The 71,288-nt window shown below is 36.0% G+C and overlaps 3 protein-coding genes and 1 long non-coding RNA gene across 11 annotated transcripts; 2 read left to right on the top strand and 2 right to left on the bottom strand.

The window, feature by feature from the left end:
- The first annotated feature begins 8,220 nt into the window (after nucleotides 1-8,220).
- On the top strand, nucleotides 8,221-9,235 carry LOC140006209 (uncharacterized). The gene is made up of 2 exons (XR_011813841.1): nucleotides 8,221-8,505; nucleotides 8,630-9,235. It is a non-coding gene; the product is annotated as an uncharacterized lncRNA (long non-coding RNA).
- Nucleotides 9,236-12,674: 3,439 nt separating this feature from the next.
- On the bottom strand, nucleotides 12,675-19,693 carry LOC113709820 (uncharacterized). Of its 4 annotated transcripts, none has more exons than XM_072048401.1 (13): nucleotides 19,394-19,693; nucleotides 19,214-19,261; nucleotides 18,764-18,951; nucleotides 18,620-18,664; nucleotides 18,385-18,492; nucleotides 18,042-18,116; nucleotides 17,881-17,943; nucleotides 17,681-17,743; nucleotides 17,495-17,566; nucleotides 17,347-17,394; nucleotides 16,328-17,239; nucleotides 13,578-16,240; nucleotides 12,675-13,487 (listed from the first exon to the last, which is right to left on the bottom strand). In XM_072048401.1, exons 1-13 carry the CDS (start codon nucleotides 19,486-19,488, stop codon nucleotides 12,882-12,884), a joined length of 4,986 nt encoding a protein of 1,661 aa, XP_071904502.1. In that variant the 5' UTR covers nucleotides 19,489-19,693; the 3' UTR covers nucleotides 12,675-12,881. The 4 variants fall into 4 exon arrangements, with proteins under 4 accessions (XP_071904502.1, XP_071904500.1, XP_071904501.1 ...); XM_072048402.1 differs by lacking the exon at nucleotides 12,675-13,487 and having other exon boundaries at nucleotides 13,610-13,738; nucleotides 13,839-16,240; nucleotides 19,394-19,689; XM_072048399.1 differs by having other exon boundaries at nucleotides 12,675-16,240.
- A 2,846-nt stretch (nucleotides 19,694-22,539) lies between these two features.
- Nucleotides 22,540-31,709, bottom strand: LOC113743677 (uncharacterized). Of its 3 annotated transcripts, XM_072048403.1 has the most exons (19): nucleotides 31,570-31,709; nucleotides 30,940-31,437; nucleotides 30,796-30,840; nucleotides 30,561-30,668; nucleotides 30,218-30,292; nucleotides 30,057-30,119; nucleotides 29,857-29,919; nucleotides 29,671-29,742; nucleotides 29,523-29,570; nucleotides 28,504-29,415; nucleotides 24,809-28,416; nucleotides 24,451-24,721; nucleotides 24,285-24,369; nucleotides 24,056-24,180; nucleotides 23,903-23,981; nucleotides 23,680-23,809; nucleotides 23,434-23,591; nucleotides 23,239-23,359; nucleotides 22,540-23,143 (listed from the first exon to the last, which is right to left on the bottom strand). In XM_072048403.1, the coding sequence occupies exons 2-11, from the start codon at nucleotides 31,205-31,207 to the stop codon at nucleotides 25,058-25,060; spliced, it is 5,013 nt and encodes a 1,670-aa protein (XP_071904504.1). In that variant the 5' UTR covers nucleotides 31,208-31,437; nucleotides 31,570-31,709; the 3' UTR covers nucleotides 22,540-23,143; nucleotides 23,239-23,359; nucleotides 23,434-23,591; nucleotides 23,680-23,809; nucleotides 23,903-23,981; nucleotides 24,056-24,180; nucleotides 24,285-24,369; nucleotides 24,451-24,721; nucleotides 24,809-25,057. The 3 variants fall into 3 exon arrangements, with proteins under 3 accessions (XP_071904504.1, XP_071904505.1, XP_071904506.1); XM_072048404.1 differs by lacking the exons at nucleotides 29,671-29,742; nucleotides 31,570-31,709 and having other exon boundaries at nucleotides 30,940-31,346; XM_072048405.1 differs by lacking the exons at nucleotides 22,540-23,143; nucleotides 23,239-23,359; nucleotides 23,434-23,591; ... (3 more) ...; nucleotides 24,285-24,369; nucleotides 24,451-24,721 and having other exon boundaries at nucleotides 25,891-25,914; nucleotides 26,015-28,416.
- A 1,395-nt stretch (nucleotides 31,710-33,104) lies between these two features.
- Nucleotides 33,105-39,356, top strand: LOC113708649 (uncharacterized). Of its 3 annotated transcripts, XM_027231200.2 has the most exons (12): nucleotides 33,105-33,529; nucleotides 35,075-35,253; nucleotides 35,355-35,482; nucleotides 35,571-35,679; nucleotides 35,807-35,846; nucleotides 36,622-36,711; nucleotides 36,799-36,898; nucleotides 37,008-37,147; nucleotides 37,604-37,706; nucleotides 38,166-38,845; nucleotides 38,961-38,987; nucleotides 39,082-39,190. In XM_027231200.2, the coding sequence occupies exons 2-12, from the start codon at nucleotides 35,115-35,117 to the stop codon at nucleotides 39,092-39,094; spliced, it is 1,569 nt and encodes a 522-aa protein (XP_027087001.1). In that variant the 5' UTR covers nucleotides 33,105-33,529; nucleotides 35,075-35,114; the 3' UTR covers nucleotides 39,095-39,190. The 3 variants fall into 3 exon arrangements, with proteins under 3 accessions (XP_027087001.1, XP_027086998.1, XP_071904508.1); XM_027231197.2 differs by having other exon boundaries at nucleotides 33,107-33,529; nucleotides 38,961-39,356; XM_072048407.1 differs by lacking the exon at nucleotides 33,105-33,529 and having other exon boundaries at nucleotides 35,114-35,253; nucleotides 35,355-35,474; nucleotides 38,961-39,356.
- Nucleotides 39,357-71,288: the final 31,932 nt, after the last annotated feature.

A 71,288-nucleotide genomic window follows, 5' to 3' on the forward strand; every position in this document is an offset into this window, starting at 1 on the left:
TTTTTGCATCTAAATATTATGTCTATGTGTTATGTGTACATGGTTTATGTGTTTATTTGCTTTAATTATGTTTTATATACTTTATTTATTTATAATGAACGGATGACATCACCACACTAGTCCAATGCTAGTTGTGGCTGTTTCTCGATTTCTCAATAGTCCAATGCTAGTGAGGATTTGTAGAAATGAGTTAGTCCAATACTAGACCTTTTACACTATCGATACGCTAGATTCATGTTTTGGTGTGACATTTATTGCATCTTACGCATTTTTTTCCCATTTTAGGTTATTTTCAATTGTATGATATTTCTCCTACTATTATTCCCTTATCCTCTATATGTTTTGACCATATCATTTAGAATTGTATCTCATTCTAGAAAATTAGAAGTAAGCTAATCCATTTACTTGACTAGATTAGAAGAATCACCCTTCAAATATGGGAAATGAACAAGTATGACTTCTTAGTTTTAGCACACTCTTATCGCCTCTATAAGAAGGAAAATTGAGTCACAAATTTTAGTCTCCCATATCGGTTATATTGCATTCCCTTCTTTTAGATCATATATATTTATTTATATATTCTAACTTTTTTTTTTTGAATCTCATTTTTTGCATATTTGTGACATCTTCAACGGATTATTTTTGGATTTCACAATTAATGTGACTTGTACCAATTAAGTTTCAAAGAGACATTTCATCTCTTTCGATAGCCCTTAGGTCTAGATTTGCGTCCATATAGAAGCATCCAAATGTGATAAGTTTTATAGGTTAGATTAGAAAAATTTTTGACTAAATCCTGCAACTAGCCTTGACTAGGTTGAAAGGGTGCCTTAATCAAAATCTTGACCTTACTTTCTTCAATCGTGACTCCCGAACTCATTTTCGAAGACTTAAAATAGTCTGAAAGGGTTTTATTTACTTCTTTTCATTTTCAAATATTTTGGACAACTTGGTACACCTAAATTCGATACCAAGTGGTGATTTTATTTTTTTCTAAAAATCCTTTTTCAATTATTATTTTGGACCCAAACAGTCACATTTTCTTTGTCCCATTTTAGCCCGCTTTTCTTTATTTTCTAAAATAAAATAAAAACTCATTTTAAACTCACTATTTCTCTTTTATTTTTCAAAAAATGGGGCGTGATAATCAATAAATGTGATATACATTTAAATGTATTTGATTTAACATTTAACAATTCAACAACTTAATAGATTCAAATTTCAAATTTCAGTTTTCAAAGTTCATTTTTATCAAACGCATCCTTAGTCTATATTCTACCTTTAATAGGGGCCATGAGTGCATGGCAGATATCATGGTGTATTCTAGATTGACTATCCTGGGCTTTAAGGAAAGTAACTTAATTTGAAAAGGAGAATTATAGCTTTGGTATGCAATATTTGATTTATGTGCCAAATTTGTTCTCAATGAGTCGGTCAAAACAAATTTAATCCCCAAAGTTTGTAATTTTAGGTAAACTTAGGACTAATAGTGGAAATGGAATAATGGTTAAGGGCCAACATCAAATTGTTGTTAGTCAATAAATTTGACTTTGCAATTTTGGTCTCCAATGTTTCGAGTTTGAGTCATTATTTTTTTTAATTTTTAAATAGTGATATTAAGAATTTTAACATAAATTGGGATCCAATTTAGAATGAAACGGTATTAAATGGTTAATAAAAATTATAATTAAACTTTTTTCTTTTTTTTTATTATTTCATTTATTCATACTAATAATATATCAAATGTTTCTTTTCTTTTGCATAATTTATATTTTATTTATCTTTTTATTTTTATTTCACTTATTCATGCTAATATTATATCATATTTTTTTATTTTTCCTTCTTTTTATTTCCTTTTGCATACTTTATGTTTTATTTTTTTATTGGTATATTATTGCCTAAGTTTATGCATAAAATATAATAGTAATAAATAAAACATAAAGTATTGGAAGAAAGGATGTGAGGACTCGTAAAAAAATTAGTATTTTTCGACTCCTACTTTTGCTTATTTAATTATTTATCTGAATATTTACTCCGATTATTATTTTCTAACCTTATTAGACTTAAATACATGGAATTATGACTTCATTATATTTTTAAAGTGACTTGCTTCAAAAATTAATTTTTTTTAGAAGCTCGATTAATGAAAATAGTGAAAACGTGTTTGAAAATTTTAGCCAATTGGGAGTACAATAAACTCGGAAATTGGAGACATGTACGATGGTCCAAAAATAGGTAATTTTAGGTTTAAGTACTCAAGTGATAGTTAGTGGTACGATCGTTATAAGAATTTCTCGAAGGTTTCACTTTATCGCGCCTAATTTGGAAATACGCGTTTTCACGCGCGCGATTAATTGAGGGAATTTAGACCATTATTTTGGAAAAATTAAGGGTGAATAATATTTATATGAATATAAGTGTATTAGAGGTTTAGTGCACTAGTGAAATAAACTCGAGAGGAATCGAGCCAAAACGCGCGCGTACGCGCACTATTAGAGAGTTGACTTTTGCACAAATATGGGCCACACAAATGAATCTTCCTTAGGAAGCTAAATTTGATCAAAATACTCTCTCTCCTCACCTCTCTTTGGCCGGCCAACTCAAGGGAAAAGAACACCATTGTTCTTCAAAATTTTCTTCACAAAACTTCACCAATCTTCATCCAACTCACACCAAATTTCACCCACACTTAGCTCTACACTTGGAGACCTTATTGAGCTGCAAAAAGGAGCTAACATTCACGGTTTTGCTGGAGCAAAAAGGACTGAAATCACTGCCTTGGACATCAACTAGAGTAAGTGATGATCTAAACCTAGAAACTTGGTTTATAGAAGTTGATTTACACTTATGAGCTTAGTTATTCATGTGGGTAGCTTGTTATTGTTGGAAAATTTTGAATGTGGGCTCTATGAACTCCCACTCTTGGATGATGGCTGATGTGATGATTGATGATGGATTTAATGTTGGTTTAGTGCTCAAAATGGTAGATTAATGGTGTATTATTAGTATAAACTTCAAGGAGTGCATGGGGTAAAACGTTCCGATTCTGCCCCTGCTTTGAACGTACCTATTTCTATGGAATTTTGGGGATTTAATGGCTGGTATATGATGTTTATATGTTGTATAGATGGTGTATAAAATTTCATTAAAAAATATTGAGGTTTGGTTGGTCAAATGGATTAATTTTGTGAAGCTAGTAAATCTGGAAAACTGTTCCCGTAATGCTCAGACAGCTCACTTGTTTCATCCATAACTCTGTACTCCGATATCAAAATCGAGTGCCATCAATGGAATTTGAAACTAGACATTCCCAGCTTTCCAACGGTATAAAATGCAACCCCTAATTCCACCCGAGTATTCCGTACCAACCGTTTTAAGATGACTGTCCTGTTTCTCTGTTTTCCTAGAACGAAGTACAGAGGTTGCAACTTGAGGCTCAAATTTGAGCTAGTTTTGTGCTGAATTTCAAAATGATTTCTTCTGTGAAATTATAGTTTTATGAATTTATTTTCCAACGCCACTAACCATGCTTAATTCCGAGTTGAATTGAGTAATTTGTGATCAAAATACGAAACCTACCCTGTTCTTGAAAACCCTAAATTTTGGGCAAAGTAAATGTTAGACTTGGTGTAGACTTACCAATTGAATTTCTTGGAATTAAAACACTTACCAAATGTACCACGAATGTTCCTCAGGTTTTTTCCACACAAATAAACCATGTTTGAAGAATTTTCCTTGACCAAATGTTTGGAATGGAAAACAAAAAGCTCAAGGCAGTTCTACCTTGGGATTTTTCGAAACTTTAGTTGTTTGGTTGACTACCTTTCCGAAGGTATTTTTCCATGAAATTTGATAGAGGGACACCCTTTATATAGGAGTATTATACTGCCAAATTTGGTACCAATCCGAGTCCATTTCGCTACTCGACTAAATTACCAAATTTCAAGACTTAATTTTGGAAAACCCTTGTTTAATAAGGAAATTTGGGTAACTTTGAGCTACCATATCTTGGTACTCAAAACTTCATTTCTCATTCAGCTTCTTTTGTTGTAAACTTGGATTACAACATCATAGAGTTACGAATTTCAAAGGCTAGTTTCAATCAAGTGAATTTTGCCGAATTTTCAAAGTTGGCCAAAAACCAACTTAAATCTGCCTTATGAACCAAATCAGCGTCTTTGAGCTCATTTTTGAATGTTTTTCATTTGGAATCTTAGAAAAGTGTATTCTAAGAACTTTTAGTACTTTCAAATAGGTTTCCAACGGCACCAAGTTTTTCAATTTTTGACATGTAGAATGTGAGATACGATTTTTCAAAGTATCGTATCAAACCTGAAGTTTTTCCAAATTCCAAGGGAAGGGAGTTTTCAAGTACTCCTTATTCCTTCAATATTTCTTGAACGTTTTATACTTGCTTTCCCAAAATGAAAACTCGATTACCCGTGTACTTTAAGAAACTCCATTTAAACCTCGATTTACGAGTAATTGAGGTTCGTTTTCATGAAATTTCCTTAGATTGTACTAGTGTACAACCTTCCTTGATAATTGGGATATATGAGTGATACTTCACTATTATTTGCTCAAGCGCACACGAGGACCCTCAAGAGGATCCCACGGTGAACGCTTAAATTTCGGTTGAAACTACTTACTACTTGGTGAGTGTCAAGTGCATGTTTACTTGAATTCCTGTGAACTTGATACATGCTTGTCTTGCTTAATCTACCTGGTTTTGATAAAATGGAGTCGAGTGTCTACTTTATCGCACTCGTACTCATTTGAAATAATTGATTTATGCTTGGCCTGACTTGCTAGACTTACATATCCTGAATTACATGCTTGGACCTGTCAAATACTTGTATACATGACTTGGTATGCTATGAGTGCATATGTCGTTGGAGTGAATCTCTTCGACATTTACATGTACATGGGGGACGCCCAAACTCATAGGCCGACCTTGGAACTCGAGTCGGCATTGGTTTGGTCGGAAACCTCGGTGAGCCATGAGATTCACATGATAAGCTTGATCTATTGAGAGATCTTTCTTGGCATACTCGTGGAGTATCGTCTTATAAATGTCGTACGGGCCCGGAGCGGTGTACGGTGGACGGATGGGAAGTTAGTGGAGTTCTACGGATTGGAAATACTGACCCGGTTGACGGAGTGTCATCGCGGGGAGGTATACGAATGTCATCGACACAGCAAGTGGAACTTAGCTCTTGAGAGCTACTATATCCTTGAATTGTTTCTGTTTACTTTTACTGGCTTTATTAATTACTTGTAATTATCTCTTAAACTGTTATTTGTGACTGTTATCTTGACTACTTGCTTGCATGTGTGTTCTTGGCCTCACGAGCGTTTTGCTCACCCTGTAGATTTGTTTTCCTTAACAAGATTGAACTCGGAGATGTATTGGAGAAACCCTCCTGATGTACTTTTGTTTAGGATTTCTACTATATTTTGGCTATGCCTTTGGTTTTGGCTTGTACTTTTGGAATTGAAATGTAACATTTGGGGCGTGATGTATATTTGAAATTTATGATGTACTTTGAACACCCGACGTGCGGGTTGGATAATGGATGACTATTGTTAAACTTGAACGCTTCCGCATTTACTATATTTAAGTTATTTACTTGTGTTGTGTAGACTGGTAATAAGCTTGAATGGAGTTGCTTGAGTCATGGCGAGAGTTGGGCAGGCGTCCCGCGGATACCCTTTAGTTCGCTTTAGGGAGAAGTGGGGCGTCACAAAGGAGAATTCTAGTTTTATAATCCAAGTTTATTATAGTTATTACTACAAAAATTGTTGAATGTCTTGTGCTCATAAGCTTCAAATTTTTGTAGTTAGCCATTGTATTTATAAGAACTAGTGAAGGTAAATATCAAAAGTAATTTTAGGAATTCTTAAGAAAATATCTTTTATTTTTATATGTCCTACCGATTAAAAACTAATGCTTCAATATTGTAATTTTAAAGTATTTATTTTAATATTTATGTACTTTGATAATCATTTTATGAGTCATATGATGTATATAAAATGCCAACTTTATTTCAAACTCAATTCATAACCTAATAAAATGCAAAAAAAAAAAAGAACAACTTAATTTACAAAAATATAGTATTCCTTATATTTTAAAGGGATATTTAATTAAGTTTTTTTTATTATCGTTAGAAATAAAAATAATTAAATTCATTATCAATTAAATATTGGTAGTGAGAAACAATAATTTTATACGTATATTATTCCAAATTTGATACTAACTATGCAAAAGAAAAGAAACATATGATATATTAGTAGCATGAATAAATGAAATAAAAATAAAGAAGAGAAGAAGAAGGTTTAATTAAAATTCTTATTATCCATTTAATAATATTTCATTTTATTTATATCTCAATTCATACTAAAACTCTTACTATCGCTATTTAAAAATAAAAAAATATAATGATTCAAAATCATAACATTGGAGACCAAAAAATACAAAGTCAAAGATGTTGACTAACGGTATTTTGATGTTGACCGTTAGCCATTATTCTATTTCCATCAATTGTCTTAGATCTGCCAAAAATCACAAATTTTGAGAACTAGATTTGTTTTGACCAAAACATTGGAAACAAATTTAGCATATAGACCGCACATTAGGGACTAAAATTGCAATTCCCCCTAATTTGAAAACACTAGAGTTTGGGGTTCTAATGAGAAATTGAATTGTCCAATTAAATCGACACGGATATCCTTTAGTGAAAGTTAAGAAAATTTAAATTCCTATCAAGATCAAAATTGGGCTTTAGTTACAAGGAAGTTCTGGCTGTATATAAATGAAGTTGAAATTTCAAATTCATTTTACTCCAATAATATTTATGATCTATTTGACATAAAGTCTTCTATTTTTTTTTTTTATAGAAATACTCATTTCATTCATAACATCTATACTAATGTTAGAAAATACATCATCAAAGATGTTACAGGAATAACATATTCGAGGCATCTACAAATACACCAAATTTGAGAAAATTACAAATGTTGCATTATAAATCTCTAACTTATTCAAAATGATATCAATATCTTTTAATTTAACGAACATCTAATGCATCAATGCATCTCTTCTTTCCTAGCCAAATCCGCTATTTATCTACTTTAGACCCATATATTAAGTTGAGATCTGACAAAATAGACTCGAAAACTTTAGAATTGACAAACCAATCTGAAAAAAAATTGAGATTTGATAAAGGAAAAAGAACCAAAAAAACATAAAATAATAGAAAACGCTTACTAGGAATCTCACAAGAAAACAAACTCTCACTAGAAAAACTCTAACATAGAAGAATTTCTCACTAGAAAACTCTAGAAAAGGATAATACTCTTAGTAGAAATTTTAGGAGAGATTTTATTACTTAAAAAAAAAAGAAATCATTGAACGGAGGGATGGAGCCCAAATGCGACCTCCATCCTCCAATAAATGAAGGTGTTATTTTGCATAGTTATTAAACCCAATCCGGGAAGGAACCCGGCGAAGGAGGTGGGTCAACGGGTTACTGGTTCAACCGGTGGGTCACCAAATATATTTAAATATTATATTTCATAATTTTTTATATAAGATATATGATATAAATTGTAATAAATAATGCCATAGCAAAAGCTCATTTAATTTAATTTGCTATAAAATAATTAATTCATATAAGAATCAATCAAATATAAAGTTATTTAGTAATACACCAAACTTCAAGTGTAAAATTTTATCTATATTTAGTGTAATTATCTAGCTTATTTATGAATTTTAAGTGTAAACAATTATTAAAAATAATATTTGTCTTTAAAATGAATTATGTAATATGTTATTTTTGAAATCCATTTTATAACTTATAGAGTTTGGAGGGTAATAAATTTTTATTAAAAGATTCCAATATATTTGTTTTAGAGAAAAAAAAAGATAGAATTGAAAACATATTTATATATTATAATAAAGCTATTCTATTAGCATATTTCGAAGTAGCCTATAAGTATGTTGTAGTGTTGCAAGGTTCGAACTCCAACAAAGGCAATAAAATTTTTTGACAAGACCTGGTTCGTTGACAAAACCGGCCGGGTTTCCAGTTACTAGGTAAGCTATCCCGCGCAATGCGCGGGCGCCAGGTTGGTGTATTTAAAAATTGGTGGATTATTTGATGTGTTAGTATGTTTTTGGGATTTTTTCAGAAACTTTGTTTATAGGATATGGTTCTTTTAGCATTATCCTAATTTTTCTTTTTTTTGAGTTTTTTGTGCATAATTCAGTATTTTTTATGTGTTTTTTTTATTTTGAATTTTGTTCAATGTTCGGATAGTATTTGTATTTTTTATATTATATGATATGATGGTGGGATTTGTTTTTTGGTATTTATATGTGTATAGTTAGTGGTTCTTTGTATATATATCGTTTTTCTTTCTATACACATAAGAAGCACGTGCGGGATGTACTGTTGAGGAAATATGCGGTTGCATAGTTTTGGCAATGCGAAGCATTATGCTCTGGTAAAGAGTAGATATATTCAAAGGGTGAAAATTCATTAATAACCTTGACGGGATGTGATTATTCCGAGCGTTAGTTTAAGTTCATTTGGTGAGTGAGTATTTATCAGTCTTCGTTGATTTGCAGGTGGATATATGGCACATAATGATCGAGTGTTTTCAACAGTCCAAGATCTATGTCCGGAGCTGGAGGAGGAGCTCAGTAGGTTGAGTATTGGTTCTGCTAGTGCTTATCCTATGCCAAATTCTTGTCGAAATCGTCCTGCTGAATCTGTAGCTCAATCTCAAGTTACTCATCTGATGCTGAAGAACGAGATTTGTGATTTGTTTAGGGTTTTATATAGGGAGCGAGAGTGGGGACTTGTGCTGGACAGCGGATTGGTTGCTGGGAGGAGGTTACCAATGTTAGAACTTATAGCTTCGAGAATCAAGTTCGATGTAGCCGAGGAACTGTTGTTCATGCCCCGCTCCCCTTCTTTTGACAGCACCGGCAGTAACAATGACTGAGAGAGTGTTGTTGAGTTTATGCAGACTTTTGTGTTTAGTAGTGTGTTTAGTAAGTTGAGTGTTAGTTAATGTGTTTGTTAGCGATGTGTTATGTAATTTCGCTTGGTTTGGCTTTATTTTTAGTGTACTTGAATAATGCAGTAGTGCTTTGTTTTTATGTATTATTAAATTGAGTAATAAAATAGTGTGAATTTTTGTGAATAAGTGCGAATGAATTGTTTCTTTATTATTAATTGTTTCTTTATTTTTTGCGTTTCCTTTTTTTAGTTTGTGCGTGTACGTCTGTGCAAGTTCTGTATATAATATGGATAAGGTTTGTTTTTGCGCGACGCGTGTGTAGTGTGCAGTGAATTCGTTTGTTTTTTCTTTGTGGAATCTTTGTGATCCTGTGTGCATGTGATTTTGCGCAGAAGCTTTGGAGCTTTGCGGTATTATATAGGTGATATTGTGCTTTATTGTCTATAAGTAGAGTGTGTAGATTTTTTTTCTTATGGTTGAGCATTATCGTTTAGAAATGGATTATAGTCATAATCGTTTTGGGGTGTTACGTGATTTGCATCCACATGTTGAAGTTTTGTTTAATAGATTGTCATTAGCTGGTGTTGTAGGGAGTTTGGGTGGATGTGATGGACAGAATGCTTCTTTGGCTGGTTCTGATAGAGCTTCAGCGAATAATATTTTACTGCGGAATGAGATATATGATTTGTTTAAGAAGTTTTATCGTAAATCTAGTAGAGCTGCTGTGTTGGATGAAGTTTTGGGAGATATTGGCGAGTTTCCGTTTCTTCAAATAATTGCTCAACGTATGGAGCTTGAGGTTGAAGAGCAGAAGAAAGCTGTTAGAAGTGCTATGGTTTAGTGTGTTTATGTTTTGTTTGTTTTGTATATTTGTTTTGTTGGCTTTAGTTATTATTTTCTGTAGATGTTGGGAATGTTATCTGTTCAAGTATTTTAGTGTGTTTATGTATCTGTTCAAGTATTTGAGTTGAATAAAGAATGTAGATTTTGTACCAGTTTTTATCATGATCATTCCAAGGTTAAGGTTTGTCGGATAAGTAAACTACATGAAACAAAGAGAAAAGGGTAAAGGAGAAACTGAAGGAATTGGGGTAAAATATTCCTGATGCTGACAGAAATCATATGTTCATGTTCTGAAGTTCTTTGTTGGAACTCAGTACTCAAACTAAAAAATATATGTTCAAATTAATAAACAGTTGTTGTTTCCTGCAGTCAAATGGTTTTATGAATAAACTTACGGCACGAAAAAACAGTAGGAGAAAAATATACAAGACATACTTAGGAATTTAAATGGGAGAGATGAGAAAAAAAAAATAGTAGCCTGCACAGAAGGGGATTTTGTGAAGCTATGGCATGTAGCCTGGATAGAAGTACATTTTATAAACATAGCATGGATGTAATTTACAGAGTTGCTCTTCAAAAAGCATAGCCTACAGTTTTTTGTGATATACAAAATATTCAAAAGCGTAGGCAAGCTGAGCGAATGATCTGGTTCAGATCTTTAGCTATCTAGCTGCATCAGCGTTATATACAATATTGGACATTGCTAATGATCAGATGTTCAAAAGGTGTATCAAAAGTTTAAGTAAGGATATTACATTCTACTGCTCCATATCAGTCACGTCAGTGCGTTGTCTCTTAGTTGGACTTTCTGTAATTTTGAGAGCTGTGAATAATTCACTGTCAAAAGTTGAGTGTTTTGGGACAGCTTCTGCAGTTGATGGTCCTGGAGTCGAGGAAGCGCATGTGGAGGAAGTAGCAATCGATGCTGGGGTTGTAGGAATCTTTGATATGATTTCTGCAGCATTTGCTTTGTGCACTATTATGGCTGTGTATTTTTCTGTGTCCCCGGATCCACGGTTTCCCATCATTTTTTTCACAAAGCAAGTGAGAATGGTGTTTTCAATAGCTTGTTCAATAGCAATGTAGTTGAGCTGGTGCTGTAATATTGATATTTGAGTATTAGTTGATACAATGTGTTGCAGTTCTTATATAACTGGTGGTTAATAAATTTTAGTGCTGGCGATATACTAACCTTGTCTTCAAGTTCTTGAATTTCAAGTAGAGTGAAGGGCAATAGTTGCTCTGCATCATTGTCATATAGATCAAGTGTGAGCATTCCAGAGTAGTCAGCCAGCTCTATGGTTAATCTGCATCTGCAATTGGGATTAGATATTAGTGCAGTGATGAGTGGTGGAATAATTTATGATATTGTTGTTTTGTTAGTTACCTTGGAACGACATTCACTTGCTTATTGCAGGAAGTGCAGACAATTTTCCAGAGTGGTTTTGCTCTGAATGATTTGTGACAGTTTGAGCATGCATTATACCATAAGTGCTGGCTTCTGTCGAGAAATCGTGGAGTTCCTTGAATCCAGTAAGCTTTTTTCTGAGAACAAAATACATTATCAGCTGCTTGATTCTGTGGCAGATATAAGCAGTAGAGAAGTATGGACGTTAGAGTTGTAGAATCTTACCGTTGGGAATTTTAGGAAGTCTGCGATTGTGCAGAGCTCATCTTCTGAGGGTTGTGGTAGGAGTTTTGCTCGATCACAGTATGCCTTTTGTGCAATGAGCTCAGTAATTTGTGACTTGTTTTCCACAGCCCTTATAAGCAGATGGTGATGATTAGCTATTAAACTATTTTAAAGATATTTGTATGACAATAGTTGGTGGGTTTGTATGAGAGCAAGTGGTTACCATTGTTTCAGTGAGGCACCTTGTTGTATAGGAGGGTTCACCAAAATACTTGAGCCAAACTTTGTTGATAGATTCAGAGCTGGAGCATTATGTGTATTAAAAGATGATGGATTGTATAAAAGATTTAGTTCTAATATTTTGAGATTTACTTACTGTGATAGGATGAGACCTTCACTCGAAGTGCGACAATGAGTGGCATTGATTGAATGATATTTGCAATAGTCTGCCCTTCATCTGTTTCATGCTCACCCCACAAAGTTAGGATGACTGGCATGAAGCTGCAATATAGTTGGTTAGATATTTATGTCGCATTATTGTATATGGATTAAAATGAAGATTGTGTTCTGTGCAAAGCCATTGGTTGATAAATCATGCAAGTTACCTGTTATCTATGATGACAATTTCTCTGGTTGGGGTAGGGCCTCTGTGATTTCGTGGATGAACTTGTGCAACAATGCCAAGGGTATCTGTTTTTGTCATTTATTAGAGGTAAACTAAATAGTCATGTATTGAGTATTATAAAGCTGAATTTAACTCCTGTGCATTACCTATGTCTGAAGTGTCATCAATATGTTGATAGAATCTTCTGAAAGGTGTGAATGTGAAAACAGAGGGAATTTCTGGAGGGCTTGCTTCATCGATTGCTTGGACAATGGTAGAGTTGTCAATATACCAGGTGCATTGATTTTCATGTGCACGGTATTCCAGCGGAGTGTATTCAACTCTTGCATTGGATATCATGTAACGTTTGTACAAGTTGAAGTGGTTGCGGAAGAATTCTATATCTGACTTGTATATCATAGCTTCCACTGTAATTCCCTATACATGAAATTTGGTTTTGATTAGAATGCGAAAGTGTACAGTGAGATATAATAATTCTGTGACAGAATTTATTCATGTGTTTACCTGGTTATCAATCAGAGTAAGCTTCTGATAACGATTTCCTGCTTTTGATAGTAGAGGTTTCTGCTTGTCAAGGACTTGGGCTATCGTTGTCCAGTATTGAAGTCCGGGAACGATTTCAGCAAAACCTATCACTTTTCTGTCATCCTGTAATTCAGAAGAGCAAGTAATGGGTAGTTTCTGAGCAGAAATATGAGAACAGAATTCTTAATGTATGCTATAGAACCATATGCGCATGAATAGATAAGAAAGTTATTCATTTGCCAAATCTAATACTTCTCTATATACTACATTATGTGTTATTGAGTCTTCTCCAGTGCTAAATATAGCTGGTTTGATCAGAATTTTTATTGAACTCTTGTTCTTAGCTCTTGACATTGCTACATATAACTGGCCGTGTGAAAAAACTGGTTCACGTAAATATATTCCCACAAAATCTAGAGTCTGCCCTTGAGCTTTATTGATAGTCATAGCGAAGCATGGTCGAATAGGAAATTGTATTCTTTCAAAAGATACTGGCGACTCTGGATCATTTTCTATTCTGAAGCAGATTCTGTGAAGGAAGACTTCCTTGCCAGTGAATTCTCCACAACTTATTGTAGCATATATGACATTGGACTTTAAGGATTTGCAGATGAGCCTTGTTCCATTGCATAGTCCTTGGGGCGGATCAATATTTCTGAGGAGCATAATTGGAGTGTTTGGCTTGAGAATCAATTTGTGAGGTGGAAATCCATTTGGTGTTAGGGCATTTATGAAGTCCTCCATGATTGTTTGGTCAGAATCTTCAATACATTTGTCTCGGCTAATGTATTCTTGAATGCAACCAGGCATATCGTGTATGAGCTGCTGATTAATCTGATCAACAAACTCATTTTTTGTTGTGAGTATAGCACGATTTACAGCTGAGAAATCATGATGAGAGAATATTGACAAATCTGGGAATACCGTGGTAGTCAACTGTTTGATTGAATCTTCATCATTTGTATATCTTATCAGCATTGATGGAGGTATTTGTATGCAGTCGTTGTTGACAGTAGGCTCTGTTCCATTTCCAACACGAAGCAAATATTCAATGAATTCTGGATCATCCCTTGCTCTCATGTTTTCTGTAAGTTGAAGCTTATGAAGGTGTGGCCATATATATGAGTTGACTATGCTGGCATCAATGAATTCTGATTTTGTTCCTTTAGGAACAACTGGTAATACCTGTCGAAAATCTCCTCCGAAAACGATCACTTTAGATCCAAATAAGGCGTTTGAGTCCATTAGATCCTGGAGTAATCTATCAACAGCTTCTATTGAACCTTTATTTATCATCGGAGCTTCATCCCAAATTATAAGACTGGCTTTTTGCAGAAGTTCTGCCGACGAACTTTGCTTGCTGATTCTGCAATTCTTATTTTTTGTTGTATCTAATGGTATGTTAAATCTTGAGTGAGCTGTTCTCCCACCGGGCAATATTGAAGCTGCTACTCCGCATGATGCTGTAGCCAGCGCAATGAATCCTTTGGATCTTGCCTCAGCTAATAATGCTCGATAAAGGAAAGTTTTTCCGGTTCCACCTGGACCATCAACAAAAAAGCATCCATGTTTCTTTTGGAAGACTGCATGAGTGATTATATCAAAGGCAGTTTTCTGATCATTGTTTAATAGATCAATTTTTTGCAGATCAGACTCTAGCACAGTGATTCTTGTCTCTGCTATTGTGTCCCTCGTGCTCTTGTTGAGATCATTAAAATTTAAAGGATATGGAACCAGGGCATATGAGTTAATATCTCTTCCCATAGATTCAAGAAAATTGTTTATCTGTTCTAGAACCTTGTATCGTGTTTCATCAGTTGATATATCTGGTATTTTCATGAAATCTTCTGATAGACAATGTTCAAATTTCTCCCATAGCTTTCTAGCATTTAATGGAGGAAAGTGTACCAGCAAAGTTGCAAACAGCCTTCTCAATATGTATGGCATTTGATATGAACTGGCTTCTTCGAGGCATTCTTCTTGCGATGTATCTGATTCAAAGTATCCTCTGAGAATTGCTGCTTCACGGAATGTGTTTACGTATGTTCCATTCACTGTCTTGAGGTCTTCAAATGATTTGGGGCCTTTCACATGTGTTAGAAGTAGTCGAAGAAAATAACGTTCTCCTTCTTTTATACCTGCTGTGACAATTCTGCCAATACAGTCCTTTTGCTTTCTAGGTTCCCATTTTTTTCTTCCGGGGTACCAAACGAAGTGCTCTGGGAATTCTTTGTATGTGCACTTAAGATCCTGAGCTAACTCATCCACAGAATTCATGTAAAAGAATTCAGTTAACATAGTTCTTTTTGTATACTTGTTGCTGATTACATCTCGTAGGTCTTGATCAGGTGTGAAACTCATGGACTGACAGTTTTGTAGATGGAGCTGGAGATGAATTACAGAAGGGTGGATCTCACTGAGGTTAAATCTGTACACTCTCCAAATTGCTTCAACTGCACACACCCATCGAGCTGATTGGAAGTCCTTTATTTCATCGATTGGAAGAGGTTGGGAGCTATTATTGTCTTGAGCAGGAGCATCTGAGTTTACTCTGAAATGAATCCTATCATGACCCTTGTATATATATTTGTATATATATTTGACAGCTTTCACAGTGGAACAGATTTCAACATTTATGTGGCAATCAAATTTTGCCAATAAGTATCTGTTGTGTGGAACTATCCATCTGTTATCAAGCTGATGGCCACGAACAATTATTTTCTGTCCATCATTTCTCCTTCGATAAGTAGGATACGCATTCTTTCCATGAAAGGTTGTCTGAGCAAATGATTTTGGGTAATTATTTCTGCATCTTTTCTTCTGATTTCCTTGCATACAAACATTATCTGGATTTTGTGCTCCGCAAGGACCGTGGATCATGTGCTTTCGAACCATTCTGAATAAATGTTGATTTGCTGTTATATCTGGAATTTCTGCACTGACGATTTTATCATAGGATTCTGTGGAATAAAGTTTTGAACCTGGCTCTAAAATTATGAGGAAATGAGTATGCGGTAGACCACGTTTCTGAAACTCAACAACATAGGTATAAGCTGCTACTGCTCCAAATATTTGTTTCTTGAAGAGTTGGTCCTTCAAAAGATCAAGCTTAGCATGGAAAACTCGAGCGAGTAAGTCTGGTCTGTTATGACCTTCATCAGTAGGTAGCATGTGTTTTTTCACCTCAGGCCATGAAGGATTGCATGTCATAGTGATAAATAAATCTGGTTTGCCGAATTTTTGCACGAGAGCCATAGCATCAACATATCTTCTTCTCATGTCGCGAGGACCACCTATGAATGATGCTGGAAGAATAACTCGCTGACCTATTTTGGATCCTTGGCAATGTCCTGACATGACACTGTCCATTATGCCTTGAAGTTCCTCTCTTCTTATTAACTGTTGTCGGCTTCTGTAATAATCAAGTCTCTGAGATTCTATCTTGATGTACATATCGATGACATATTGTTGAAGTAGTCGGCCGGTATTGAGTATGCCTGGAGTGTATTTTTCCCGCATCTGCAACTTGTATGCGTAATACTCACGCATAGATACAAACTCTTTATTGTTTTCAGGATTGTGAGAAGCTGTAGAACATGTTATTCAATATCAATCTAATGATATAGTAACTGTATACTGAGGAATATAATTATTGACTATAATTTTTGCTATACCTTGGTGTTCAGCTGCTATTAGTTCTTCTGCAGATTTGCAATCAGTAGAAGCAGGAGTGCAGTTGGCTGTTCTATTGTATCTTTTCCTTTTGTTTGGATTATGTGGTGCTGTTCTTTTTATACCAGGATGCCATCCTGTCTCTCCAAATGGAAACAGCAGCGGATACTGCAATGGATCATAGCATCCATAATAGTAGTGCACCAGATGATCCTTGCCTTCTTTAGTATAGATTTGGATATGCCTTTTGTATCCTTCTCCAGATTCTTGGCCCTCTACCCACAAGGCTGCAATTTGAGATGCAGTTGGTTGATTCCAAACTCTCTGGTCATTTTCTGAATGAGACTTTAAGACGATTTGATATGAGTCGAGATTCGGAACATTTTTTAAGCTTCGGAGAAAAGAGGCATATGGATTCGATTCCATGACATGCATAATTTTTTTCACTGCACTTTCTGTTAGGTTCTCTGATGTAGCCAGTCTGTTTTCTAACTCATGCTCTGTATCATGAAAATATAGCTGCAAATAAACAGTCCTGCACTCATGTGGAATAAGATCCTTGATGAAGTGATAGGTTTGTCCCTGGACTTTGAATGTGTAGATACCATTAGTTCTCCTGCATAGGGATCTGTCATAATGTACTCCGAAAGAGGTGAAGGCAAACATATTATTATATGTTCTGACATATGTTCTGAAAGAAAGAGCTTCAGCAGAATGACCAGTATATAGTTCTATGAGAATATCTTGAAGTTTGTTCTCTTGGAGAACTATCTGACCAGCAGAACAGCAGAAATTTGGTGTTTCAGAATAAAGTTTTTTTGCTTCGCAATAGCTGCAATCTGGTTTGGGAGCCAGTATGTCTGGTTCACTGCTGATGCATTTCAGTGCTTCAATTCCATCTGGAACTTTTTCACCTACAGTACAATGAATGTGATAGTAATTGTTGAATACAAAAAAAAGAATGACAAAAAAGTTTTGAATGTATATCATGTTACATTCATAAGAGTTTTTGTTTTTGTACCTCTGGTGTGAGATTTCTGAGTTTTTCTTGACCTTGAACGTTTGTTGCCTGTGTGGATATTAACAGAACGTAATTAACTCTAATATACAGAGGTTTAATCTAATGCTCATTAGATAATGAAAATTAATAACTGAGGTTGTATCTGTACCTTTATGTGTTTTAGCAATAGATTTTAAGCATTGTTGGCTCATTTGATATTCTGTTGCAAATGCTAACAATTCTAGAAAGCCAAAGTTGTGCAATCAATGGTATTATAAAGAAAAGAAATGTATGTAGAAGTTGAATACGGATCAGTAGAATCTTGTAGATCTAAAGTTGTAGCAGTGCTGAGTACCTGGAGCATCTTCTATGTTTTGGGGAAGAAATTTGAAGCAGTTCATACACATGAAAGATTCAGCTGTCGACGCAATGTAAATAAATGATAGTGGAAGAGTGAGATGAACATGGTAAAGCATCATATATTGAACAGTATATTTTTGTGCTGAAAGTAATTTGAAAGAATTAAACAACAAGTTATTTGCAGTAGTTTCAGACCTTTGTCATGCGGTGGAGCACTATCTGAGCATATATGCTTATGGTTGGTGGCTGAAGAATTACCTAGGTTTTAGAAAATTGAGAAAAGCACAGTTATGTAGCTGAAATAAGAATTGTTATAGAACCAATTATATTTACATGAAAATGATAGAAATGAATACCTTCTTCATAAGTAGAAAAGCAGAAGAGACTACTTTTGAGCTTTGATCCAGGGTAGGATACACAGAATCGATTATCTGTGGCATAGAAAAAAGTAAATGGATGATCATATTAAAAAACAAGAAATATATTATTATAATAATTTTGGGTATCAAGAACAATTTGTAAATGCAAATAACAATTTGTATGTGTATCATGTGGAAGAGAAACAGGATATTTTCAAGCTTAAGTGTGGAGAAACCAGTATGATGCATTTGTAAAGCTAAGAGTAAGGAAAAAAATAGAAAATATGGAAAACATTGTTACTGTGATATTGATGCAGAGGGGTATTTTGTTGAAGTTTACCAGTGTTAGTCTGATTCTTGGAGCCAGGTAATTGAAGGTTAGAAGAAAGAGCTCCAATGGCATTTCTATCAGATGTTCGAGCAAGCGTACTTTTATTATATTTTCCAACTGCAATTTTTGATGCTTTAAACGTCAATATAAGTATAACAACAGAAATGGAATGTTTAGGAGATAAAAAATGAATAGGAATGCAATAATATGAGAAAAATAGGTGGCTAAAGCTCAAAATACATACCTGTGTCATGAAGATGCTGTTGAATTAACTGTGGCATCAGCACTCCTGTGTATAGTAATAAATATTTCCATGGTTTCATATTTTTAGTCACAAAAACTACAAACTAAAAATGTTTGTAAGCTTTGTCCTGGAGTATATACGTACCATTATTATCATTGTTGGTACTGGATGGTCTGAGAAATGGTTTGATGTTGCACTGTTTGGTAGGTTGTACAGATTGTGGATCAAGCGTCTTGGACAACAGTTTGCTCATCTTTCTTCTGTGATACGCTTCTCTATTTTTTCTTCGATGAGCTTCCTTTTGTTCGACAGAAAGACCAGCAAATTTTTCTCTGTTTTTTTTATTCCTCTCATTTTTTTTCTCACGAATTTTGAGATCATCGTTTTGTGCATATAACTCAGAGGAATTCATGATGCTTGTTAGTTAATGCAACTGATTTTTATTGTCCATATAAGCATGCAGGGAAGAGAGCACAGTTCGTTGGATGAAATAAGTAAACCATACCAGAGCAGAAACTACAAAAGTGGTTACAAAATACTTTGAATAAACTGAATAAACTTAAGAGTATGTTAAAGGAGCTAGTGAAGGAATACCTCCATCGGTAGTCAAGGCACAGAGTTCTGAAGCAGACCTGTCGCAAGCTAAAAAAAAAATCTGAAGTCACTAAACATAGATCTTTTTATCTATCAATAAGGAAATGAGTAGAACAAAACATCAGAATGATATCAGAAGATAGTAAAAAAAAATTTGTGAAACAACTAACATTGCAGTACCTGGTGTTTGAGGTATTTAGTTGAAGAGAATTGGTAAGGAGATTCTCATACAATCTGGAAAGCAGAGCATATAAAAGACGTTGCATGAAGACCATGTGTATATTTGGTACAGAAGAAAATGCAGTGGTCGACAGCTAAGTAAAGATTAGCATCAGGTCATAATAAAAAGTCCCTTCTGTCCTTTTTCAGATTCATAGCATAGATATTAAGCAGCTAGATATCAGGGTTTGCATCGTAAAATTGAAAAAGTATTTGAGTTCAAATCATGCATATCTATTTCTGTGAGATCACAATTATCTATGTATTTGCATAAGTTGTACTTCTCCATGCACACGTGTTTGTACATTTTTAACATATATAAAAGTGGGACTTATCTACAATCACACTTATCTATGTACTTATATTTGATTTATATGCATCTACTATATACTTATTATATTGATTAAAGATTATTATTCATATGCTTATATTATATATATATTGATTATTATTCACATACACAAATATATAAACGTATACATAAATTCAATCTAAAATAATAATAATTACTTTTAAGAGTGTTTTTGAAAAAAATTATAAGAATGTTTTTACAAAGTATTGAAAATAAAATAGTTTGTAGAATATGTTTACAAATATTTTTTTAAAACTTAAAAAAATGGAAACTAATTTTTAGATAATTGCAATGTATAATTGTAATTATCCATGTACTTATTGTATTGATATACAGATAAAAATATATATGAATCCCATTTGAATCAGTTATTTTTGGCAGTGTTTTCAAAAATTTTTGATAGAATATTTTTAAGAAGTATTCAGACATAAATATGTTTACAAATATTTTTTTAAAATTTAAAAAAAAAATCAAACGAATTTTTAGATAATTGTGATCTATAATTGTAATTATCCATGTACTTATGAATATATACAAATCTATATAAAGAGATATATGAATCCCATTTAAATAAGTTATTTTTTACAGTGTTTTCAAAAATTTGTGATAGAATATATTTTTAAGAAGTATTCAGACATATGAAAATGAAACTTATTTCGCGGCGTGATGAATGCCCATTTCAATAAATGTACAAGAGTTTTGAAGCAAAGAGACAAAGTGCTTCTTGAAAGCGTCAGAACAAAAAACAATCCAAATTCGTCCGTGCAGATTGCCCAGTTCAATGAATGTACAAGAGTTTGAAGCAAAGAGCAGCAGCCAAAAGTACAAGCCGTGGAAGCAGAGTTGCGGTTGAAAAAAGTACCACTGTAGAAAGACAAATTCAACAGTGCAAGATCCATGTCCAGAGCTGGAGGAGGAGCTCAGTAGGTTGAGTATTGGTTCTGCTAGTGCTTATCCTATGCCAAATTCTTGTCGAAATCGTCCTGCTGAATCTGTAGCTCAATCTCAAGTTACTCATCTGGTGCTGAAGAATGAGATTTGTGATTTGTTTAGGGTTTTATATAAGGAGCGAGAGTGGGGGCTTGTGCTGGACAGCGGATTGGTTGCTGGGAGGAGGTTGCCAATGTTAGAACTTATAGCTTCGAGAATCAAGTTCGATGTAGCCGAGGAACTGTTGTTCATGTCCCGGTCGCCTTCTTTTGACAGCACCGGCAGTAACAATGACTGAGAGAGTATTGTTGAGTTTATGCAGACTTTTGTGTTTAGTAGTGTGTTTAGTAAGTTGAGTGTTAGTTAATGTGTTTGTTAGCGATGTGTTATGTAATTTCACTTGGTTTGGCTCTATTTTTAGTGTACTTGAATAATGCAGTAGTGCTTTGTTTTTATGTATTATTAAATTGAGTAATAAAATAGTGTGAATTTTTGTGAATAAGTGCGAATGAATTGTTTCTTTATTATTAATTGTTTCTTTATTTTTTGCGTTTCCTTTTTTTAGTTTGTGCGTGTACGTGTGTGCAAGTTTTGTATATAATATGGATAAGGTTTGTTTTTGCGTGACGCGTGTGTAGTGCGCAGTGAATTGGTTTGTTTTTTCTTTGTGGAATCTTTGTGATCCTGTGTGCATGTGATTTTGAGCAGAAGCTTTGGAGCTTTGCGGTATTATATAGGTGATATTGTGCTTTATTGTCTATAAGTAGAGTGTGTAGATTTTTTTTCTTATGGTTGAGCATTATCGTTTAGAAATGGATTATAGTCATAATCGTTTTGGGGTGTTACGTGATTTGCATCCAGATGTTGAAGTTTTGTTTAATAGATTGTCATTAGCTGGTGTTGTAGGGAGTTTGGGTGGATTTGATGGACAGAATGCTTCTTTGGCTGGTTCTGATAGAGCTTCAGCGAATAATATTTTACTGCGGAATGAGATATATGATTTGTTTAAGAAGTTTTATCGTAAATCTAGTAGAGCTGCTGTGTTGGATGAAGTTTTGGGAGATATTGGCGAGTTTCCGTTTCTTCAAATAATTGCTCAGCCTATGGAGCTTGAGGTTGAAGAGCAGAAGAAAGCTGTTAGAAGTGCTATGGTTTAGTGTGTTTATGTTTTGTTTGTTTTGTATATTTGTTTTATTGGCTTTAGTTATTATTTTCTGTAGATGTTGGGAATGTTATCTGTTCAAGTATTTTAGTGTGTTTATGTATCTATTCAAGTATTTGAGTTGAATAAAGAATGTAGATTTTGTACCAGTTTTTATCATAATCATTCCAAGGTTAAGGTTTGTCGGATAAGTAAACTACATAAAACAAAGAGAAAAGGGTAAAGAAGAAACTGAAGGAATTGGGGTAAAATATTCCTGATGCTGATAGAAATCATATGTTCATGTTCTGAAGTTCTTTGTTCGAACTCGGTACTCAAACTAAAAAATATATGTTCAAATTAATAAACAGTTGTTGTTTCCTGCAGTCAAATGGTTTTATGAATAAACTTACGGGATGAAAAAACTGAAGGAATTGGGGTAAAATATTCCTGATGCTGATAGAAATCATATGTTCATGTTCTGAAGTTCTTTGTTCGAACTCGGTACTCAAACTAAAAAATATATGTTCAAATTGATAAACAGTTGTTGTTTCCTGCAGTCAAATGGTTTTATGAATAAACTTACGGCACGAAAAAACAGTAGGAGAAAAATATACAAGACATACTTAGGAATTTAAATGGGAGAGATGAGAAAAAAAAAATAGTAGCCTGCACAGAAGGGGATTTTGTGAAGCTATGGCATGTAGCCTGGATAGAAGTACATTTTATGAACATAGCATCGATGTAATTTACAGAGTTGCTCTTCAAAAAGCATAGCCTACAGTTTTTTGTGATATACATAATATTCAAAAGCGTAGGCAAGCTGAGCGAATGATCTAGTTCAGATCTTTAGCTATCTAGCTGCATCAGCGTTATATACAATATTGGAGATTGCTAATGATCAGATGTTCAAAAGGTGTATCAAAAGTTTAAGTAAGGATATTACATTCTACTGCTCCATATCAGTCACGTCAGTGCGTTGTCTCTTAGTTGGACTTTCTGTAATTTTGAGAGCTGTGAATAACTCACTGTCAAAAGTTGAGTGTTTTGGGACAGCTTCTGCAGTTGATGGTCCTGGAGTCGAGGAAGCGCATGTGGAGGAAGTAGCAATCGATGCTGGGGTTGTAGGAATCTTTGATATGATTTCTGGAGCATTTGCTTTGTGCACTATTATGGCTGTGTATTTTTCTGTGTCCCCGGATCCACGGTTTCCCATCATTTTTTTCACAAAGCAAGTGAGAATGGTGTTTTCAATAGCTTGTTCAATAGCAATGTAGTTGAGTTGGTGCTGTAATATTGATATTTGAGTATTAGTTGATACAATGTGTTGCAGTTCTTATATAACTGGTGGTTAATAAATTTTAGTGCTGGCGATATACTAACCTTGTCTTCAAGTTCTTGAATTTCAAGCAGAGTGAAGGGCAATAGTTGCTCTGCATCATTGTCATATAGATCAAGTGTGAGCATTCCAGAGTAGTCAGCCAGCTCTATGGTTAATCTACATCTGCAATTGGGATTAGATATTAGTGCAGTGATGTGTGGTGGAATAATTTATGATATTGTTGTTTTGTTAGTTACCTTGGAACGACATTCACTTGCTTGTTGCAGGAGGTGCAGACAATTTTCCAGAGTGGTTTTGCTCTGAATGATTTGTGACAGTTTGAGCATGCATTATACCATAGGTGCTGGCTTCTGTCGAGAAATCGTGGAGTTCCTTGAATCCAGTAAGCTTTTTTCTGAGAACAAAATACATTATCAGCTGCTTGATTCTGTGGCAGATATGAGCAGTAGAGAAGTATGGACTTTAGAGTTGTAGAATCTTACCGTTGGGAATTTGAGGAAGTCTGCGATTGTGCAGAGCTCATCTTCTGAGGGTTGTGGTAGGAGTTTTGCTCGATCACAGTATGCCTTTTGTGCAATGAGCTCAGTAATTTGTGACTTGTTTTCCACAGCCCTTATAAGCAGATGGTGATGATTAGCTATTAAACTATTTTAGAGATATTTGTATGACAATAGTTGGTGGGTTTGTATGAGAGCAAGTGGTTACCATTGTTTCAGTGAGGCACCTTGTTGTATAGGAGGGTTAACCAAAATACTTGAGCCAAACTTTGTTGATAGATTCAGAGCTGGAGCATTATGTGTATTAAAAGATGATGGATTGTGTAAAAGATTTAGTTCTAATATTTTGAGATTTACTTACTGTGATAGGATGAGACCTTCACTCGAAGTGCGACAATGAGTGGCATTGATTGAATGATATTTGCAATAGTCTGCCCTTCATCTGTTTCATGCTCACCCCACAAGGTTAGGATGACTGGCATGAAGCTGCAATATAGTTGGTTAGATATTTATGCCGCATTATTGTATATGTATTGAAATGAAGATTGTGTTCTCTGCAAAGCCATTGGCTGATAAATCATGCAAGTTACCTGTTATCTATGATGACAATTTCTCTGGTTGGGGTAGGGCCTCTGTGATTTCGTGGATGAACTTGTGCAACAATGCCAAGGGTATCTGTTTTTGTCATTTATTAGAGGTAAACTAAATAGTAATGTATTGAGTATTATAAAGCTGAATTTAACTCCTGTGCATTACCTATGTCTGAAGTGTCATCAATATGTTGATAGAATCTTCTGAAAGGTGTGAATGTGAAAACAGAGGGAATTTCTGGAGGGCTTGCTTCATCGATTGCTTGGACAATGGTAGAGTTGTCAATATACCAGGTGCATTGATTTTCATGTGCACGGTATTCCAGCGGAGTGTATTCAACTCTTGCATTGGATATCATGTAACGTTTGTACAAGTTGAAGTGGTTGCGGAAGAATTCTATATCTGACTTGTATATCATAGCTTCCACTGTAATTCCCTATACATGAAATTTGGTTTTGATTAGAATGCGAATGGGTACAGTGAGATATAATAATTCTGTGACAGAATTTATTCATGTGTTTACCTGGTTATCAATCAGAGTAAGCTTCTGATAACGATTTCCTGCTTTTGATAGTAGAGGTTTCTGCTTGTCAAGGACTTGGGCTATCGTTGTCCAGTATTGAAGTCCGGGAACGATTTCAGCAAAACCTATCACTTTTCTGTCATCCTGTAATTCAGAAGAGCAAGTAATGGGTAGTTTCTGAGCAGAAATATGAGAACAGAATTCTTAATGTATGCTATAGAACCATATGCGCATGAATGGATAAGAAAGTTATTCATTTGCCAAATCTAATACTTCTCTATATACTACATTATGTGTTATTGAGTCTTCTCCAGTGCTAAATATAGCTGGTTTGATCAGAATTTTTATTGAACTCTTGTTCTTAGCTCTTGACATTGCTACATATAACTGGCCGTGTGAAAAAACTGGTTCACGTAAATATATTCCCACGAAATCTAGAGTCTGCCCTTGAGCTTTATTGATAGTCATAGCGAAGCATGGTCGAATGGGAAATTGTATTCTTTCAAAAGATACTGGCGACTCTGGATCATTTTCTATTCTGAAGCAGATTCTGTGAAGGAAGACTTCCTTGCCAGTGAATTCTCCACAACTTATTGTAGCATATATGACATTGGACTTTAAGGATTTGCAGATGAGCCTTGTTCCATTGCATAGTCCTTGGGGCGGATCTATGTTTCTGAGGAGCATAATTGGAGTGTTTGGCTTGAGAATCAATTTGTGAGGTGGAAATCCATTTGGTGTTAGGGCATTTATGAAGTCCTCCATGATTGTTTGGTCAGAATCTTCAATACATTTGTCTCGGCTAATGTATTCTTGAATGCAACCAGACATATCATGTATCAGCTGCTGATTAATCTGATCAACAAACTCATTTTTTGTTGTGAGTATAGCACGATTTACAGCTGAGAAATCATGATGAGAGAATATTGACAAATCTGGGAATACTGTGGTAGTCAGCTGTTTGATTGAATCTTCATCATTTGTATATCTTATCAGCATTGATGGAGGTATTTGTATGCAGTCGTTGTTGACAGTAGGCTCTGTTCCATTTCCAACACGAAGCAAATATTCAATGAATTCTGGATCATCCCTTGCTCTCATGTTTTCTGTAAGTTGAAGCTTATGAAGGTGTGGCCATATATATGAGTTGACTATGCTGGCATCAATGAATTCTGATTTTGTTCCTTTAGGAACAACTGGTAATACCTGTCGAAAATCTCCTCCGAAAACGATCACTTTAGATCCAAATAAGGCGTTTGAGTCCATTAGATCCTGGAGTAATCTATCAACAGCTTCTATTGAACCTTTATTTATCATCGGAGCTTCATCCCAAATTATAAGGCTGGCTTTTTGCAGAAGTTCTGCTGACGAACTTTGCTTGCTGATTCTGCAATTCTTATTTTTTGTTGTATCTAATGGTATGTTAAATCTTGAGTGAGCTGTTCTCCCACCGGGCAATATTGAAGCTGCTACTCCGCATGATGCTGTAGCCAGTGCAATGAATCCTTTGGATCTTGCCTCAGCTAATAATGCTCGATAAAGGAAAGTTTTTCCGGTTCCACCTGGACCATCAACAAAAAAGCATCCATGTTTCTTTTGGAAGACTGCATGAGTGATTATATCAAAGGCAGTTTTCTGATCATTGTTTAACAGATCAATTTTTTGCAGATCAGACTCTAGCACAGTGATCCTTGTCTCTGCTATTGTGTCCCTCGTGCTCTTGTTCAGATCATTAAAATTCAAAGGATATGGAACCAGAGCATATGAGTTAATATCTCTTCCCATAGATTCAAGAAAATTGTTTATCTGTTCTAGAACCTTGTATCGTGTTTCATCAGTTGATATATCTGGTATTTTTATGAAATCTTCTGATAGACAATGTTCAAATTTCTCCCATAGCTTTCTAGCATTTAATGGAGGAAAGTGTACCAGCAAAGTTGCAAACAGCCTTCTCAATATGTATGGCATTTGATATGAACTGGCTTCTTCAAGGCATTCTTCTTGCGATGTATCTGATTCAAAGTATCCTCTGAGAATTGCTGCTTCACGGAATGTGTTTACGTATGTTCCATTCACTGTCTTGAGGTCTTCAAATGATTTGGGGCCTTTCACATGTGTTAGGAGTAGTCGAAGAAAATAACGTTCTCCTTCTTTTATACCTGCTGTGACAATTCTGCCAATACAGTCCTTTTGCTTTCTAGGTTCCCATTTTTTTCTTCCGGGGTACCAAACGAAGTGCTCTGGGAATTCTTTGTATGTGCACTTAAGATGCTGAGCTAACTCATCCACAGAATTCATGTAAAAGAATTCAGTTAACATAGTTCTTTTTGTATACTTGTTTCTGATTACATCTCGTAGGTCTTGATCAGGTGTGAAACTCATGGACTGACAGTTTTGTAGATGGAGCTGGAGATGAATTACAGAAGGGTGGATCTCACTGAGGTTAAATCTGTACACTCTCCAAATTGCTTCAACTGCACACACCCATCGAGCTGATTGGAAGTCCTTTATTTCATCGATTGGAAGAGGTTGGGAGCTATTATTGTCTTGAGCAGGAGCATCTGAGTTTACTCTGAAATGAATCCTATCATGACCCTTGTATATATATTTGTATATATATTTGACAGCTTTCACAGTGGAACAGATTTCGACATTTATGTGGCAATCAAATTTTGCCAATAAGTATCTGTTGTGTGGAACTATCCATCTGTTATCAAGCTGATGGCCACGAACAGTTATTTTCTGTCCATCATTTCTCCTTCGATAAGTAGGATACGCATTCTTTCCATGAAAGGTTGTCTGAGCAAATGATTTTGGGTAATTATTTCTGCATCTTTTCTTCTGATTTCCTTGCATACAAACATTATCTGGATTTTGTGCTCCGCAAGGACCGTGGATCATGTGCTTTCGAACCATTCTGAATAAATGTTGATTTGCTGTTATATCTGGAATTTCTGCACTCACGATTTTATCATAGGATTCCGTGGAATAAAGTTTTGAAGCTGCCTCTAAGATTATGAGGAAATGAGTATGCGGTAGACCACGTTTTTGAAACTCAACAACATAGGTATAAGCTGCTACTGCTCCAAATATTTGTTTCTTGAAGAGTTGGTCCTTCAAAAGATCAAGCTTAGCATGGAAAACTCGAGCGAGTAAGTCTGGTCTGTTATGACCTTCATCAGTAGGTAGCATGTGTTTTTTCACCTCAGGCCATGAAGGATTGCACGTCATAGTGATAAATAAATCTGGTTTGCCGAATTTTTGCACAAGAGCCATAGCATCAACATATCTTCTTCTCATGTCACGAGGACCACCTATGAATGATGCTGGAAGAATAACTCGCTGACCTATTTTGGATCCTTGGCAATGTCCTGAGATGACACTGTCCATTATGCCTTGAAGTTCCTCTCTTCTTATTAACTGTTGGCGGCTTCTGTAATAATCAAGTCTCTGAGATTCTATCTTGATGTACATATCGATGACATATTGTTGAAGTAGTCGGCCGGTATTGAGTATGCCTGGAGTGTATTTTTCTCGCATCTGCAACTTGTATGCGTAATACTCACGCATAGATACAAACTCTTTATTGTTTTCAGGATTGTGAGAAGCTGTAGAACATGTTATTCAATATCAATCTAATGATATAGTAACTGTATAGTGAGGAATATAATTATTGAGTATAATCTTTGCTATACCTTGGTGTTCAGCTGCTATTAGTTCTTCTGCAGATTTGCAATCAGTAGAAGCAAGAGTGCAGTTGGCTGTTCTGTTGTATCTTTTCCTTTTGTTTGGATTATGTGGTGCTGTTCTTTTTATACCAGGATGCCATCCTGTCTCTCCAAATGGAAACAGCAGCGGATACTGCAATGGATCATAGCATCCATAATAGTAGTGCACCAGATGATCCTTGCCTTCTTTAGTATAGATTTGGATATGCCTTTTGTATCCTTCTCCAGATTCTTGGCCCTCTACCCACAAGGCTGCAATTTGAGATGCAGTTGGTTGATTCCAAACCCTCTGGTCATTTTCTGAATGAGACTTTAAGACGATTTGATATGAGTCGAGATTCGGAACATTTTTTAAGCTTCGGAGAAAAGAGGCATATGGATTCGATTCCATGACATGCATAATTTTTTTCACTGCACTTTCTGTTAGGTTCTCTGATGTAGCCAGTCTGTTTTCTAACTCATGCTCTGTATCATGAAAATATAGCTGCAAATAAACAGTCCTGCACTCATGTGGAATAAGATCCTTGATGAAGTGATAGGTTTGTCCCTGGACTTTGAATGTGTAGATACCATTAGTTCTTCTGCATAGGGATCTGTCATAATGTACTCCGAAAGAAGTGAAGGCAAACATATTATTATATGTTCTGACATATGTTCTGAAAGAAAGAGCTTCAGCAGAATGACCAGTATATAGTTCTATCAGAATATCTTGAAGTTTGTTCTCTTGGAGAACTATCTGACCAGCAGAACAGCAGAAATTTGGTGTTTCAGAATAAAGTTTTTTTGCTTCGCAATAGCTGCAATCTGGTTTGGGAGCCAGTATGTCTGGTTCACTGCTGATGCATTTCAGTGCTTCAATTCCATCTGGAACTTTTTCACCTACAGTACAATGAATGTGATAGTAATTGTTGAATACAAAAAAAAGAATGACAAAAAAGTTTTGAATGTATATCATGTTACATTCATAAGAGTTTTTGTTTTTGTACCTCTGGTGTGAGATTTCTGAGTTTTTCCTGACCTTGAACGTTTGTTGCCTGTGTGGATATTAACAGAACGTAATTAACTCTAATATACAGAGGTTTAATCTGATGCTCATTAGATAATGAAAATTAATAACCGAGGTTGTATCTGTACCTTTATGTGTTTTAGCAATAGATTTTAAGCATTGTTGGCTCATTTGATATTCTGTTGCAAATGCTAACAATTCTAGAAAGCCAAAGTTGCGCAATCAATGGTATTATAAAGAAAAGAAATGTATGTAGAAGTTGAATACGGATCAGTAGAATCTTGTAGATCTAAAGTTGTAGCAGTGCAGAGTACCTGAAGCATCTTCTATGTTTTGGGGAAGAAATTTGAAGCAGTTCATACACATGAAAGATTCAGCTGTCGACGCAATGCAAATAAATGATAGTGGAAGAGTGAGATGAACATGGTAAAGCATCATATATTGAACAGTATATTTTTGTGCTGAAAGTAATTTGAAAGAATTAAAGAACAAGTTATTTGCAGTAGTTTCAGACCTTTGTCATGCGGTGGGGCACTATCTGAGCATATATGCTTATGGTTGGTGGCTGAAGAATTACCTAAGTTTTAGAAAATTGAGAAAAGCACAGTTATGTAGCTGAAATAAGAATTGTTATAGAACCAATTATATTTACATGAAAATGATAGAAATGAATACCTTCTTCATAAGTAGAAAAGCAGAAGAGACTACTTTTGAGCTTTGATCCAGGGTAGGATACACAGAATCGATCATCTGTGGCATAGAAAAAAGTAAATAGATGATCATATTAAAAAACAAGAAACATATTATTATAATAGTTTTGGGTATCAAGAACAATTTGTAAATGCAAATAACAATTTGTATGTGTATCATGTGGAAGAGAAACAGGATATTTTCAAGCTTAAGTGTGGAGAAACCAGTATGATGCATTTGTAAAGCTAAGAGTAATGAAAAAAATACAAAATATGGAAAACATTGTTACTGTGATATTGATGCAGAGGGGTATTTTGTTGAAGTTTACCAGTGTTAGTCTGATTCTTGGAGCCAGGTAATTGAAGGTTAGAAGTAAGAGTTCCAGTGGCATTTCTATCAGATGTTCGAGGAAGCGTACTTTTATTATATATTCCAACTGCAATTTTTGATGCTTTAAACGTCAATATAAGTATAACAACAGAAATGGAATGTTTAGGAGATAAAAAATGAATAGGAATGCAATAATATGAGAAAAATAGGTGGGTAAAGCTCAAAATACATACCTGTGTCATGAAGATGCTGCTGAATTAACTGTGGCATCAGCACTCCTGTGTATAGTAATAAATATTTCCATGGTTTCATATTTTTAGTCACAAAAACTACAAACTAAAAATGTTTGTAAGCTTTGTCCTGGAGTATATACGTACCATTATTATCATTATTGGTATTGGATGGTTTGACAAATGGTTTGATGTTGCACTGTTTGGTAGGTTGTACAGATTGTGGATCAAGCGTCTTGGACAACAGTTTGCTCATCTTTCTTCTGTGATACGCTTCTCTATTTTTTCTTCGATGAGCTTCCTTTTGTTCGACAGAAAGACCAGCAAATTTTTCTCTGTTTTTTTTATTTCGCTCATTTTTTTTCTCACGAATTTTGAGATCATGATTTTGTGCATATAACTCAGAGGAATTCATGATGCTTGTTAGTTAATGCAACTGATTTTTATTGTCCATATAAGCATGCAGGGAAGAGAGCATAGTTCGTTGCATGAAATAAGTAAACCATACCAGAGCAGAAACTACAAAAGTGGTTACAAAATACTTTGAATAAACTGAATAAACTTAAGAGTATGTTAAAGGAGCTAGTGAACGAATACCTCCATCGGTAGTCAAGGCACAGAGTTCTGAAGCAGACCTGTCGCAAGCTAAAAAAAAAATCTGAAGTCACTAAACATAGATCTTTTTATCTATCAATAAGGAAATGAGTAGAACAAAACATCAGAATGATATCAGAAGATACTAAAAAAAAATTTGTGATACAACTAACATTGCAGTACCTGGTGTTTGAGGTATTTAGTTGAAGAGAATTGCTTAGGAGATTCTCATACAATCTGGAAAGCAAACCATATAAAAGACGTTGCATAAAGACCATGTGTATATTTGGTACAGAAGAAAATGCAGTGGTCGACAGCTAAGTAAAGATTAGCATCAGGTCATAATAAAAAGTCCCTTCTGTCCTTTTTCAGATTCATAGCATAGATATTAAGCAGCTAGATATCAGGGTTTGCATCGTAAAATTGAAAAAGTATTTGAGTTCAAATCATGCATATCTATTTCTGTGAGATCACAATTATCTATATCTATGTATTTGCATAAGTTGTACTTCTTCATGCACACGTGTTTGTACATTTTTAACATATATAAAAGTGGGACTTATCTACAATCACACTTATCTATGTACTTATATTTGATTTATATGCATCTACTATATACTTATTATATTGATTAAAGATTATTATTCATATATTGATTAAAGATTATATATATATATTGATTATTATTCACATAGACAAATATATAAACGTATACATAAATTCAATCTAAAATAATAATAATTACTTTTAAGAGTGTTTTTGAAAAAAATTATAAGAATGTTTTTAGAAAGTATTGAAAATAAAATAGTTTGTAGAATATGTTTACAAATATTTTTTTAAAACTTAAAAAAATGGAAACTAATTTTTAGATAATTGCAATGTATAATTGTAATTATCCATGTACTTATTGTATTGATATACAGATAAAAATATATATGAATCGCATTTAAATCAGTTATTTTTGGCAGTGTTTTCAAAAATTTTTGATAGAATATTTTTAAGAAGTATTCAGACATAAATATGTTTAAAAATATTTTTTTAAAATTAAAAAAAATCAAACGAATTTTTAGATAATTATGATCTATAATTGTAATTATCCATGTACTTATTAATATATACAAATATATATAAAGAGATATATGAATCCCATTTCAATAAGTTATTTTTGACAGTGTTTTCAAAAATTTGTGATAGAATATATTTTTAAGAAGTATTCAGACATATGAAAATGAAACTTATTTCGCGCGTGATGAATGCCCATTTCAATAAATGTACAAGAGTTTCGAAGCAAAGAGACAAAGTGCTTCTTGAAAGCGTCAGAACAAAAAACAATCCAAATTCGTACGTGCTGATTGCCCAGTTCAATGAATGTACAAGAGTTTGAAGCAAAGAGCAACAGCCGAAAGTACAAGTCGTGGAAGCAGAGTTGCGGTTGAAAAAAGCACCACTGTAGAAAGACAAAGTGCTTCTTATGTATATGTAAGGATATATATGTATGTAAGGAGATATTGAAGGGCGGGGGGTGGGTTATGCTGTTACCCCTAGTCTTAGGAGGGCAAGATGTCATTAACCGATACCATTAACGAGGCATGCAACGTACAATACACCTCAACCCGTACATTACCCCAAATTTTGACCAATATAACGATAGTTATCTTTGTGATTCTCGCGGACTCTTTCCAAAAAGTAAACAAAGAGAACGACTCCTCCTTATCTTTGCCACGCAGCAGTTTAGCACTCAAGTACACACCCGCTCACACACTCGAACTTCACACCCCAACGCGCAAACGCTCGCACGCGGTTCATCAGCCTAATTTTCACAGAAAACCAAGAATAGAGGCCTTGGGACCCATATCATTTGTGATCCGAGACGTCCTTTTTTCGTTCATCAATTCATCAATCCCGTCATTCTTCTTTTAAAGGAAAAAAAAAGAAAAAGAAAAATAGTCTCCTAAAGGTCTTGCCAAACTTCTAGATCTCAAATTTTAAAATAAAACATAAAAAAGAAAAATCAGAATATAGAAACAAAAATCAGGAAAAGACAAGCACAGTTCATCGGCGAGCAGGGGAGAAAGAAGTTACCATCTTTGCCGCCGGAACCGATACCACCTCTCCCGTCGCAAATCTTCACCGGAACAACACTGTAAAGCTGTGTCACTCTTCTATCTTATCTGTTATAATTTCTGATATTTGTGTGAACTACATGCCTCTTGCTTGCCTTCTCGCTTAAGCTAGCATCCTTTCATGTTTCTAATTGTTTTATGATTATGAATGACTGAAATTTGTTGTGTTTCTGAAAAGTTTCTGGCCTGATTGCTTTAAATTGCATAAAAGCTTGATTTTTGTTTGTAAATATGCCCAAAAGGAAATTATGAGCCAAAATAGGAAAAAGAATCTGCTGAGTCTTTGTGGTTGCAAGATAGATGATTCTGGTCAATCCAATGCTGGCCGGAACCCCTGAGTGAGGCTGGAAAACCAAGAGGGCCGAGAGAGAAGCTAGAGATTTTCGTATTGATTTTTCGTTTTTTCGATTTGCTACTTTTCTGCATTTTGGTGAGAATTTCAGTGTGCATTGTGTGTTTGCTTGTGGGGAGGAGAGAGACAAGGCAGTGGTCCGACGCCGCCGCTGTCCAACGAGGTTCATTGGAAATGAAAGCAAGGCAGCAGTAGCGCCTGGAACTCAAATTTTAAGTCCCCCAGTTTTGCCTTGCTTTTTTGATTTTACCTCAAATTTTAAGACTTTGTAATTTGACTCCAGAACTTATTCAGAACCTTTCAATTAAGTCCAAGGACTAGATTAGTCTAGTTAGCATTTTTTTTTTCTTTTCATTTGTCAAGTTGTAATTAGTTATAAATATATTTTTTATTTCTTAGAAGTGACGTAACCCATATGGGGCATAGGTGCATTTTATGTTTGTGATTTTATTTTTTCTTTTTCTTGCTTTTCTTTTATTTTTTTCCTTAATTAATTTTCATTTTTGTGGTACACGATCGAGTGTGCGAGAGCGTGTTATTCCTTGGCTTTTCCAACAAAAGCCTTGGAACTAATCTTTTGCTTTATTTCACTTTTATGTGTCATGCATGTTTTTATTTGTTTCGATATTAATTCAATGCATGTTATGTGTTTAGCATAGATTAAGTCACATTGGCCTTAAATTAAAAGAATATAATTAAACTCGCAACTGGATTTGTCGGGTATAGGGAGGTGCTTGAGGGTAAAATCTCGACCTTATCTCCTCACAAATGTAGCTCCCAAACTCATTTCTCTAATTTCGAAAGATCTATAGTTGCCTAATTAAAGGGATTTAATTTGCATTTCAAAAATAAAAAATTCTCTTTTTAGGTGACTTGGACACCTAAACTCAATAAAGAGCGACAACTCCAAAATTTTGGAAAGGCATTTTGCTAAACTCTAGTGGGCCTAAATCCATCGCCTTTGCGCAGTCTTATTTTAGGCTTTTTTTGCTTTTTGATTTTTCTTGTCCTAATTTCAGAAAAATAAAAATAATTTTTATTTTATCCTTTTAAGAAAAAGGGGTGCGAGAATCATCATTTCTGCTTTTGTGGGGAAGAAGTAGAACAAAGGCACATTGTAGTTTAACATTATGTGGCAAGTAGAGTCATGTGCTGTAGTGTTCAAATGAAATGTTAATAATTCTTCTTGGCTGTATTTGTCTTGCCTCTTAAGGATTGGGAAGAAAATCACCTTTTAATTGGTGAGGCACAAAATGAGGGAGGACAGTAGCATCTCACTTTACCGGGATAGGCTGGATAAGACACTTTCTTGTCATGATCTTACTGATGTGGAGACACTAGGGACACTTGTTAAGGATCAAATTTTACGTTCATCAGAAGTGGAGAATGAAGGTTAGAAACTTCTCTTTCGACATTTTAAGTTCCAATAGTTTATCTCACTTTAGAGTTTCTGCAACTAAATGGTACTAAATATTGATATTTATGCTTTGTAGATTTTATCAACAATATTGCAGAAACGAGAACCAAAGAAGTCTCACATTTTCTTGGAATGTTAAGCAGTGCCTCTGTGGATGATGTTCAGAGGTCAAAGTACAGTGAGGCCTCACATCGTGGTTGGAAAGTATACCTTTATTCATAATGCTTGCACTTTTCAATCTGGTGATAAGAAGTGTGATAATGATGTTATTACCATACTGTTATTTTGTCAGGTGAAACAGGATACTGAAGAATTTCGCGTTATGTATAGAGAAGGACCAGAAGGCACTCCATTTCATACCCTACTTGTTGAAGGCTATGTGGATGGGCCTTTAGATGTTTGTAAGCTATATTTATTTGCTGAACTGATCTCCCTCTTCTTCCATGTTAAATGCACATGAGGTTGAGTGCCACCTTCTATGTTGATTGTCTTTGAGAACTTTCAAATGGTCTTTTTGTTCTCTTGCAGGCCTATGCATCTCGTGGGAGGCGGGCTTGTATCCAAAATGGTAAATGTTTCTTCCAGAAAAATATGTTTCTGCTCAATATCTTAATGACATGTGATCATGCTTAATTTAATCTTGGGTGTATTACCTTTTGAATTTTGTAACATGTTCTGAACAAATTATCTCAACTGGGAAACAAAATTGGGTAGAGATACATCTGCTTTTGCTACCACGAACTATTAAAGGAGCACCATCTGATATGTTTGAGCTGTAGCTCAGTGGTTACATTTACAACAGTAATGTTGATCCCATTAAGCACTTTGGTATTGCTTTCCAAATGAAGGTAACATGATACTATGCAAGGAGGCTTCTTTCCTGCTGTACTCTAAGCTAGTGACATTTGGGGACACAACCGGACAACTTGGGTGAATCAAATACTGTTCATCCTTTTGGCTCTTGAAATGTTTTTGAAGTAATTTGCTAATATTGCCTAAAGTGATGAGCATTAGCATTTCTTCCCTAACTATTTCCCTGCAGTAGGGGTGGAAAAACAAAAATGGTTAAGAGGAAAAGAAAAGGATACATTTGAGTACAACTAGATCTACTGATCCAGTGATGCTATAAATCCCTGATCAACCTAATAGCTTCATCAGAAATTTTTACATTTCGTATTGGATGTATTGGAAACTGGTGTACCTTGGGTATGTAAATAACTTTTTCTTGATTTTGACATATTATTCTGGTGATGTGGTTCAAACAACTCAAAATCTGTCTGCTTTTTAGCACTCCAATTTTAATGCTTTTAATAACATCATTCTTTTGTGATTTTTTTAACCAGGTGGCCACAGATTACTGTTCCAAGTTTCAAGCTCATCTCGTCTCAGTGTCTGCAGAAGGTCAGAATTGGTGAACAGATATGTTTAGTCAGGTTTGTTCTTTCCAAAACCAAATGTTTTCAGTTACTCTATACAAGTTATACCTTGCCTACTGAGGTGCTCGATTACTTGGAAGGAAGACTGAAGATTTCATGGCCATTGTCAACAAGGGAGGCTATAATCCATTATTTTGAGTTTGAATACTTACGAGATGATCTGGTTGTGGTGCTTTTGAACTCGGTAGGATTTTAAAGATAAATAATCTTGTCTAATTTTTTTTTTCTCCTTTGCTTCTCTGGGGTGCTTATTCTTGAATTGTATCTGAAGCTGAACATTTATGTCTATCCAGATATCTGACTTGGAAAGCATTGATATAAGTTCTCATGGTTTCACTCGAGATGGGATACCTGATGCACAAGATGTAATCCGGATTGATGTGGTGGGAGGTTTTGCTCTACAGAAAGTGTCTGCAAATAGATCTTACGTGCGGTGAGAAGTTTTCGTTAAATATCATGTACCTTTATTATAGAATGATAGGTAAAAACTTTGGTAGTCTCAAGTGCTACATGAACTTTAGATCATTTATACCATGACCTGAAAGATCAATGACTTACCAATTAAATAATTGGAGGACAATGATAGAATGAATTCAGAAATATATACTAGAATTGACATGAGTATTTAATTTACACAAGGATGACTCTATCTATCTGTGAATCTAGGCATGTAAAACCAACATGGTAACTGCAGTTTGAGCACTTTGTAGGAGATTTTACTACAAGTCTGTTAAACATGTGGGAAATGAATTTTGCTTATGAACAGATCACATGTGTCTTGAACTTATGAAAGACTTCTATTTCTGTGGATTTTGAGTTTAATATCCATATTTAACTTTGTTTTGCTGTTTCTGGCTTACAATGCTTTCCTTTAATTCAAATATTCTAGGACAATTGCAAACATGGATGTTAAATTGGATTTCATTCCTCCAGCACTCATTAATTTTGTTTCAAGGCAGATCTTAGGAAGTGGTTTCAGACTTTTTAAAAAGGTTAGTAATGCTTTTCAGGAGTTTTTTTTTTTTTCTTGAGACAATTAAGTCTCTACTTGCATTCCTATTGGTGATAAAGGCATTTCAAGTTTTTCATGAATATTCATCTAGTAGTGGCTTGAATAGGGTCTGTTATTTTGATCAGAAAGTCCATTTAGTTCCTCTCTCAAATTCTTACTTATGTTACTATTAGGATCTTGAAACTATGTGCATCTACATAGAAACAAAATAAAAATTACCATAAGCGTGGTGCTATGAGTGCATCTACTGCCAAATAGGTCCACTGGTTGAAGTGATGGTGTTGGTTAACGTCTTCTTATCCCACAAGCAAATCCTTTGTCTAGTAAGTTTGAAAAATGTGCACAGGTCCTTGCAGTTGAACTTATAGTTATTGGGTATGGATCTTTTGGTGCTTAGTATCTGCTTTTCTCAGATATATAATCCTTGGAACTCTTACAGGAGGTTGCTTCAGTTGCAAAAGGTGATGAAGATTTTGCCAAGGCTTTGAAAGATCCACTGTATGCTTATGTTGGCCAATCCTTTTACTCAAATGGTTTATCTACCAAGACTCCTCAACCAGCTGAAATGAATAATGATACATCCTGCCTGCTTAAAGAACAATTGGAAGAGAGAGAAAATGTCAGCAGTAGTCAAGAGATGGTTCATAATCACGACTCTGCAGTTAATTCCCAAGCTGGGGATTCGTTTGCTCAAGATAAAAAATTATATGGTGAGATTGAGGAGATCAAGGAAAATGATAGTGAGGGAAGTCAATGTTTGGCTGAATTAGATAACAATAGTTCTATTAATTTGCCCACAAATCAAATTGATTCTGAATTTTCCACCGACAATAAGAAAGTAGTTATTCATCCGGAGGTTGAACAAGCTTTGAGAATATTGGATGATGTAATCTCCGTTTTCCAAGAATGCAGACCAAATCATGAAACCAGGATTTTGCCTGGCAGCCCTAAAGAAGAATCACAATATTTGGAAAATAACAAGTCCAGAGAGGCAGGATACTCGGAGGCCAATCGAATCTGCAAAAATACCGAGGTACGTGGTCAGCCAACAGAAAAGGAAGATCCAGAAGCGATTGGTTCATATGAACCCAGGAATAGCTCTAGTAGCCATTGTATCAGGTATTCTCTTCATATCGATAATTTGTCATTGTATCAGGTATTCTTTTCATATCGATAATTTGTCTCTTTACATTTGTTTGATTACGTTATCCCTATTAATTCAACCCATTATCAGACATACAGGATCCAGTACGTATTGCAGGTATGCCAACCATAATAAAATAGCTCCAGCATCGCAGGATTTTTCTGGCCCTTGTGAGATTGACCATGCTGTTTCACTTTCATCTCAAAATCAGAGAATGGAATTAACTCTTACAGAGAAGGCAACAAATGATGAGGATGTATTCAGTCCTGATGCCAATGGTGTTGGCGGAGATGAGGCGAGAAGAAGTAAGAACAGGAAAATTCGGTTCTGCTGCCTCAGCTCTCTTTCTTGGCAGTATCAGCTTGAAAACTAAGTAGAGCTGTCCGATGCTGTAATCTGTGTACCATTTATCATTAAATTAACAAAGTACTTAGCATAATTTTTTGTAATTACCAGATAATAATAACAGTGTAGTATCATTAATTATGAGTTTGTTGCAGAGGTTGAAAGAAAATAGGAAATGCACCACAAGTGGGCTACTCCTGCAGTTGCTTTTTTTGAATGGCAGCCAACTGTGTTTACTGTTTTTATCCAGATGACAAATTTTAACACTTTTCCAAGGCTAAATCCATTCCAACTGTGGAAAATACACGAAATTTCTACGTGCATATGAGAATCCAGTATTCAATCTACTGCGATAAAAGCTCAAAACTGGCAACAGTATCACCATTTGAATTGCTATGAATTTGTGAAGCCGGCAAATTGACTAGTCTGTCCCATGAATTTGTGTATTTAATATTTTCTCGCTTTGTTTGCCTGTTTCTCCAATTGGTTTTTTTTTTTTTTAACTGCTAATCAACGCTGGCGGGTGGGCTTGGGTATCCATATTGATTATTTTGAGATAATAGTGGATAAAAACAACACTTGTAAGGAGTTCTATTAAAATCAAGAAATAGAGTTTTTCAAAAAAATTTGCTAGTGGAGGGAGGCAGGCCTCCTAGGGATAAGAGACATACGGCTATTGAGAGAGCTAAAAAAGGATCTTTGGTGTATAATTCATTAAAAACAAATATAACAAGAATACCCAAAGAGAGTAGGACACACCTTACCCTCTTCTAATACGAAAATTATAAACACCCAATCTATCTAAATTCACCAATCCTCTAGATAACTTTGGGAGAGATTGTTGAGAATACAATAATGTAAAAGAGCCAGACGATAAGGAAAATGCTGCCAGGGAGTCTGCCATCATGTTAGCTTCATGGAAACAATGTATGAACGAAACCACAAGATGATCAAATAAACGGATCTTCCGTATCACCGAACGAGTAGATGACGGACCTAAAGATTTGGATGTCAGAACACTACATAACACTCTAGAATCAATTTCAACAACTATACGAGAAAGATCATTAAGAGCACAAATTTCAAAACCCGTGTAAAGAGCCCTAGCCTCCGCCTGTAGTGAAGAAGACGACCATAATATTCCACAAACGCAAACACCACCTCACCATTCAAATCTCTGAGAATCCCTCCACCACCACCTAGCCCTAGGTTCCCGTGCGAAGAACCATCCGTATTCAACTTAAGACACCCATCCATTGGCCTTAACCAAACAACCGAAATTTACCTAAACCTCAACGGAGAATTTTGCAAATCAAGCACCAAGTCTCGCCAAGAGATCCTAGAAGCCACAGGAATATCAAATTTGGCTCTAAACATGAAGATCAATTCAGATGTAATCTGGAACACAGTGTGGCGAAAATCAAGAACTACCCCATCAAAACATGCTTTATTCCGAAATCGCCAAATAAACTAGAAAATTACAAATGGAGCCACTCTAAATAGTCATTTCAGCCTGGGATTAGACTGCAACAACGGCCACAAATGCCGCAACTGCCAATTTACTAGTTTTTGCCTGACAATAGTATTAGGCCGAAAAATACCCAACGGACCCTCGAAATGTTTGTAGATCAGATTAAAGATCTCACTTGTAATAAAAAGATGATGAAGCGACTCAATTTCAGGGGACGAACAACAATAACAATTAGAAGGGCCACACACCTGAAACTTAAACAGCACCTCCCTAACCGGTAACTTATTTCCCAACAATCTCCACATAAAGAAAGAGATTTTAAGAGGTAAACCCGACTGCCAAATCCCAAATAAAACCCGAGAAGAAGAAGGTGAACTATCCAATATAGCCATAATCGAATGCACCTCAAAATCTCCTGAGGAAGACAAAGACCACAGAGCAGCATCTGAACCCTTCCTAACGGCAAGAAAGGTGTCCCTGGCTAGATTATAGACCTCCTAAGGAGCTGAATGTAGTAAAAGAGTCAAATTCCAATGCATGCCTTGCCAAAACTCTCTAACCGACACATCAGTAGCCAAAGTTGGGAATTTCCATGCCAACGAACCAATACCAGACCAATTGTCCCACCAAAAGGAGTAGCTCCCATCCGAAAGGTCCCACAACAGAAAATTTACACCCATAGTGAGTTACAATAACGATCATATAAAAAATTCACCCACAGTGAGTTCCTTTGCCTGAATCTCCACCAAAATTTACATGCAAATGCCACCGAGACAGACTGCAACGAACGGAAACCCACACCACCAGCCTCAGTCGGAAGACACATCCTACGCCAGGCCACCCAGTGATGCCATGGGCCCAAAGAAAACTAGTAAATAATTTTTCAATCTGATGAATAACACCTCTAGGAGGATCTAAGATCGATAACAGATAAATCAACAAGGATGACAAAATCGACTTGATGAACACAATCCGCACTCCAAACGACAACCACCTCACATTCTATTGCTAGATGGAGCCACAACCGAATCAATAATATCCAAAAAAAAAAAATTCTTTCAACTTCCTACCAACAAACATCGGACAATCCGGGTACTTAATTGGAAAACTTTTGCAGGCAAAACCCGTCAACTTGCGAACTATCAACATCCTTTGGTGGGTAACCTTCGGATGAGCTAGAAAACAACTCTTGGAAACATTCACTAGCTGGCCTGAACACCGCTGATAATCTTGTAACACCTTCATCACCAACAAAAGAGAAGATCTATCCCCTCCTTTTAAAGATTGGAATATCATCCGCATACGCCAAATGGGATACCAATGGACAATTTTGAGCGACAAAATAAGGAGAGAAAGACGGATGATGAGGCAAATCATTCAATCTCCTTAACAGCACCTCAGCCAAAATTATGAACAAAGCTGGGGACAAAGGGTTGCTTTGCCTTAGGCCTCGACAGGAGGGGAAAAATCCACACGGACGGCCATTAATCAAAACCGAAAACATACACGATGAAATAATTCTCCAATTGCCTAAAATAGTGCATAAAGTCCAACGGTTAGACTTTACAAAAGCTTCATTATGATGTTAAGGTTAAGTTGCACTATTTGGATAGTGAGACTTCTGATAAACTGAAATGATTTCTTGAGATTGCCTAGTAATTTTGGTAGATTAAGCTTTTTCAGAGCACTTAAACCAATGTGTCACTGCTTCCTTTCGAAGAGATAATGATTGATATTCTCAAGATTCTGATGCTGATGAATCTTGCTATTAGATATTGAAATGCATTCATTAAATAGTAATTTGTACATTGAATCCCATTGGATGAGGTTAAATTAAGAATGAGACACATAGTAGAAAGGGATAAAGTAAATTTCTTTACGAAAGTTTTTAAACAATAAAATAGTAACACATATTTGACCAAAGTTAAGAGGGAGTATTAACAAATAAAATGCATAATTAGCTCACTAACAAATATCACTATTAAAAGGTGTGAGATGGAAAATAATAAACATATGGAAAGATATATAGATGGATACGTTATGACCCGATTCCATAATGAAGAAAAGAATTGAGGTGGGGTTTAGGGAAGAGAGAAAAGTCAGAAAGAAAGAGAGAAAAGAAGAGAGGTTTATTGATTTCATCTTCCAGAATGAATCCGTAGTACACGGGAGTAGCTTATTTATCCAGCTTCTAGTCACTTCCTCTAACAGAATAACTACTTGCTACTCTAGTCGGTTGAGCTGTAACTTCTCCAACTATCTCTAGCACGTGGCTATGATATGAGAATACCGCCAAACATAGCACTAATGGATTTATTATACAAGGCGTAACATTGCCCCCCCCTTAAGAATCCTAGTCCCTAGGATTAAAATCTGGGAATTGTCCCTTGAGCACCGTCCAATCTTCCCACGTTGCTTCTGCAGGAGACATGTTCACCCAATGCACCAGTACTTGAGTGACTGCAGAATTTCCCCTCTTTATCATTCTTCTATCCAAGATAGCTTGAGGGGCCACCTTCACAGTGCTATCATCCGTAACTTGAGGCAAACTACCACTCACGGATACACCCTTAGCAGTCCTTTTCAACATAGACACATGGAATTCCGGATGAATGAGAGCATCTGCTGGTAACTCCAGTTTGTAAGCTGCCGGTCCAATCTTCTGTAAAATTTTAAAAGACCCATAGTATTTGGATGAAAGCTTCAGATTTCTTCTAAGTGCTATAGAGCTTTGTCTGTATGGTTGAAGCTTCAAGTACACCTCATCTCCTACTTCAAAACTTCTCTCCACCCTATGCTTATCTGCATTCTGCTTCATCCTATTATGAGCTACCTCCAGATTTTCCTTCAACAGTCTATCCCAATCTTGTCTTCCCTTCACCCAATTTGCAGCAATTGAGGGGTTTTCTGCAGATGGCAACAAGCTAATTTGAGGGGGAGGATAACCATAAAGAGCCATGAAAGGAGTCATCTGTAAAGCCGAGTGGTAATTGGTGTTATACCACCACTCAGCTGCAGTCAACCATTGTCTCCATTTGGTGGGCTGCTGGAAGGTCATGCATCTTAGATAGGTCTCTAAGCACCTATTCAATCTTTCTGTCTGTCCATCAGATTGTGGATGGTAAGCAGATGATAAGCATAATTCGGTACCCACTTTTGAGAATAAGTCCTGCCAAAAAGCACTGGTAAAAACCTTGTCTCTATCTGAGACTATGCTAAGAGATAGGCCATGTAGTCTGTAAACATGATTAAAGAACAGCTGAGCTACATCTTGAGCTGTGTAATTGCTAGTAAGGGATATGAAATGTCCATATTTGGTGAATCTATCAATGACCACCAGAATGGTATTATGCCCCTTAGATTTGGGAAGTCCTTCTATAAAATCCAGGGAAATATGCTGCCACGCTTGTTCAGGTATTAGTAAGGGTTGTAGTAGTCCCGGATATTTTCCTGACTCTGTTTTACTCCTTTTACAAGTATCACAGGCCTGCACCATTTGTTCCACATCTCTTTTCATTCTTGGCCAGTAAAAATACAGCTTCATTCTATGATACATGCCACTATTACCGGAATGACCACCAACTGGAGAATCATGCATGCATTCCATCGGCTTCCTCCTCAGATCAGTAGCATTCCCCACAAAAATTCTACCCTTGAACTTGATGATACCATGCTCATAAGTATAATCTATCGAAGAGACTCCATTAGTGGACAGATTTAGCAACAGTTCCTTAGCTTTAGCATCTCCATTGTAGCTCTGAGTAACTTCCTGGAGCCATGCAGGCCTCACTACTGATATTGCATTCAATTCAATTTGCTCATTTTCACCCCTTCTTGACAAGGCATCAGCAACAATATTGTCCCTTCCCCTCCTATACTGAATCTCATAATCCATTCCCATCAGTTTAGAGAGCCATTTCTGTTGTAAGGGAGTAGTGATTCTCTGGTCTAGCAGATATTTGAGACTTTCATGGTCCGTTTTAATGATAAAATGTGCTCCCATCAAATAATGCCTCCACTTGGTCACTGCAACAATTAGGGACAGTAACTCCTTCTCATATATTGACATCCCAAGATTTTTATTTGCTAGTACCTGACTCATATATGCTATTGGTCTTCCTTGTTGCAACAACACAGCTCCTAGAGCTTTTGGCTGGCATCAGTCTCTAGGATGAAAGGTTTAGTAAAGTCTGGTAATGCCAATACAGGGGCAGAACTCATGGCACGTTTCAACTGGTAGAAAGCATTCTCAGCTTCGGTACTCCACTCAAAGGAATCTTTTTTTAACAAATCAGTCAAAGGTTTAGCTATCAACCCATAGCCCTTAACAAACCTTCGATAATACCCGGTCAACCCAAGAAAACCCCTTAATGCTTTGACAGAATCAGGTCGTGGCCAGGATACCATGCTCTCTACCTTTGCAGGATCAGTTACTACTCCATCCTTGGTGACGATGTGTCCCAAGTACTCAACCTGTGGCTGACCAAAAGTGCATTTGGAGAGTTTGGCATAAAGTTTATGATATCTGAGAGTATCCAGAACTTGTTTAAGGTGAATAAGATGGGTAGTCAAATCTGGGCTATATACTAAATTATCATCAAAGAAGACTAATACGAAATTTCTGAGGATAGGGCTAAAAATTGAATTCATGAGTGCTTGAAAGGTTGCCGGGGCATTAGTAAGTCCAAATGGCATAACAAGGAATTCATACAATCCAGTGTGAGTTCGAAAGGCTGTTTTGGGTATATCATGGGGATGCATTCTGATCTGGTGATAACCAGATTTGAGATAAATTTTGGGAAATACATTGGAACCATGGAGCTCGTCCAAGAGATCATCAATGATAGGGATGGGAAATTTGTCCTTAATGGTGATTTCATTTAACTGTCTATAATCAATACAAAACCTCCAGGTTTCATCTTTTTTTCTAACTAGCAAGACAGGTGAAGCGAAAGGGCTATGATTATGTTGAATAATGCCATTAACTAGCATTTCCTGAACTTGTTTTTCAATTTCATTCTTCTGAGTATGGGGATATCTATAAGGAATCAACTTGAAAGGTTTAGAATCTGGCTTAAGGGGTATCTTGTGATCTAACTGTCTAATAGGGGGTAAGGTGGAAGGTTCTCCAAACACATCAGTATAATCAGCCAAGAGTGCACTTATGGAGTCATCAGTGTGAGATGTTACCTCAGGAGTATCAACTGCTAGAACACAGGGCCTGCGGAGAGTTTCTTTCTTCTTCCGTCTCAGAAACTTTTGGACAGTTTTTCCCTTCCTCAGTTTGATGTCTGTCTTTCTCAAATCTCCTTGTAGCTTCACTTCCTGCCCTTCCTGATTAAAGGAGAATTGCAGATGCTTGAAATCAAAAGTTATAGGACTGTGCTCTCTCATCCAATCGACCCCCAATACCATATCATACGGCTCAATTGCAAGCACATATACATCATGAGTGAATGTATGCCCTTGCATTTCCCAGGTCATCCGTGGAACCCAGTTATTACACTGTAGCACCTGCCCATTAGCCACCTTGACTGCGAACAGTTTCCTTGGTACTACTAATTGAGGATTTTCCTCGAACACTGAAGCTTTAACAAAAGTGTAAGAACTTCCTCCATCCAAAAATATTGAGAGCTGTTTCCCATTAAATTTTCCCTTCAGTTTGATAGTGCCCTGCAGCAGTTCACCAGTCATAGAGTGGATGAAAAATTCTACATCTTTATGACTACTGGCCCCACTATATTCTATCACTTCCCCTTCGGTCAAGATTGATTCCTCCAATTTCCCTTTGTCTTCATCATCAACGAGTAACATGTGAATTCCCTTCCTACTACATACATGCCCGGGCCCATATCTATCCCCACATTTGAAGCACATATTATTGGCCTTTCTGTACTGCAATTCTGATGGGGATATTTTCTGGAACATAGGAGATCCCCCTCTTTTACTACTCTCGGCTCCTTCAAGAGCATGATTAACTCTAGGTGAAGGCAGAGCAAAGCTCTTGGGAGCCATCTTCTGTTTCTTGGTGAATGCTTCAAGTGCCTTTTCCTGCATTCTCACTGTCTCAAAGGCATCTAACAGAGTTCGAGGCTTGTGCATTTTGACGAATATCTTGAGCTCTTCAGATAACCCACTCAAGAAGCAAGAGATAAAGAAAGGTTCTGTAAGTCCTGGGGTCTTGATCAAAACTCTTGCCTTGAGCTCTTCGAATTTCTCCTGATACGCTAAAACGGTGGAGGTTTGCTGCAATTTACTGAACTCTTCTACTGCATCATCTTGTCCCACTTCTCCAAATCTCTTTATGAGTCATTCTTCAAACTCAGGCCAAGAAAGCTTACTTAGGCCCATCTTTAACCCTTGAAACCATATATCTGCCTTATCCTCTAAATGCATTTCTATCACATCGAACCATTGTTCCTCTGCCACATGATATATCTGAAAATATTTGATACATTTCCTCAGCCATTCTCGGGGATTTTCCCCTTTGAACAGAGGAAATTCCACCTTAGGGACAGGGGCATGAAAATTCTTCCTTAGTCCACGTTCTTGATTAGGCTCGTCCAACCAAATTACGTTCTGATTACCCGATCGATTTGGAGACTTCTCTGCGTTACTGCCGGGACCCAAAATTCCCTTATCTCCATTGATGGTTCGCATGAGATTGCCATATTGAGTAGACACAGTTGCTACTAGGGTCTTCAATTCTGCAGTGATAGTCTCCAGTCGTTCATCAGTATGCTTCCTATTCCGAAGAGAATCTTCAATGAATTCCTGCAGTTTGTTTTCTTGACATTTGATCTGTTCCTCCAGAGCTTTGAATCTTGTACCTTCGGCCATGATGGGCAATCAAAAGCTATTGAATCCGAGGATCAGTAGCTCTGATACCAAATGTTATGACCCGATTCCAGAATGAAGAAAAGAATTGAGGTAGGGTTTAGGGAAGAGAGAAAAGTCAGAAATTAGGGAGAATGAGAAAGGTTTATTGATTTCATCTTCCAAAATGAATCCGTAGTACCCGGGAGTAGCTTATTTATCCAGCTTCTAGTCACTTCCTCTAACAGAATAACTACTTGCTACTCTAGTCGGTTGAGCTGTAACTTCTCCAACTATCTCTAGCACGTGGCTATGATATGAGAATACCGCCAAACATAGCACTAATGGATTTATTATACAAGGCGTAACAGGATACCAAGGATAGAGAATGGGAGTGGGGGAAGTGACAACAAGGAGAAATCCAGAATGGGGCATAAGTAAAGTGAGTGAACCCATAAAAAAAGGAAAGTGGAATGATGAGGTGTAATCCAGAGTGTTTAATTATCCTTATCTTATTTTGTTTAGTGTATTTGTTGATTTTTGCCAGGTTAATGGATTAATTGCCATGTTGCGTATCTTTACCATCTATTTGTGGAGAATTGCAATACATCTACCGTCTTACCTACCAAAGGGGATGAAAGTCTTTAAAGGAGGAAGCTTACAACTACATTGTTTTCATTGATTAGGTTCAATCAAGCTAGTATGTCTTTATTATCTAATTTTGATTGAACGCTAAGTGCTGATTGTCTTGTTTTGGATATAGATTTTGCAGTGTTTCATATGCTAGGAGTGGATAAAAGAGTGTGTGTATCAATGTCCATGGATACATGTTCAATGGTTAAAGAATTGATTAGTCCTGAAACATGTAATTAATCATGTTGTGTTTGATCCTGGTGATATGGCAACCAATTCACTTGTGGATGTCACTAATCAATGGCTCATTGAATCGATTACACATGGTAAATTTATTATTGTTCAATTAGCCATTGACAAGGTAAGTTTTTCATCTAGAATTCGTAGTTATCATAGTGAAATCGAGAAGTTTGATTTGCCTATGGAGGCATGGTTTTTTCCTAATATGTCTTTGTATGCTTTTAATTCTTATTTTGATGATATGAATGAGTGTTCTTTGTGCATCCCAAAGGATATGTTTCTTGATTTGTTGACACATTGTGAAACTCTTGAGTTAATTGGAATTGTCTTTAGGGTTGTCTATGTGTGTAATGTAGATAATCATCTTGAGTTAATAAAGTTTGAAGAGCTACTTATTTTAATTATGTTTATCATTTTAGTAATGATTTGAGTCATTTTGTGAATTGCAGTTGTCTTAGTTGTGCGAGTCTTGTTTTGAGTTCTTACGTGTTGTTTGTTTTCCTTAAGTCATGTGATCATGATGTTTGTCCTTGTATTGTCCCTATTAACTCTAGTTGGAATGTGTTTAAATCATTTGTTTGCATGAAGTTGTTTGTTCTAGCATACATGTTATCCAAAGCAACTCTGTTATCTATGCACATGGTATGAAGCATCACGTGATCTAGTTCATGTGGATAGAATACTTGTTTGGAAGCTTAGGTATTGCCTCGATGCTTATGCTAACTGATAAGTGTTTATAATATATGGTTATTAGTAGCATTATTTGTTTATTTTTGGTGTAAAATAGGATCTTTTACGGTGTAACTTGCTCTCTAAATCTCTCAATTTTGCGAGTTTCATTTGAGCAGATTAATGTGCAAATTTTTGTTATAATTGTAGAAGTTGAGACAAGATATGAATGTTGGATCGAAACGATATCACTTAAACTCCATTAGCGCATGATTCAACGACAAATTGGAAAGAGAATAGGACACATCATGCAAGTATTATCGGTGAAAGCATGAACAACGACATGAATCTCTTACATGTGATTTTAGAGGTGAACTAGAGCAGAAAAGAAGCAAGAAAATGCACCAGAACTAAAACACATCCTCTAAATACGTGGGCTCAGGTCACGTATTTATAAGTTGCGTATTGTCCCATGTTTCTTTGCAACTTGTTTCGTAACTTGCTCAGTTTCACTTCTTTCCAGCTCAATTTTAGCATAGAATTTTGGCTGCACATGCTCAAGAATCTTTATGGAAGAGAAAAGGAAGCTTTATGTCATTTTATTTGTCATTTTTTGACTCTTTTAACACTGTATATGTAAAAATCATTAAAGAGACTAAAATAGAGGGAGTTATTATCAGATTTTAATTCAGGAGCTTAGTTTTAGTTTTTTTTTTATTCTATGTAGCTAGGAACTTGTAAGAAACTCTTGGAGAATTCATTGTATGACTCATTTTGATGAAACAATAGAAGATTTGGGAGTTTGTTCATCTCCTTAGCTCAGCTTTCTCTATCTTTTTCTTTACTTGTGATTCAATATGTGTTCATGCAATGAAATTATGTTCTTTCTTACTTTATGAGTAGCTAAATTTCTAAATCTAAATAGTAGATGAAACTTATGGGTGCATGCACTGCATTCTCTTGGAGGACAATTGCAAACTGGTGGTAGAGTTGCAAAGAAGGTTCAATCCAAATATGAAAAAGGTGGTAAGATTAAAAATTATCAAATGACTTGCTGCAGGTATAATCTTTCCTATCTCTAATAGTTCATGGATTAGTTCAATTCATGTTGTCCCAAGTAAAGGTGAAACTACCATAGTCAAAGAAAAAAATGATGAACTTATTCCTTCTAGACTTATAGTAGGATGGAGAGTGTGGATCAATTATAGAAAGCTTAATGCGGTTACTAGAAAAGATCACTTTCTTTTACCTTTTCTTGATTAATTATTAGAGTGTATAGCTGGATATGAATATTATTATTTTTTTGATGAATTTTCAGGTTATAATCAAATAGTTATAGTGCCCGAGGATCAAGAGAAAATGACATTCACATGTCCTATGGCACTTTTACATTTAGAAGGATGCCATTTGACCTTTGTAATGCCTCCGCCACATTTCAATTGTGATAGCCCCACTTCACCCTAAGGCGAACCAAAGGGTTCGGCGGACCGCCTGCCCAGCTCTCGCCAGGACTACGGAGTCGATTCACACAAACCCAATGTAGTACGCGCGATAGGACCCAAAGAAAATAAACAATCGGGAACCACTAAGGTGAGAACATGCTTACCAAACCATAAAATCATAGTCTCAACGGAATACATTTAATAGACAAGGTTAAACACTTATACATATATTTACATTTGAGTCTTGAACAAATTAACATACAGTGCAATCCGAGGTATTCATACTACACAAAATACAATTACGGCTTCGTTTTCAAAAAAACTTAACAACATGACATATATACTAGCTTGACCCTTTTCTTCCAAAACCGTGATTTTCAAGTTTGTCCCTTGTAAGGAAAACAAAGGCAACAGAAAGGGGTGAGTTTATGTTCAATGAGGTACCAAACATATAGGGGTAAAATCATGGCCTTTCATGTTTAATCAATCAGATACATATACCAGATATAAAGGAAAGCATTTAGACACAGTGATTCAAAGGGAAATGATACAAGTGGTTCTCAGGAGCCAGATTTCCATTTGCAGTACTTGATTCGAACCTGTTGACTCTCCGTCAACGTAAATAGAACCAACATATCCGTAGACCCCACTTTACACCAATTTCTGTCCACCAAACATACCCCTACCGGGCCCGAACTCCATTCAGGAACAGTAATAGTAATACTCGAGTATACCGGAATCAAGGGTCTCAATACCCAAAGATTCCTAGAACAGACTACTGTGGTTTGTTATCTAATCGACCAGGCCCTTGCCGGCTTGACTCGAGTAACTAGCCACAGGTGTTGAGCTCAGAGGTCACAGAAAGGTCGTTGGATACCAGCCTCCAAACGACGTCCGAACAGTCTCAGATACAGATAACAGATTATACACAGTAAATAGGCATACAGACAGACAAGAGAACAAGTGTGATAAAGAACACCCTCGTCTCAAACAGAATAAGCAGATAGTACAGTCATTCAGATCACAGATTGCAAGTGCAGAAATCAAGTTAAGTAACAAATGAGGGGAGTGGTACACTCACCGGTTCCAGTACAGATACTTCAAAAGTTTTTTACCCAAAGTGGCTTTACTCGGCAAGAAACCCTAAAATAATCAAGATAAAACAATTATAGTTCACACATTCACAAACCAAGTAAATGGAATGCATAAATGAGGCTCGACTACATGTCGTACGCCTTTCCAGGTTAAGTACTAGTACAGAAGAATAAAATTATGATTTTTGAGTAAAAAGATAACAGTTGGTCCTAGGGTTACAAACAACCCTCAAAACCCTTCATTTTTACTAAGATCAACTCAATTGAAGGAATCGCGTAGCCCTAAAATTTTGGGCAGCATGCCCTCTGTATTTACCTATTTTCCAGTCACTTATGACTTCATTATTTTCCTCAATCAATCCCAAAGTCATACACAATACAAATTCATCACAACAGCCGTTCAATTGGCTCAAAGTCATTCAAGTACAAGATTTAGCTAGGAAAATGACCGGAAATGAGCTTTAAGCTAGGAAACCAAAAAGGCAGATTCACCTCTACTTAGCGTATCGGACATAACCGAAACTACACTTATTGGATTGAAGTGAAATTTATACCGTTTCGAAGCTAAGATAGAGGGATATAACTTTGATGAAGACTACTTAGTCCAATTCTCACCCTAACTAGGTCAAATTTACCAAAACAACACCAGATTTTCCAGTTCAAAACTCACTGTGAAATTCAACTAGCAGTCCTGATTCATTCAAGGATATCTCAGCACACACAACTCCGATTCAGGTAATTCCAAAGCCATTTGAAAGCTAAGATACAAAGATATAATTCTTCAGAAGACAATGACAATCAATTCAGTAATATTCCTGGTCAAACTAACCACTTACAGAGGCTGATTATCATTTTTGACAGAAACAGGGCAGCAGGGGTAATTCTGTCTTTTGATAGGTTACAGAGGTCGGATTGGGCTGAAATTTTATAGGAAGCTATAAAACATCATTTCCTACAACTTTTATATTTTAACCTAAGCCTGATTCGGCCTCTAACATGCTCAAATAAAATCGGACAGAACAGGGAAAATTGAAACCCTAAACTGGAATTTCCGCACCAAACCAGAAATTTTCCGCAACCAATCATATCCAACATATACCAACTTCATTTTATACTATAACAACCCATCAATCCATGACTAAACAATAATTTATATTTTAAAATAGAAAAAACCGCAATAAATAGGAAAATTAGACAACTCAACCATAACTTATGAAATAATCCACAAAATAACATGCTTCACCACTAAAAACCCTTAATTGATCATTATTATCATGAAAGGGAAGATATCTTGAAAACTCACCTTGGCAACTCCAAGAAACTAGATAGCTAGAGCTTGGTCTTCACAAATGGCTCCACTAAAGGCCTTAAACTAGCTTATCAACTTACTTTTGTGGAGGGATTTGGAATTTAAACGGTAGGTTTGCAAGATTCAAGCAAGAAATGAAGAAACAAGTTGGAAGCTTTCTTTCTTTTTCTCTCCAAGATGCTCGGCCAAAAGAGAAGGAAATGAAGATGATTTTAGCCAATTTTGGGTTTTAGTAAAGTTAGTGAATAGTGGTCAAAATCCAAGAACCAACCGTAGCGCGACACCTAGCACCTTTAAGGTTTAAACTTATCCTTTTGTCTCTCCAAGATTAACCATCTAAGCAACCTCTAATTATCTCTTAACACCTAGTAAATTAATCCCTATATACAAAACTTAACCTAATTGGCCGAATTTTATCGCACTTACCGCACTAGCGGGTCCCACGTCTAATATACACTTCTAAAATCTCATGAACTAACTTATACTAGAAAAATATTTTAAAAACTCTATTCACTTATAAAATCTCTGGAAAAATTGAAATAGTGGGGTATAATGAAGAGAAATGCAGGCGAGGAAATAAAATAAATAATATAAAATTAGGGAAATTTACGGGTCCTCACATCAATGATGCATGATGGCAATTTTTTCTGATTATATTGAGAAAATTATGGAGATATTTATGGATGATTTTTCTATGTTTGGCTCTTCATTTGATAATTGTCTTCATAATTTGGACTTAATTTTGCAGAGATGCGAAGAAACCAATTTAGTTCTCATTTGGAAAAAGTGCCATTTCATGGTTCGAAAAGGAATTGTTTTAAGGCATAAGATTTACTATAAAGAAATTGAGGTGGACAAGGCAAAGATAGAAGTAATCGAGAAGATGCCACCTCCAAACAATATCAAGGGGATCAGTAGCTTTTTTGGATACGTGGGTTTTTATAGATGTTTTATTAAGAATTTTTTTCAAGATATCTAAGTTATTATATGATTTATTATGCAAGGATATCTCGTTTCATTTTGATGATAAATGTTTGATTGCTTTTGATAGGTTGAAGAAGGAGTTAACTTTAGCACCTATTATTATTTCACTAGATTAATCGCTACCATTTGAATTAATGTGTGATGCAAGTGATTACGTGATAGGCGCCGTTCTAGGGCAAAGATGGGAAGAAAGGTTGCACGTGATTTATTATGCGAGCAAATTGCTTAATGAAGCACAACTTAATTATACAACCACGAAAAAAGAACTATTGGCGGTGATATTTGTATTGGATAAATTTAGATTCTATTTATTAGTATCTAAAGTTATCATTTACACAGACCATTCGGCTCTTAAATATTTGTTTTATAAAAAAAATGCAAAACCCCGTTTAATCCAATGGATTCTCTTATTGTAGGAATTCGATGTAGAAATAAAGGATAAAAATGGATCAGAAAACTTTGTTGCTGACCACCTTTCGTGACTCGAGTACATCCCTGCTGACGATCGAGTTCTAATTAAAGAGAATTTTTCGAATGAATTTATCCTAAAACTTGCTAAGTCTCCATGGTATGCAGATTTCACTAATTATTTGGTAAGTGGAATAATGTCAAAGGATTTAAATTATCACCAAAAGAAGAAATTCTTGTATGATGTTAAAAGTTACTTTTGGGAGGAACCGTTGCTCTATAAGCATTGTGCCGATGGTATGGTACATAGATGTATTCCTGAAAATGAGGTACGTGATGTTTTATATCATTGTCATAACCTAGAAATGGGTGGTCATTTTAGTACTTCAAAGAATGTAGCAAAGGTATAACAATCGGGGTTTTATTGGCCAACTATGTACCGTGATACTATAGAATATGTAAAAAGTTATGATGCTTGTCAAAGAATCGAAAATATTTCTAGAAAAAATAAAATGCCCCTACCTATTTTCTTAGAAGTTGAGTTGTTTGATATGTGGTGTATGGATTTTATGGGACCAATTTTTTAGTTCTTTTAACAATAAATACATTTTAGAAGTCGTAGATTATGTTTCTAAATGGGTGGAGGCAATTGTTTCACCTACTAGCGATACTAAAGTTGTACTTAGATTTCTCAAAAAGAATATTTTAGTAGGTTTGGCATACCTAGAGTCGTAGTGAGTGATGAGGAAAAATATTTTATAATAAGCAACTTGATTTCTTATTGCTCAAGTATGGTTGTAGGTACAAGACTTTACTTCAATACCATCCTCAAGTCAACGGACAAGCGGAATTAGCAAATCATGAAATTAGACTCATTTTGGAGAAAATGATGAACAAATCACGAAAAGATTGGGCAAGCAAACTCGATGACATAAATATTCAGTACTTTCATGCTTGTGTCAAAGGTAGAAGGAAAAGTAACAGGATACTGAATATACAAAGGGAAGATGGGACATGGACCAAAAATGAACAGGAACTAGGGGCTGAAATTGAGGAGTATTATCAAAAGCTATTCACTAGTCCTGGGGTGTAGTGTTTGGAGGAAATACTGGATGGAATTCCACACTCAATCACTGACCAAATAAATAACAACTTAACCAAAGCTGTAGAGGAAAAACAAGTTAAGAAAGCCTTGTTCTCAATGAACCCTAATAAAGCACCAGGACTAGATGGAATGTCCCCCTTTTTTTCCAAAAGCTCTGGTACCTCATTAAAGGTGATATGGTAAATGCTATCAAAAGTTTTTTCCATTCCACCCTTATGCTTAAAACTATAAACAACACAGTCATTTCTCTCATTCCTAAAGTTGATAATCCCACTGATCTGAAGCAATGCAGACCTATCAGTCTTTGCAATGTGACTTACAAAGTGTTTTCTAAAATTCTTGCTAATAGACTAAAAAATGTTTTGGACCTTTGCATAAGCAAAAATCAAGCTACTTTTGTACCAAGAAGGCAAATACTAGACAATGTGATTCTATCACATGAATTTTTGCACCATCTGAAAAAAAAAGGCAAGGAAATGCAGGATTTATTGCTTTAGAGCTGGATATGTCTAAAACGTACGACAGAGTGGAATAGAGGTTCTTGGAGGTTGTAATGAAGAAAATGGGTTTTTACAACAAGTGGATAGCTGTATTTCCATAGTTACATACTCCTTCAATATCAATGGGGATTACAGAGGTTTTGTCACTCCAAAAAGAGGTATAAGACAAGGTGATCCACTGTCACCTTATCTCTTCCTTTTATGCTCAGAAGGAATGTCTAATCTACTCAAACAAGCTGAAGGAAACAAGAAGATCACTGGTATGAAAATCAGCAAAAGAGGACCATCAATCACCCACTTGTTTTTTGCAGATGATTCTTTAATATTTTGTAAAGCTGAACCCAATCAAGTCAAGGAGTTAATGCATTTGCTGAAGATGTATAAGGAAAGTTCAGGTCAAAAGATCAACATAGAGAAGTCCTCCGTCTTCTTTAGCAAAAACATGTCCATTGGTAAAAATGATGAGAAATGCAAGATGCTTGGGAAAATACAAAAAGTTAGCCAAGGGAAGTACTTGGGCCTCCCAATAGTGATTACCAGAACAAAGGAAAAAGTATTTGGGTTTGTGAAGAAGAATTGCTAGAAAAGAATCAATTCCTGGAAGAACAAATTTTTGAGTGCTGCAGGCAAGGAGGTGTTACTCAAAGTAGTGACAATGGCAATGGCTACTTATACTATGTCATGCTTTAAATTGTCCTCCAAGCTATGTAAAGACATTAGCTCCATGATGTCTAGGTATTGGTGAGGGGAGACAGAAGGTAAAAGTAAACTTCACTGGTGTTCATGGAAGAAATTGACACAGGATAAGGGAAGTAGAGGACTGGAATTTAAGGATTTGTAGAGATTCAACAAAGCACTATTGGAGAAACAGGTGTGGAGATTGTTAACTAGACCAAACTTATTAGTAAGGTGCTCAAAGCCAAATACCACCCCGATGAATCAATCCTCAGATGCAAAGTCCCTAAAACATCCTCATGGATCTAGCAGAGCATTATGGGAGCAAGAGAAAAGGTGGAAGAAGGCATACAAAGGAAAATAGGAAATAGGAGGAGAAAAGGATATGGGACGATAATTAGATACCAGATACTCCACAGGGGAAGCCAACAACAGTTAAGTCACAAAACTGTAACCTTAGTATAGTGGATCATTTAATATCCAACTTCAGATGGGACAAACTATTGGTGTTCAGGACTTTCAATAGTGAAGACACAACAAAGATACTGAAGATTCCTATAAGTCTGACAAGGAAAGAGAATAGCAACTTCTAGGTCCATAGTGGGTGTGGACAATACACAGTGAGATCTACCTACAAAGAACTGAACAAAAAGCAAATTTAGGAAAGTAGAGGCAGTAGAAGGGAAGAAAATCCAAGCGGAAGCCATGGTAGCAGGCAGGTGTGGAAGTAGATATGGAAATTGAATGTCAAACAAAAACTAAAAGTCTTTATCTAGAAATGCATGAATAATGCTTTACCAATTAGAGAGTTAATCTTTGACAAAACAAAGATTGGAGACCCCATTTGTAGAGGCTATGGAGAAGAAATAGAAACCGTGGATCACTTACTATTCCAATGCAAGAAAGTAGAACAAGTGTGGAATATTTCACCTGCACAATGGGATGGGATAGCTGATCAAAGAGGCAGTTTTAGGAGACTGTGGAGTGCCTTAGTAGGAGCAAGATATAGACAGGAAGGGATGAAGCATATAGGCCTTAGGGCCAATATCTTGTGGCAGCTGTAGAAAGCAAGAAATGAAAGAGTGTTCAAGGGAGAAGAAAAGCAACCGTTACAGGTGGTACAAAAGGCAATGCAAAAATGGATGGAACACTTGATGGCTATAGAAGGGAATAGGAGTTTGATTATTTTAGAAACTGCTGGACCTTCAGACGAGCTAGGACTAAACATAAGTGAGGAGGAGTGCATCAATATAGAAGTAGCTGTAGCTAACAGGAAAGAAGTGGAGGAGGTAGGGATTGGAGTGATTGCAACTGATATCACTGGCCAGGAGAAAGCTGTATGGGCCATGAGAGAAAGGAGCGTCAGACATTGCCTACTGGATTATGGAAAAGCATTTAAACTAGCAATGGCGAAAGCAAGAGCACAACATTGGTCACATAAAAGGGTCAGGAGATCAATAGCCTAAGCTCAATGTTTATGCAATGCTCATTTTATCTGCTCCAAGATGAACGAATAGATAGAAGTAGACAGATTAGTTCATATGTTGTAGACATTCCATTGGATGAGGAACACTGATTTCCTTAGTGTCTTTGTACACGACGTATAGCGTAGTTGGGCCTTTGCCCATACTTTTGTAGAGTTACTTTGGCTAATCAATATAATCTCCTAATGTTTCCAAAAACAAAACTCGATGACACACTATGGGCATATCGGACGGCATTTAAGACTCCCTTGGGGATGTCGCCATATCGTTTAGTATATGAAAAAGTTTGTTATTTACCTGTAGAGATTGAACATAAGGCATATTGGGCTATTAAGGAAATTAACATGGATTTTAATCTTGCAGTTGGTAAAAGATTGCTTGAATTGAGTGCATTGGAGGAACACCAACTAAATGCTTATGAAAATGCCAAGATATAGAAAGAGAAGATCAAATATTGGCATGATAAGCATATTATCCCTAAACAATTTAAGGTCGGGCAAGTAAGTGTTTTTATATAACTCATGCCTTAGGTTGTTTCCGGAAAACTGAAGTCGAGATGGTTGGTACCATTTGAAATAACTCAAGTATTCCCTTATGGAGTAGTCGAGGTCATAAATGCAAGAAATGAGAGGTTCAAGGTCAATGGATAAAGGTTGAAACCCTACTTGGCAGGTGAAATGATCCCTAAAGGACTTAGTTGTCCTTTAGGCTATTCTTCTTCAACCTAAGAAACTTCAAAGAAAAGAGTCAAGCCAACGACTGTAAACAAAAGCACTAATTAGGAGGCAATCCACTGTTTTGGTGATTTATGTTAATTTTATTTTTAAATCATATGTTTAAATTACTTTATCATTTATAGGAATTGGAAATGGAAGCAAAGATAACCATTTGAGATGAAATTGGCAAACTTTAATCAAGGAACTCCACCACTCAATTTGTGTAAATGATATTTTTTATTTGTTAAAGAGGGTTAGAATGCATGTTTGATTATTTTACATGTATGTGCATCGATTATTTTACCAAAAGAATGATCTAAAATGCATTTTGTGTAATTGAGGTAAAGAGTATAATTTTAAAAAGTTCATTTTTTTTTGTAGAAAACTGCAAAAAAGAAAACGCTGGCTCAGGAAAACGTGGGATCAACCTATGTTTTTAGAGCCTTCATATTGCATTTTGAAAAAAATGCACAAAAAATGCAGGCTAAAAAAGGTCACGTTTTCTTGAACCCGCATATTACATTCTATAAATTTAAGGCACAAAACGCAACCTAAAAATGCAGGCTCCGAGCCGCGTTTTCGGGCAAGAGATTTTAAAGAAGGAAAACGTAGGTTATTTCTTCTTCTTCTTTCTCTCTTTCACCACACGTATCCCACACAAACACACACAAACTTCATAAATCTTCATTTTTACTCCGTTTTTGCTAGAAATCATCAATCTAACACCTTTTGATCCTCTTAGAACCTTTTTAACTGATTGAAATTCAAGAAAACACCTTAAAATTTGGTTTTAAGAGATTGAGGGTTAGGATTTTTCATTTCTAAATCCATCAATTGGACGTCAATTAGGGTGATTTTCATAGGATTGTTTGCACTGTTAGCATCACTAAATATGTGACGCCCCCACTTCTCCCAAGGGCGAATCCGAGGGTATCAGCGGGACGCCTGCCCAATTCTCGCCAGGACTTGATACCATCCAATCTAAGCTTAAGGTAAATAACTAAATAATAAAAGTTGAAGATATGAAGAAAGTCGCCTCCTTACACAAATGTTCAATCTTACATCACAATTTTTCAAAATACATCAACTTTCCAAAGTATACAACCTCCAAAAGTTGTCTTAACAATTACAATCAAAATCCCAACCAAAAGAGCCATCAAGTTGGCTTCTCCATAATTCCTTCCATTTCTGCTCCTGTTAAGGAAAACAAATCTAACGGGGTGAGTTAACGCTCGTGAGGCCAAGAAAACATGCAAAACACGTAGTTCAAATAACAATATCACTTAAACACGAATGAAAACTATGACATTCTAGTAGTTCACAATTTAACAATAAAACACACTTGATAAGGATACAGGAGCTCTCAGGAGCTATTTTCCACTTGCTCGATCCAGTACCTCCACGAGTTGACACTCTGTCAATCGGGTAGGTTATAATCCGTAGAACTTCACTTACACGTTCCCCGTTCACCGTTACTTCCCCTGCTCCGGGCCCGCACTTCTTTTATATAAGGCGATACTATTCGAGTATGCCAAGCGAGATCTCTCCAATAGATCAAGTTTATACACTTTTCCCATCGCTCACCAAGCTTCTCGACCAAGCCCATGCCGGCTCGAGTCGCAAGGTCGACCGATGAGATTTGGGCGTCCCCCAACATTATCAATAAGAGTCGAGGAGATTCACTCCAATGACTTATGCAGCCATAACATAATTAACCATTTCAACACTTCACTTATTTCACTTCAAGCAATTCACTTCAAGCAATTCAAATACACTTCACTTAAACGAGAATGAGTGCGATAAAGTACACACTTGACTCGGCATATTCAAAATACTCAATCAATAATAACAATTAAACATGTAACAATTTTTCACACACTTGACACTCACCAAGTCAAGATAAGAGTGAGTGAACGAGCAAGTAAGTCGTTAGGCGTCTGCTTCAAAATCCTCTTGAAGGCCCCCTTTAGCGCCTGAGCAAATAATAATTTACGATCACACACTATCACTTATAAACCCCCAATTAACAAGGAAGATTGTACACTTGTATAATACTAAGAAAATATCATAAAAGAGAGCCTTAATTACTCGTGAATCGAGGGTCAAAAGTGGGGTTTAATAACATAAGAAAAAACTGATTTCCTTCATGAAATCAAGTTTAAAATGGTCAGTCAATATCAAAGGATAGGGAAGAGTCTCCAAAACTCATTTCCCATCGATTCGAAAAATTTCAGTTTTTGCACGTCAACTTAGAAAAATCAGAACTTGCACTCAATAGGTCCAAAATTGGAAAACTTTATACGTTGGAATCTTGATTCAAAATACTAAAAGTTCCTAGAAAATACCTTTCTAGGATTGTGACGGCCCCACCTCCCCCTGGACGTACCCTAGGGTTTAACGGACCGCCTGCCCAACCCTCGCCAGGACTCACTCACTCGCATCAATGAAAATAAGGTGCAACCTTGATAATAAACAAAATAACGGTTCCCAAGATTGGAACATACGAATACATTCATTTCTATCTCAATCATCCATACAGTCCCAAATACATCAAAAGATTTAAATTCTCAGCACATTCAACCCTAATCGAGCGACTAGAGCGAGTACAATTACAAATTCAAAACAACTAGACTACGCTAGTCTGTACACGTCTCACGTCTCGCTCATACCCCCTGTAAGGAAAACAAATGGCGTGGAATGAGCTAAAAGCCCAGTGAGGTTCCAAATAGCAAGTTAACCCTTATTTAAAAGTGCAAGTATCACGTAGCAAAGTAATGAGCATGAATAGTTCATAAAAGTGAGCGATAATACTTCAAGTAGCAAATCTCAAAGTGAGCAAGTGTAGAAGTTTTTCAAAAGAAACAATAATCCAATAAACAATAATCACTCCAAAGTATAAGGATACGGATGGCTCTCAGGAGCCAAATTCCCCTTTGCATCACCAGAGCTTGATCAAGTAATAGTTGACACTCCGTCAACCTTCAAGTAAGTAACCAATCCAGTAGAACACCACTTACACTACTCTCCGTCCACCAATCAAACCCCCTACTGGGTCCAAAATGCTCAATAAACACGGGTGGTAATACTCGAGTATACAGATTAGTCGAGGAGATATCACTCCACTCGACAAAACGAAAGACCCATGGTTCGTTACCCAATCGACCAAGCCTTTGCCGGCTCGACTCGATTAACTAGCCAATGGGGTTTGGGGTCCCCAACAAGTCGACGAGGTAACACTCCAATCGATTGAATTAAAATAAAAGTATGGAGACGGGAATGAGAGGCACCTCCCACTCGGATAGAGTGTGGTACATGCTGCCGCTCCACACTTACGAATCAAGTACAAATATATCAAGTTAATTGCAACAATAAACAAGTAGATATCATATTAGGGCAAGTGGGATAAAGTACACCCTTGCCCGATCAACAAATCTCGTATCATGTATTTTCATGGATAAGTATTAAAACAAGTGTCCAGTTCATCCAGATAATTGGAAGCACTCACCAAAAGTCTAGTGCCTCTCAAAAAACACGTTCAGGTCCAACTCCTTGGTTGGAGTCCAAATCTGAGATAAAATATCATTTACGAATGTAAAATTTTCTAGAGTTCGAAACATAGGAGTTTCGCTTCAAGAAAATCAAGTAAATGCAACTCGTTTAAGTAATATTCAAGATACTTATCAAATTCTAAGAAATTCATGCTCGCTCTTAAGACTTTGAAACTTGGAAACAATTATACTTTGAAATACCATTTGGGTCGACGAAATGGAGAAAAGTATATCTATTAGTCATAAATTTCATTTTTCCAAGGGTACAAGGTCGGCCAAGTTCTATCTTATATACCTCAATAAAAGAAGGTGCAAATATCCTAGATGGTTCAAGTGGTATTCACTCTCAAACCTTACTCAAGTTGCAAGCATATCTACCTAGTCCTCGAGCGTAAATTTGGGCAGCACGCCCTTTGTATTTACCTATTTTCCAGCCATTTATGGTTTCATTCTTTTCCTCAATCAAACCCAAAGTTACACACAACATAATTTCATTTCATTAGCCGTCCAATAGGCTCAAGGTAATACAAGTACAAAATCAGGCTAATAACAAGTGCAGAAATGAGGTTTAACAAAAGACAGATTTGACGTATTTTTTCGTAACGGACACAACCGAGGATACGCTTATCGGATTGAGGTGAAACTTATACTGTTTCGAAGCTAAGACAAAGTGCTACAATTTTCATGAAGATCACTTAGTCCAAATTCCAGTGTAACCCAGTCAAATTCCCAATTCACAGAACCAAATTCCAACTAATAGACCAGTTAACCGCACTACCTTTAAATGGACATATCTCAAGCTACCAAAGTCCGTTTAAGGCGTTCTTGGAGGCGTTGAAAATCTAAGACAAAGTACTAAAACTTTCATGTTTTGGTCAAAAGCTATTTCAGTACGTATCCAGGTGAAAAAATGCAACCAACTTGGTGTACTGTCGAAACTGTTCACTAACTTTACTCCTAGGGCAGTCAGGGTATTTTCATCTTTTCACAGGTTACGTTGCTCCGATTGAGCTGAAATTTTTCAGGCAACCATAAAATGTCATTATATACAACTTTCATGTTTTGTGCTAAGCCTAGTTCGACCTCTAACATGATGAAATAGAACCGGACAGAACTGAAGCTAAGATTTCCAGAAATCTGGAATTTTTGTTATTTCAAGTTATAATTCATATGTTCACCTTGAAACTACCACTACTACTACCTTTACAAGATCATATACCACATATATGCATCATACAACACCAATCCACAAGAAACCCCAACTCAAAAGTCATTCCTCTAATCATCAAAATCACTTGAAACAAGCATCACAAACACAATACCAACATTAATACCCAACTTAATCATGATTAATGGAAAAAGAATGGTTGATCAGCCATTATACCTCAAGACACAAGCTTTCAAGGATGATCCTTCACCTCTCCTTGAAATCTTTGGTTCCTTAAGCTTTCCAAGCTCCAAACTAGTGATTAATCGGTTTAGTTTTTCTTGTTTTCACTCAAATGGTTCAAACTCAAGATGGATTGAAGGTGTTTCTCTTGCTCTCTCTCTCTCTCTTAAGCTCAGCCAAAACAGAAAAAAAATAGGGAAAAATGAGCTGAAATGGGATATAAGAAGACAAGACAAGAAGGTTTGGTTAAGGCCATAGGTAGCCGACACTTGGCACCACCAAAACCATCCAAATTTCTCTTTCTTTTCCTTGCATTTTGGGCCACATGTTTCGGTTATAAGGCTGAAGATGAGGGGGGATATTTTGCAAAAATATCAAGGGTATGTGGTGGTAAGGAAGTGGTGGTCAAGTGGTGGGTTCAATCGGTAGTGATAGATACCCGTCGGTTCGAGCCGTTTTTCCTTAAATCGCGTATACTAGGGTTTTAACTTATAATTCACTAACTTATTATTATCACTTCTAATCATACTCTTAATATCATCTAAAACTCACTCTAAATCACCAAATTTGATCCCCACTCTGTACCAGATAGTCACACTATGAAAAAAAATGTGAAAACCCTAATTCACTCCAACTTGAAAACGAAAAGTGAAACCCTACTTCCTAGGTTCATTTGCACTTATTGTGGGGTGATGGAGTAGTAGGGCTATTATAAATGAATAATTTCCAAATAAAAGGGCATTTTTAAGGAAAACGTGAGGGATTTTACAATTCCATAAATTGAATTTAGGGTTTCGGTTAAAATATGAGAAATTTGAGAAAACGGTCAGTCACAAGTGGAACTAGGGTTTTGATTAGACGTTTAGGGTTTCTAGTCTTTTAAAATAAAACAAGGTTTTAAATCAAACCGAAAGAAATAACTTTAGTCTCTTCTTTAAAACAAAATAATGTTTTTAAATTAAAAATAAACTAAAGAAACCGTAATATCCTCTTTAAGACTAAACAAAAGATGATCCTAAAAGTTGGGGTATCACAAGGATTCTAAATGGAAGACATTCAAATTTCAGCCCAAAGTGGCTGCTATAAGCACACAAGACAGTTTTGGTCTTGTTTTTCGGCAAATTTTAGAAATTCGGTAAAATTCACAGGAAATGAACTAGTCTCTAAAATTCATATTACAATAAGAGTTCTAGAAAAAGTTTCAAACACAACAAATGGAACTAAATTCAGAGTTTTGAGTGCCAAATATAGTAGCCCAAAGTTGGCCTAAAAATGAAGATTGTTGGTAAATTTTTCAGATTTTGAAGAACAACTTTGGCCTATCATTTGTATATCAAAACAGTCTTAGAATTGTATGAGGGCGACTCCTCTGTTAAATTTCGCGTAAAAACTCGTATGGGAAGGTAGTTAACAAAACTACCAAAGTTCAAGAAATTTCGAAGACAAATCTGTCTTCTTGTTTCCTTTTCCCTTTTCAAATATATTGCCCAATGAAATCAACTCCAATTTGGTTCATTGGTGACACTAAGGTCCAGGAAACATCTAATATATATTTGGTAGGTGTTTGACACCAAAATTTTCGAAACAACATGTCCCAAGTCAAACTAGGCCATTCCGCTAGCAAAATTAGGGTTTTCCAGATTTGGTACATTTCGGGAATTGGCTATATCTCACTCAATACAACTTAAAACTGAGCGTGGTTAGTAGCGTTGGAAACTAGATTCACAAGTCTACATTTCATCAGAAGAAATCGTTTCGAAATTCAGTTCGCAAATGAGAGAAATTAGAGCTACAAGTCGCAGCTTTTAACTTCCTCTCGGTTGGACTAACAGAACAGAGCAGCCGACTTTGATCAGTCACTATAGATGACTCAGTTCGAATTAGAAGGTGCATGATACACCGTTAGAAAACTACGGATGTCTAGTTTTGAATGCAGGGACTCAATTCTGACGTTTGAGCAGAGAGTTATGTTCGTTCAAAGATGCTCTGTCCGGACCACCTGAACACATTTTTCCAGATTTCTACAATTTCGAAATTTCAACTTTTACTCAACCAAATCAAATGATTTTTGGTAGAAACTTTCATAACCTCATATACAACATATCTACATCAGTATCAAAGTCATTTGAGCAACAAAAATTTGAACCAAAGGCCCAGCAAAAATAGGACAGATTTCAGCCGGTCTTCCTATGCAAGTTCCTTCGGTTTTCCTTTCACTTTTCTAACTAATATCATCTTATTTAACACATAATTAACACAAACAACACTTATTATCATCATAACAGCCCATACATCCAAGGTGGAATTTCATAGAGCCCACATCAATCATTCCAATTCAAATAACAACCTCAATAATGAAGCTACAAGCTTTTTAGCCAAGATTAACTCACTAAAGCCAAGATTAAAAGATTAGATGATTACCTCCTAATCCTTGAGACAAATCAGAAATTTTTGCACCTCTAAAGCCCCAAGAAAACCGTGAGATGATGCCTTTCTTCTAGCTTAAGTGGATCTCCAAGAAATTTTGAGGTTGGATGCAAAGTTTAAGGTGATTTGGAGTAGGATTTGGAGTGAAATGGTAAGGAGTTTTCTTCTTCTTCCTTGCTTGGAGTTGGCTGGCTATGGTGAGTGAGAGAGAGAGAGAAGGCTGATCAATGAAGCTTCTTGAAGAAGCTTAAGAATTTGTGGTTAAAATTCCTTCAAAAGTCAACTCTTCATAGTGCGCGCACGTGCGGTTTTTTTGTCCGTTTTCGCTCGGGTTTGTTTCACTTGTGTACTAAACCTCTAATGTACTTCCTTTAATATTATAATTATTTACTCTTAGTAGTCTAGAATAAATTCCTTAAATCTCCAATTAACCGCTCCAGCTCGATATACGCGAACTTCCAATTCGCGTGCGATAAAGCGAAACCTAAAAGAAATTCTTGTAACGATAATATAAGTAACTAATATTAGGGTAATTAATCATAAAATTAACTATTTTAAGACTAACGCATGAGTCCTCAAATCTCCAAGGTCACTGTACTCTCAGATCGAATATGCCTCCAAACGCGTATTTGCTAAATCTTACTAAACGAGCTTCCGAAAATTAAATTTACTAACAGGACGTTTTAAAAATATACGTAAGTCATAGTTCCATATAAATGGATTTAAAACGGTTGAAATAAATTATTCGGAGAAAACAGGTGAATAAAAAATTAAATAAGATAAAAATAAGAAAATTTTTTGAGTCCTCACATCCTTCCCTCAAAAAGATTTTCGTCCTCGAAATTCACACTTAGGACAATATCATTCTCTTAGTGGTTAAGCCTATCAGATTAATCACTAACTTACATTTTCCAACCCATATTCCGCAATTTCTATTCATCCAACTAGCAATCAAACTTTGATTTTCCCCAATAGGTGTTTTAACTTCCAAGTTATAGAGCAACTTAATCGGTCTCATGTTTATCCCATACAAGTAATGTCTCCACTTTTTTAATGTAAATATCGCAGCCGCTAAGTCCAAATCATGAGTTGGATAATTTCTCTCGTGATTTTTTAACTTTCTAGAGGCATATACAATCACCTTATCATGCAATAATAATGCACATTATAAACCATCCTTTGAAGCATCTGTATAAATTACAAAACTACCTTCTCCGCTCGGTAAGGTTAACACAGGTGCATCGGTTAAGCACTTTTCACTTTTAAAATTTTTCCTCACATTTAAAATCCCAAATAACTTACCAAGTCTTGCAATCTTAGACAAGTCCTTAATAAACCAAAGGTAAAATTCGGCTAACTCTAAGAACTTCGAATTTCGGTAGGATTTTCTGGTCGTTTCTTCTTAAACAGCTTCCACTTTAGCTGAGTCTATAACAATTCCTTCCTTAGATATTGTATTACCTAGAAAGGCTACTTCTTCCAACCAAACTCACATTTATTAAACTTAAGAAAAGTTGGCGCTCTCTCGAGATTTGTAAAACTATCATCAGGTGTTTTTCATGATCTTCTCGAACTTTAGGATATACTGATATGTCATCAATGAATGCCACTATAAATTGATCTAAATACGGTTTAAAATCTCGATGCATTAAGTCCATAATTGCTGCTAGTGCATTAGTTGACCCAAAGGCGTAGTTGTGAATTCAAAGTGCCATGTCTTAAATTAAAAGTGATCTTGAGTACATTAGTTTCTGGGGTTCTCAACTAGTAATGGCTTCTATTTTAAATCCAATTTGAATAATACCACGGCCCTTGCAGTTGATCAAACTCTCATCTATATGAGACGAAAGGGTATTCGTTCTTAATTCAAGTTTCGATAGTCTATGTATAGTCTCAAACTTCCATCCCAAATATTATATCATGTCCCTTAATTGTTAGGCTCATTCAATCTATCAAACATTTCCTTTCACTAACCCAAGTCTCATAACTTTAATATATCAATTTGGCAATCAAATATTGGGTCCCAACTTCAACCCTAAGCTCTCAATTTTTTTTTTCACCACCGATCCCTGGTCATCTCCAAGACCTCGGGGTTGCTTACGCTCTCAAGTACAATGTTGACTACGTCTACTACTGTCCATGTCATCTTACCAATCTAAAGGTGTGGGGCAAAGTGTAGACATCAAATTTTTGATTGTTAACTTTATTAGTTTAATTAATTTAATTTTTTAATCTTTATCGATATTTATTATTCATGTTATTTTTGTTTTACTAACCTCATTTCTAGACATTTCAGCATAAAATTGAAAAAAAAAAGAGAAAAGTCAATTAAAAGACACATGGACCTATTTGGAGGATGAAATCTTGGCCTTTCATCTTAGGTTTAGTTTCTTTGGGGTGCCTTTAAAATGAAAACAGAAGTAGAGAGAAGGGGGTGGGTGTAGACCCGAGGGAATAATAGAGGGAGCTTCGTGGAATCAGAAAAACGAAGCAAAAAGAAAGCAAGAAAGGCCTTCGGCAAGGAGATTGGAAAAATAGGGAGGAACAAGAGTGAAGGGAAAAAGGCTAAGAAAAAAAACAGGGGAAGGGGTTTTGGCAAGAGAAAAGGAGAGCAAGAGCAGAAAAATCTGGAAAATCGGGGGGAGTATTCGGACAGCTTACGAAAGTGAAAAGAAAAATGGAGGAGGAGCTTCTCGGCAAAGGGAGGAACAAAGAGAGCCAAGGAAAACAGAGAGGGCTGCAACTGAAATCAAAAACAAGGGAAAAGGGAAAAATAGAGCAACAAGAAAAGGAAAAGGGGCTGGCCATCAACCGAGAAGGGGCTTCGGGATTGAGCTGGTGAGGAAATTGGGGGAAACAAAAAGAAATCTGGTGGCAAAGAGGAAAAAAGGGCGGCGGATCAGAGGAAAAAAAGAGATCTTTGGCTGGGGGAAAAACAGGGGAACTAAGAAAAAAAAAACAAGGAAAAGGAAGAAAAGGCAATGGATAGAAGGAAGAACAGAGAGGAAGTCTTCGGCAAACAACTTCGGGTAGGCTAAACGAGAGAGTGAGCCAAAGCGTAGACGGAAAAAAAGAAAAGGGGAGGGAAAAGGAAAAGCTTCGGCAAAGAAATAGAGCAAAGGGAGTCCAAGGGAACAGGGGAACCCGCAACTGGTTGCTGTTGCCGCTGCCACCACCGGAATCTGCCATTACTGCTTGCGGAGCTTCACCGAGACAACACTGTAAGTTGCTCTTTTCCTTTACATTTCAGTATTCTTTCAAAGCATGTCTGCCGTGGGCTGCTATGGCAAATTTTCATGTCGATTGTTCAGGATTTTAAGAACATACATGTTTTTTGTGGGTTGATTGAACTGAAATATTTGTTTCTGATAAATTTTGGGCGCTGATTTGCATCATTTGAGCGAGAAATTGCTGAAATTCTCCATGCCCGTTTAGTGTTTGATAAGATGCCCGAATGGAAATTTTGAACCAAAAAAGAGGAGATTTTATCCTTTTTCTATTTACGTTCAAGAGGGGCTCTGGCCAGTTCAAAGCTGGCCAGAACCTGGGAGTTTGTTAGTAAGGGGAAGGAAACCAAGGAATTTTAGAGTTGGTTCTTTCATTAATTTTGCTGTCTTTGATGTCGGATGATGGTGTGGTGTGTTGTTGCCGTGTAAAATTGCCGAAATGTGGGAGCATCAGGGGTTGCAAAAACTTTCCTCTGAGTCACACTGAAGAAGAAAGTTTCAGCGAACCATTTGTTTGCAAACGTTTGGAAATTCGCGAATTGGCCCCTGAACCATAAGTAATTTCATAACAGCCCGAATAATTTGATTTTTTCTTTCAATTGGGTCCTGAATTAATTTCAAATTGACCCCTGGGTTTAGTTCTCTTCATGTTTTGTACATATTGGCCTTTGTTCCTTGGCTTTTGCCTAATTTCTGATAGGACTTGAAAGTTGGAAAAGTTGAACTTATTTTGCCCTTTTAGACTTTAATTATCCTGTCTTTTTTTTTAAGTAGTCTTTTGGGTGGATTAATTCTTGATTTTAGGTCATAATTGTGGTTTAATAATTTTAATTGATTTTATCATGTTGGGTTTTAGTGAAACAAGTGATTTTGTGTTGAGAGATTATTTTGCCTGGGTTTAAAGGAGTGGGTTGAGTCTTTTATTTTTGGGTTTTGATTTGGGCTAGAGGGTAGAAGCCCATTGACTTTATTGGTTATTCTTGGGGTTATAAATGACAGATTGGTCCATTCTTTTGCTATGGGTCTCGGTTGGGTTGGGGGAGGTTTTCATCCCAAACAAATAAATAAAATGGCCCAGTGCTGATCCATTAAGAAACCAGAGAACGATTTTGCAGATCACCTCCTGTGTTTTTCTTTAATTTCACTATGGCCCTACAAACTTTCAATGCTTTCAATTGGGTCCCTAATGTAATTGCAAATAGGTCCCTAAACTTTATTTTTCTTTAATTTTCACCCCAAAGCTTTGTAAATTTTTGCAATTAAGTCCTTTCTTCTTTTACCCTTTTTAACTGTGGGTTGTTTACATGATTTAATTGATTCAATTTCATGTTCATTTTTATCTTTTGTGATTATTTGTTAATTAAAGTGATGCCTTGACCTTTTATTTTATTTTGGAGGGTAAATAAGTAATCTCACCCTATTAGGGCATCAACTCAAGGGAGGTACACTTTATCCTTTATTCTTGACTTTATTTGACCTTATGTGACTTTATGTGCTCAATTGCATGCCATTTGAAAGCTTTCATTTTATTTATTTATTTATTCGCTTTATTTGTTTTAATTTAGTATTTTTATTTTATTTTCGTTCATTTTTTGATCATTTGAAAGGCACTTGAATGCCACAATTGTAATAGTTAGGCTATTATATCCTTTCATTTAATTCCTTCCCTCTTAGATTGTAGTAGGCTTCCCCCCCGAATGTAATAGTTAGGGCTTTATTTGTTTTACTTGCCTTGTGTGTGTTGCATGCCTATGTGCTATGTGTTACCGCTTTCTTAGGACGTGCATCTAGATATCATGCCTATGTGTTATGTGTCTTATGTGATTTATGTGCTTATTTGCTTTATTATGCTTTATCTGATTTTCTTAGACTATAATAAATGCATGTTATCACACTAGTCCAATGCTAGCTGTGATTCCTTTCCCGTCACCACAC

This window comes from Coffea arabica, chromosome 5e (genome assembly GCF_036785885.1).
Source record: "Coffea arabica cultivar ET-39 chromosome 5e, Coffea Arabica ET-39 HiFi, whole genome shotgun sequence".
NCBI classification, from domain to species: Eukaryota; Viridiplantae; Streptophyta; class Magnoliopsida; order Gentianales; family Rubiaceae; genus Coffea; species Coffea arabica.

Excerpts from the sequence above, each read along its gene's own strand:
- LOC113708649 (XM_027231197.2), top strand. The coding sequence starts at position 35,115 with ATGAGGGAGGACAGTAGCATCTCACTTTACCGGGATAGGCTGGATAAG. Across the intron at positions 35,483-35,570 it reads CCTCACATCGTGGTTGGAAA|GTGAAACAGGATACTGAAGA; the intron begins GTATACCTTTAT and ends TTATTTTGTCAG. Across the intron at positions 35,847-36,621 it reads GCGGGCTTGTATCCAAAATG|GTGGCCACAGATTACTGTTC; the intron begins GTAAATGTTTCT and ends TTTTTTAACCAG.
- LOC113743677 (XM_072048403.1), bottom strand. The coding sequence starts at position 31,207 with ATGAATTCCTCTGAGTTATATGCACAAAATCATGATCTCAAAATTCGT. Across the intron at positions 30,120-30,217 it reads CTTTTCTACTTATGAAGAAG|GTAATTCTTCAGCCACCAAC; the intron begins GTATTCATTTCT and ends TCTAAAACTTAG. Across the intron at positions 29,571-29,670 it reads TATTGCTAAAACACATAAAG|GCAACAAACGTTCAAGGTCA; the intron begins GTACAGATACAA and ends ATATCCACACAG.
- LOC113709820 (XM_072048399.1), bottom strand. The coding sequence starts at position 19,488 with ATGGTCTTCATGCAACGTCTTTTATATGCTCTGCTTTCCAGATTGTAT. Across the intron at positions 18,952-19,213 it reads TGCCTTGACTACCGATGGAG|AGAAAAATTTGCTGGTCTTT; the intron begins GTATTCCTTCAC and ends TAAAAAAAACAG. Across the intron at positions 16,241-16,327 it reads AATAGCAGCTGAACACCAAG|CTTCTCACAATCCTGAAAAC; the intron begins GTATAGCAAAAA and ends CATGTTCTACAG.